The 65,128-nt window shown below is 49.4% G+C and overlaps 1 protein-coding gene across 2 annotated transcripts; it reads left to right on the top strand.

Moving 5' to 3' along the window:
* The first annotated feature begins 29,957 nt into the window (after positions 1–29,957).
* Positions 29,958–38,600, top strand: CCKBR (cholecystokinin B receptor). 2 transcript variants are annotated; one of them, XM_033145685.1, is made up of 5 exons: positions 29,958–30,103; positions 33,975–34,226; positions 34,367–34,622; positions 36,795–36,922; positions 38,053–38,600. In XM_033145685.1, the coding sequence occupies exons 1-5, from the start codon at positions 29,974–29,976 to the stop codon at positions 38,589–38,591; spliced, it is 1,305 nt and encodes a 434-aa protein (XP_033001576.1). In that variant the 5' UTR covers positions 29,958–29,973; the 3' UTR covers positions 38,592–38,600. The 2 variants fall into 2 exon arrangements, with proteins under 2 accessions (XP_033001576.1, XP_033001575.1); XM_033145684.1 differs by having other exon boundaries at positions 33,972–34,226.
* Positions 38,601–65,128: the final 26,528 nt, after the last annotated feature.

Below are 65,128 nucleotides of genomic sequence, written 5' to 3'. Positions count from 1 at the left end.
AAAGAAACAGCAGCACTGATCAATCACGATTGGATGTCTACTTCCTCACTCACTCACTCCTCACGCCTTCTACCATTAAAAAGATGTTCAGCTCTTTCTCTCTTAACCTCCCCCACAATTGTGATGGATTTTCCTCCCCAGATTTTAGAATTCTAACCATGTAAAAACACACACACACACACACACACACACACACACACACACAAAACAACCCTAAGACTGTCTATATTCTTTTCATATGAAGTGATTTCTCATAGGAAACTACAAAAAAGTGAGGGTGTCACTTTGGAAGCCTCAGTGGTACATACAAGAACTTTCATTCAATTTATTTAACAGTTTTGGGTAGTATCCAATGCAATAGTCCTGCTATTGCCAGGATTTGCATTTCTGCAACAGAACCACCCCTCTCTCCTCTCCATATGCACTCCACATCCTCCTCAGATCTGCTCTGGACCATTGTGGGTGTTGGAGAGAGAGTTTTGGAAGAGAGAGACTTACTCTCTCGTAGCCAAGTTTACACAGTAGTGATCATTCTGAGCATATTCAAACCTTGTTAGATTCGCATCTGCCTTCATCCACCTCATCTCACATCCATCACCCACCCCATGCATGAGGATAGCAATGGCACTATACGTATACAAATGAAATACAAAAAATAATCTGTAACCACAAAGCCATTATGGAGTTGATTGAAATGATACATCTCTCACATACATATCTTATCTAAATCTTACATGATGGTTCTAAGTTTAATCAATTATCACCCTAGCCTCCCACTTATTGTCACTTCTGGTAAGGCCTTGCATTCTCCAGTGTCCATTGTATACTGAATCAAGTCCCACTGCACAGCACTAAGATTCTGTGGAAAATGTATTCTATAACTCCCCCATTTTTAACTCCATGAACCTATTAAATTGACATTCGTGATAATGGTGTAGTAGGTGTTTTATACAGCCATGAGATGCTTGGGTTGGATCTGACCTTTGATCAAGTCTAAGTTCACATAGACCAGGGGTGGCCAACTTCTAAGAGACTGTGATCTACTCACAGAGTTAAAAACTGGCAGTGATCTACCCCCTTTTGGGGGATTCAGGTCAAAGTTGTTGAGCTTTTTTTTAGGAAGGAAAGCCCTGTTTTGGGGGGTTCACGTAAAAGTTGTTGAGCTTCTCTAGGGAAGAGGAAAGCGATGCTGAGCTTTTTTAGGGAGAAAAGCCCTGTTTTTGGTGGTTCAGGTCATTTTAGGGGTGCAGGGCAAAGATGATGAGATTTTTTTAGGGGAGCCAAAGTTTTTTAGCTTCTTTGGGGGAGCCACTGATCTACTGGTGATCTACCACAGACGTCCAGTGATCTACCGGTAGATCACGATCTACCTGTTGGACATGCCTGACATAGACTATGTGCCCTCCATTAAATAAGCAGGGAGACAATATACAGCCTAACTATGGCAAGTTCTTAAAGAAATGGGAGTGCCGGATCACCTCACTTGTCTCCTGAGAAATCTCTATGTGGGACAAGAAGCTACAGTTAGAACTGGATATGGAACAAGTGATTGGTTCAAAATTGGGAAAGGAGTTCGACAAGGCTGTATATTGTCTCCCTACTTATTTAATTTATATGCAGAATTCATCATGTGAAAGGCTGGACTGGATGAATCCCAAACCGGAATTAAGATTGCCGGAAAAAATATCAACAACCTCAGATATGCTGATGATACTACCTTGATGGCAGAAAGTGAGGAGGAATTAAAGAACCTTTTAATGAAGGTGAAAGAGGAGAGCGCAAAATATGGTCTGAAGCTCAACATCAAAAAAACTAAGATCATGGCCACTGGTCCCATCACCTCCTGGCAAATAGAAGGGGAAGAAATGGAGGCAGTGAGAGATTTCACTTTCTTGGGTTCCATGATCACTGCAGATGGTGACAGCAGTCACAAAATTAGAAGACGCCTGCTTCTTGGGAGGAAAGCAATGACAAACCTAGACAGCATCTTCAAAAGCAGAGACATCACCTTGCTGACAAAGGTCCGTATAGTTAAAGCTACAGTTTTCCCAGTAGTAATGTATGGAAGTGAGAGCTGGACTATAGAGAAGACTGATCGCCAAAGAATTGATGCTATTGAATTATGGTGCTGGAGGAAACCCATGGACTGCAAAAAGATCAAACTTATCCATCCTTGAAGAAATCAGCCCTGAGTGCTCATTGGAAGGACAGATCCTGAAGTTGAGGCTCCAGTACTTTGGCCACCTCATGAGAAGAGAAGACTCCCTGGAAAAGACCCTGATGTTGGGAAAGATGGAGGGCACAAGGAGAAGGGGACGGCAGAGGATGAGATGGTTGGACAGTGTTCTTGAAGCGACTGGCATGAGTTTGGCCAAACTGCGGGAGGCAGTAAAAGATAGGCGTGCCTGGCGTGCTCTGGTCCATGGGGTCACGAAGAGTTGGACACGACTGAACGACTCAACAACCACAAATTGGGCGCATCAATGGAGATGAATATCATTGGATTTTGTTCCAGGCGACCTGGCACAAATAGAAAGCGACCGTCTGTTAATCCAGACTTGGTAATAAATGCCAGACCAGCTCGCTGTTCTACTACCAAGCTGTGGATGAGTGAGATCTTACTCTGACCTTATCAATGCATCAGCATGGGGTGAAAAGATTGTTAAGATACTTAAAGGGAACCATGAACTGTCTTAAACTGCCAGCTGACAGCAAAAAGTATTAGGAATCTGTCAGGGCTTCTTCCGTTGTGATTCCTGCTTTGCAGGGCGTTGGACTATATGACCCTTGGTGTATCATGCAACCCTAAATTTCTATGTGTCTATGATTCTATCCAAGAGAGTAAGCTTCATCTACCCTCTCTCACACACTTGAGATTGCTGGTTATTCAGCTTGTTTAGCAGATAACTGCAGAAATACTTTCCTAAAGAGAGTGCTGCTCAGCTTTAGGTTCTTGCAAGTCCTTTTGAAGCTGAGCTAATCAGCACAAACCATTTAAAATCAGACCTTCAGCCTCTTCCGAATCACCATGTTCACTAGGTTAGAGAAGCAAGAGGAGTAGCCTTCCTGCCTCTCTAACCTTGTGAGAAGAAGCAGGCACTCATCTGGACAACGGTGTGGAGGAGTACATATGTAGATCTTTGGTGGTAGAGAAAAGTGCATGGCAAAATATATCTGGAAAGGGAAAGGATCAATTGTAAACAGAATCTGCAACTTGTTGGATGCATGCCATTCTTCATAAACTTACTTCTTTTGAGGACCCACCCCTTTAATCCATTTCCATTCCTTTTCCTTAAAGAGTCCAATCCAAAAACGCATGTTACGGCTTATTACTTCCTGGTCTATAAAGTACTAGGGTAGGGGAAGGGAGAAAGAAAAAACAGAAAATCATCAGTAGGAATGAGGAGCAAGGCACTTCTCTCCAAGCCTCTCTAGACAATGTTCCTTTCTCTGGGAGGCTACAGCCTTTTACCGACATTCAACTGGCATAAAACAAATACCTTTCAAAAAGAGCAGGTGTTACCATTGAAGGTCCAATACACTTTTTTTTTTAAGAAGCAATGACCAAAACTATACAGTGGTAACTTCATTCTCAAATGCCTTGGAACTCAAATACCTTCATTCCCAAATGCCGAAAACCTGGACGTGTTCCGGTTTTCAAACATTTTTCATCTGATGCAGCTGTTGGCTATTGTTTCTGGGGTGCCTGCACTAACCAGAAGCCGCTCCTTGGGTTTTAAACATTTCAGAAGTCAAAGGGACTTCTGAAGCGGATTAAGTTTGGCGCTTTTGTTTTTGTTATTTATTTTGCCTTTTTGTTTTTTAGGCTCTTTTGCTTAATTTGTTTTTGTGACTGTGTGGAACCCAGTTCAGCTACTGATGGATTGTGTGACTGCAGAAATAGTTAAAAGCATCCCATCCAAGCAATGACTATCATCAGTGCAGTTAAGGAAATAATAATAATTTTAATTCCCACCCTCTACAATACTTTTTATTAATTTTATAGTATGTTGCATAGATTCTTGCTTTCATTTTATGGTCATGTTAGATAGTCAAATTCATGTTGAATTGATTTTTTAAGAGGTTGCTTTTAAAAGGCTGGAACAGAATAATCTGTTTTGCATTGCTTCCTATGGTGAAGCGCACCTTGGTTTTGGAACGCTTTGGTTTTGGAATGGACTTCCAGAACGGATTAAGAGAACCAAGGGAGCACTGTACAGTACCTAGTATTCCAAGTAAGATTGCATCATGCACCAAGAATAATTGTGTCCCGAGGATGTGTTATTGTCCCCCTGATCCAAATGATGATGATGATGATGGAATCAAGGAAGCATCCCAAAGAGGAAATATTGTAGTGAAGGGTAACTTCACCTGCCCTCACTGGGACTGGCTACATATGTCATGAAACAGAGTTAAAATTTCCAGATACTGTAAATGACTGTGCCATAGTTTGTCTTGAAACCATCTAGCAAGAGGGTGACCTGTGTAGCAAATACTGGTACTCCAATTTCTGTATCCATGCTTGTTTGTTGATTCCAGAGACACTGGAATCAGTCTGGTTGTGGTATGCTTGAAGGATTGGTGATGGGTTCTCACCCATGTCTGTGCCCTGCAGCACCCCAGGAGCCCCTCTACCTGGGCTATGGGGCTGGGAGAGGGATATACCTTGCAAGCTCCTCTAGAGTCATCTCCATGATACTTTCATGCCAGAGGGTATAGGGTGGTGAGGGAAGCCTTTTTCTGAGCACTCAGTACATCTCACAGAGGAAGACTCTACAGGCAATCCAAGGGATAGATTCCCCTCAAGTATCTCCTCCTCCTCCTTCAAGACCTCCTTCCTGACTGCCAGCTTCATTCTATTAGAGCTCAGCAGCTCCAAGAAACCTTATTTAGTCCCAGATGGTAGCAGCTGCTCCCTGCCCCAGCCACCCCTTGGCTTGACTGATGGAGTTGCTGTCTTGGCTGCATACAGGTGGACAGGACCTTCTTAAACGGATAGTGATGATAGCAGCCCTTTGGCTCAAGGAGATCCCCTACCTTTTTCATACTCGGCTCACCTGTTCTTCGTCATTTTCTGTAGAAACAAGTTGGGCACCTTCCCTCTCACACTTTTTTTTGGAATCCATCCATGTGCTTAGGTCAAGAGAAAAGTAATAGAATGAACTTTCATATGGAATCCAACCATTGTCCAAGTTTCTAATAAGGGTGTCTTTGAGTCAAGCCAGATATGGAGGAAGAAGAGAAAAAGAAAAGAAGACAGGGAATTTAAGGGAACCAACTTTGTATTTCTGTGCATATTTCAATTACTTTTGTTAAGTTCATTTCTGAGGCCACATGATAACATATATTCATCTAGGAAGCTCAAAAAGATTAAAATAAGAACATTCACTCTTCAACCCATGCCGATGCTGCAGGAAATACCTGGGTGGGCATAGCTGGGAGTGCAGTCAAGAACCTTTTATTGGAGGGAATAGAGAAAAGATGTCCCCTCACAGGCCTTATCTGAACTTCAGGTACCTCACCCACTTGTCTCCATCTGGATACTTAGGGCAGCTTCAGGGCAGACTTGAAGGTTGGGGAGGGGAAGCAGCTGTGGTTTATCAAAATTCTCTTTCTCTCTCCAGGCTCTCTGTCCAGTTGTGGAGGGGGGAGGGGAATCTACAGTGTGTGCTGCTGGCATTGGGCAACTGGGACAGATGAGGGACTCGGCTGGTTTACCACCCAGTTTGCTGCCCAGCAGTCTCCCTGCCTGAGCTGAAAGGATGGATCCAGTGGGCTTCCAAATGGCTCCGGGGGATTTTCCAGCTGATCTGACTGGTGCTCCTGCGGAGCTTTGGCTGAGCTCTGGAACAACCTAATAATAATAATAATAATAATAATAATAATAATAATAATAATAATAATAATTTATTTATATGCTTTTATTTATGTTGTGCCTAGCCACTCTGGGTGACTTCCAACAAATGAAAACACAATTGTACACGAACCATTAAAAACTTCTCTGAACAAGGCTACCTTCAGATAGTTGTTTTTCCCCTTGACATCTGGTGGGAGGGAGTGCCACAGAGCGGGTGCAGGTACCCAGAAGGCCCTCTGCCTTGCCTCGGGCAGTTGACACAATTGCCCCTGAGTGCCCCCTCCTGCTTCATGCAGCCTGTTTGGCCCCCTGATATACTGCAGAGGTTAGGGCGAAGGAAGAATCTGGGAGATGGCTTGAACGTGAATGGAGGAAAAATCTGGTTGAATGCAATCGACTACTGGGGAGGGCTCATCATCGAGCCTACCAAGTGGCAGTGAAGGCCACAAAGAAGGCTTGCTTTGCTTCCTCCATTGTGCCATCCAGTGGAGCTTTCCCGGGTAGCACATGGCCTGCTACAGTCTGGCCCGAAGGAGATGATAGAACTGACAGCAACTTTCTGTGACTTGCTTGCAAAGCATTTTGAGGATAAAATTGCTTGCATCTTGACCCTGCTATTACAGCAGATGAATTTTGAAAGGTGTCCAGAGGAGAGTCTGTTTCCGTTGTGTTGCGTGTGTTTCAGTCGGTAAGGTTCAAGAATGCGGACAAGGTGTTTGGACCGGTCAGGACAACCACTTGTGCTCTGGCCCCCTGTCCCTTGTGGCTGATAGAAACTAGCAGGGAGGGGAGAGCTGGCTGGACCAGAAGGGCCATTAATGCCTCTTTATAAGAGGGCCACCTCATGAGAAGAGAAGACTCCCTAGAAAAGACCCTGATGTTGGGAAAGATGGAGGGCACAAGGAGAAGGGGACGACAGAGGATGAGATGGCTGGACAGTGTTCTCGAAGCTACTAACATGAGTTTGGCCAAGCTGCGAGAGGCAGTGAAGGATAGGCGTGCCTGGCTTGCTCTGGTCCATGGGGTCACGAAGAATCGGACATGACTGAACAACAACAACATAAGAGGGGTTGGTCCAGGCGTGCTTGAAGGAGGCAGTGGTAAAACCACTCCTTCAGAAACCTTCCTTTGGCTCAGAAAATCTAAGTAACTCTCCATCAGTTGCTAATCTTCCCTTCCTGGGCAAGGTTCTTTTTTAAAAATAATAATAATAATATTTTACTTGATTTTTACAAAAAACAAATTCAAATAATAGAAAGAAAAACCGTTTACCATATCCATATATGAGATTCTCTGAATCTCTCGGCTTCCCCCATCCCCTGCATGGGTCCTTAAAACAATTCTTCTGAAACTACATATCATTACATTCTCCACATTTTTCATTTCTCAAAATTGTTCATATTTTCCATTTCTTTGCATGTTATTTTTACACTCCAGCTAAAGTTTTTATTTGCTTACAGTGGTCTCCTAAGTAAGTGGCCTTTCCCACCAAGAACAATGTAACTCTTACCTACATCAGCACTTTGTCATGGCCACTTTGCTAAACTCAGGAAGGAACAGGATTCTAATCACTTCCCATCATTTCCCTCCCCACCTCTCATTACCTAGGTTACTCTTCAATACAATGCAATATAAAATAAAAGGAATTTATATTCCTCAGTGTAAATCAATATGATTTTAGTATCCAGTACAAATACATCAAATAAATTTTCACTTAATTTGGATCTGAAATAATCCTGTTTTGACAAACAGGTGTTGTAATCCTCTAATTTCAATCTTGTTGCTTGTTACTTGATCTGCTAATATATATGACTCTCTCAGAAGTCTTATGTTCCTCTTCATAAATATAGAATCACAGAGTGAATCATAACTGTCTTTCAGGAATTCAAAGTATTCTTCGTCTTAGGTTTAAAGTCCGATCCAAGTTCAAGTCACATCTCAGTTTCAGTTCAAGTTTATGTCAAGTTCATTGCTAAAGGAAAACTTTAAAGATCCAGATTGGTGTTTTTTAAATAGAAAAGCTGTGTAAAATCATTCATCCTTGTTACTCATTAGTTGGCTTTAAATCTCACAGTAATCTTAAACCTCTTCACTTGTAAGAGTTCGCAAGCATGATAAAATGCCCATGATAAATTGCCAGTCACAGGACCTCTTGGGACCCCCGGCTTCTTCCTGGCGCTTTCTTGGGCGTGTGTGTCACTCTCACGTTTCCCCTGACCCTCTGCAGAGCCTAATCTGACAGCTCTCATCTGGAGCTGTCAGATTCCCATCCGTCCAGCATCTCGCGGCTACGCAGAAGTCCTTGGTTTCTTCCCCTTCCAGATAAATCTGGAAATGTCTTTTTGTCATTGCTCAAAGCATCCATCGCTGCCTATTACTGGGGCTGATTGAAATAAGAATAACATTCTTGGCAGTACATTCATTTTTATCACTGATGTTGTTGTTGTTGTTGTTGTTCAGTCATTCAGTCGTGTCCGACTCTTCGTGACCCCATGGACCAGAGCACGCCAGGCACGCCTATCCTTCACTGCCTCTCGCAGTTTGGCCAAACTCATGTTAGTAGCTTAGAGAACACTGTCCAACCATCTCATCCTCTGTCGTCCCCTTCTCCTTGTGCCCTCCATCTTTCCCAACATCAGGGTCTTTTCCAGGGAGTCTTCTCTTCTCATGAGGTGGCCAAAGTACTGGAGCCTCAGCTTCAGGATCTGCCCTTCCAGTGAGCACTCAGGGCTGATTTCTTTAAGGATGGATAAGTTTGATCTTCTTGCAGTCCATGGGACTCTCAAGAGTCTCCTCCAGCACCATAATTCAAAAGCATCAATTCTTCGGCGATCAGCCTTCTTGATGGTCCAGCTCTCACTTTTGTACATTACTACTGGGAAAACCATAGCTTTAACTATACGGACCTTGGTCGTCAAGGTGATGTCTTTGCTTTTTGCTTATCACTGATATTTCCCCCCAAAATGATACATTCATTCTTCCCCAAATCTCTAAGTCTCTTTTTATTTCTTCCCATACTTTCTCATAATTGTCTTTATATAAATTAATATTCTTAGCTGTTAACCAAACTCCTAGATATTTTACCTTTTTGTGTATAACTAAATTTGTTTTCTGTTGTAAATTCGTTTTTTCTTGCTCCAACATCTTTTTAACCAAAACATTGTTGTTGTTGTTGTTGTTGTTGTTTTTGTTGTTGTTGTTCAGTCGTTCAGTCGTGTCTGACTCTTCGTGACACGACTGAGTTCTTCAGGCACTCTATCCACCAAATCTAAATCCTTAAACCTGTTCTTCACTTCAACTGTGTATTCATAAGGAATTTGATTTAGATTGTATCTTACTGGCCCAGTGGTTTTTCCTACTTTCTTCAGTTTAAGCTGGAATTTTGCTATAAGAAGCTGATGATCTGAGCCACAGTCAGCTCCAGGTCTTGTTTTTGCTGAGTGTATAGAGCTTCTCCATCTTTGGCTGCAGAGAATATAATCAATCTGATTTCGATGTTGCCCATCTGGTGATGTCCATGTGTAGAGTCGTCTCTTGTGTTGTTGGAAAAGAGTGTTTGTGATGACCAGCTTGTTCTCTTGACAGAACTCTATTAGCCTTTGCCCTGCTTCATTTTGATCTCCAAGGCCAAACTTGCCAGTTGTTCCTTTTATCTCTTGACTCCCTACTTTAGCATTCCAATCCCCTATAATGAGAAGAACATCCTTCTTTGGTGTCATTTCTATAAGGTGTTGTAAGTCTTCATAGAATTGGTCAATTTCAGTTTCTTCAGCACTGGTAGTTGGTGCATAAACTTGGATTACTGTGATGTTAAAAGGTCTGCCTTGGATTCGTATCGAGATCATTCTATCATTTTTGAAATTGCATCCCAGTACAGCTTTCGCCACTCTTTTGTTGACTATGAGGGCACTCCATTTCTTTTACGGGATTCCTGCCCACAGTAGTAGATATGATAGTCATCCGAACTGAATTCGCCCATTCCTGTTCATTTTAGTTCACTGATGCCTAGGATGTCAATGTTTATTCTTGCCATCTCATTTTTTACCACATCCAGCTTTCCAAGGTTCATGGTTCTTACATTCCAGGTTCCTATGCAATACTTTTCTTTACAGCATTGGACTTTCCTTTCGCTTCCAGGCATATCCGCAGCTGAGCGTCCTTTCGGCTTTGGCCCAGCCGCTTCATCAGCTCTGGATCTACTTGTACTTGTCCTCCGCTCTTCCAAAACATTAGTCTTATTTAAATTTATTTTAAAACCTGCAACCTGCCTGAAGTCCAGTATCTTTTCTAAAACTTTCAGTAGAGTCTCTTTAAAGTAAAGCTACTCCCTGAATTTGACTCCTAAGAATCTAAACCTGTTTAAAGACAATTATGAGAAACTGTGGAGTGAGATCAAAAGAGATTTGGATATTTGGACTAGGTTGAAATTGTCTTTGATGGGCAGAGTGGCAGTTATCAAGATGAATGTATTGCCAAAGATGTTGTTTTTATTTCAAGTTCTTCCGATTATTGACAAGCTAGACTGTTTCAAAAGGTGGCAAAAGTATTTGTCAAAATTTATCTGGCAGGGGAAGAAACCAAGGATAAAATATAAGATATTGACAGACTCTAAGGAAAGAGGTAGATTCTCACTGCCAGATCTTAGGATTTATTTTGAAGCTGCAGCCTTTCGCTGGTTAAAGGACTGGTTTAAGTTAGAAAACTCTGATGTTTTAGACTTGGAAGGACATGACAATGTATTTGGTTGGCATGCATACCTTTGGTATGATAAAGTTAAGGCCCACAAAGCTTTTAAATCTCACATTATCAGGAATGCACTGTATCAGGTTTGGATTCGGAACAAAGACTTGCTAGAAAGAAAGACTCCCAGATGGCTATCACCAATAGAGGCGAAGGCATATAAAAGACCTAACATGCCTGCTAATTGGCTGAAATATGTTGATATACTAGAACATGAAGGTCAGAATTTTAATTTGAAGAGTTACGAGCATTTGAAAGGGAAAGTATCTGACTGGTTGCAGTACTACCAGATAAATGAGGTCTATGAGTTGGACAAGAAGCAAGCCTTTCAGTCAGAGAAATCCAAGTTGGAAATGGAATTGTTAGAACCAAACACTAAAAATCTTTCCAGAATATACAATTTGTTGCTAGAGTGGCATACGAAAGATGAAATGGTTAAATCAGCAATGATTGATTGGGCAAAAGATGTTGGACATAATATAATGTTGGAAGATTGGGAGAAATTGTGGAGGGAAGGTACTAAGTTTACTGCATGCAATATGTTAAGGGAAAATATCATGAAAATGATTTACAGATGGTTTCTAACTCCAGTTAAGTTAGCTAAGATGTATCATGGTTTATGTAATAAATGCTGGAAATGTAAGCAAGTGGAAGGTACCTTCTTTCATATGTGGTGGACGTGCCCAAAGGTAAAGGACTTCTGGGAGAAGATATATAATGAACTTTAAAAAGTGTTGAAAAACACATTTAGTAAAAAAAACAGAGGCCTTTCTGCTGGGCATGACCAACTATGAAATCTCCAACAAGGACAGAACATTCTATGACCAACTATGAAATCTCCAACAAGGACAGAACATTCTTTATGTATGCCACAACAGCTGCTAGGATTTTAATAGCTAAAAACTGGAAAACTGAAGAATTACCAACAGTGGAAGATTGGCAGATGAAGATGACGGAATATATGGAACTCGCAGAACTGACCGGGAAACTCCCAGACCAGAGGGAAGAGGCGGTGCAGGAGGATTGGAAGAAATTCAAAGACTATTTGAAACAGTATGAAAAGATTGTTATTTAAGAATGGAATCAGAGGACATATAAGGTTACAGTTATGAAATCAGTTAGTTTAAGATAGGAGATAAGAATTAGATAATAGCATTTTATTACATTTTTGCTGTGTGTATTGCTGTGTGTTGTTTTTTTGTTGTATTATTGAAATATAATAAATTCTTTTTAAAAAATAAATAAATAAAGTAAAGCTACTCCCTGGGCAAGGTTCTTGAGTGGGTGGTCGTGGACCAGATCCAGGTGCTCTTGGGGGGAAATGATATTCTACATCCATTTCAATCAGAGTTTAGGCTTGGTTTTGGCATAATGTCTTTAAAGGCAATCATATTTCCCAGGGTCAAAGAGAAAGAGGGGAAATGGCATTATACAACTCCCACAAAATGTGTTTTGGTGCTGACCACCCTTCACTTGTTTTTATGTACAAGTGAGGCAATCATTCTGCATTCGTTCCCCTTCTCTGCGCTCGCATCTAAAGCTTTATAAACAATTTTATAATCACTTTACCTATTATGTATTCAGTGGTTTGTGTTTACTGAGCTTGAGTCTGGACTAAGGATGCTGAGCCCCTGTATTCTGAGACCCAGCCAGATGGGCGGGGTACAAATAACAAATTATTATTATTATTATTATTATTATTATTATTATTATTCGATACATGATATCCAGTCACAGGACATTTCAGGATTTGGGCTATAGCCATTGGCCCCTAAACTCGTAAGTTATGATTCTTAGCATGGGAGTCTAGACAGCCAGTCACATTGAGAGTGGGAGTGGCCCAGGACTTCAGAAATGTATGTAAGCCGTTGCTTTGCCCCTGTTGTCCAGTTCTGTTAGTTCAATAAAGGTTCTTGCTGTTATCCCTGGGTCTTGCTTGGTGGGAACCCACCTAAAATCATTACCTACTTACAGTAGGAAGTGTTTCCAGTGAAGGAGAGCCCACCTTAGAGACCTGGGCAGATAAAGGGAGGACCCTATCCTGACCTAGCTTTGGCCGTCTGGGTACTTGCTGTGGCTGGCACCATGGGAGAAAGGGTTGCTATGGTCCACAGGTATTTTATCCCACTTGCCAATGAGCCAATTCACTATGTGAGTGGGCTTGAGGGCTTCTTTCTGATGATGGGCTTGTGAAACAGGAGAGAGACTTTGCTGTTGCACCAACCAACCACCCCACTGCCCAGCAATCTCTCTGACCAAGTTGGCGGAAGTTGCCTCGGGAGTGCTGCTCAAGAATCCCTCTCTTCTGGGTCAATATAATAAAGGATAGGTCTTTTAGCTGACCTGTTTTCATGGAATCATAGAATCCTAGAGTTGGAAGAGACCACAAGGGCCATCCAGTCCAACCCCCTGCCAAGCAGGAAACACCATCAAAGCATTCCTGACTCTGTTATAGCAAAGAATGGCAAAGTCTTTTCTTTCCTCACTATAGAAGCTAGATCAATTCAGCAGTTCAGGAGAGATGAACTGAATATCTCTGGTGTTTCTCTAGGGTGGCCGGATGCAAAGGAGGGCAGCACTCTGCTCTGGCTCTAAGAGTTTTCAGCTAGAAGAGGGGCTTTCAGCTGCTGCAGACTCAGGGCAGGTTCCCACTGCACTACAATTCTTCAGCATCGTAGAGTATCTTACCAATTTCTCTTTGCAGTTGATCATTTAGGTTGGCAAAATACCGCATTTCCTCTGATATGTTTAGAGCTACAGCGAGAATTTGGAGGTCTAAAAGATTTGAAACAGTTTAAGGCAGGCGTATCTGAAATAACAATCTGCAAATACTAAGAAACCATCTTCAAACATTTTGAAACACTCTAGCCTGAAACAAGAAGCAGAGCTCCAGGATGGGGTTCTTATGAATATGGGGGCAGACTTGATTCTCTGTGGCTGAGATCACCAATGGAAAGCATCAGAAGAATCCTGCAGCTGGATCAGACCAAAGACCAAAGACCCATGCAATCCCAATTCTCATATTAAAAGTGCCTCATAAAGTATCTGTAATGTTCCCCTCCTATGTCCTCCTTTTCTGCTGGGAATCACAGGGTCACAAAGCAATTCCTCCCTGAATCCCACAGGAAAGCCAAATATACAAAGAATACTTTGCCGTTTTCAATTATGCTTTGTGAGATCTAACAAAATACAGGCACCCAAACTCTTTTTCTGATGAATATTGGTTGCATTCCCTATAGTTCTAAAGAGGACGTTATGTAACCACAGGAATTTCTCCTTGTGCAATGCAATCTTCAGTCCCTTTCCCTCCAATCTGTTCTGAAGTTTCCCCCCACCCTGGAGAGCAGCTTTGGTGACGGCATGCAGGGAGAAGTGGGGGCAAAGTTCCTTTGTACTAGTGCTAAAATCTGGCACTAGCACAAACATTGTGAATTACCAAGTTGGGGGGGGGGACAGCATTTCTAGTGGGGAGGTGTGAAAATCACAACCGTCTGCTTTTCTTCCTGCTGAGCAATGAAACAGTGATAAACTCTATTGGGTGATGAGTTTCATTGAATAAAGGTATGGCTCAAGCAATATGAACCCCAAATTTAACTACAGGAATTGAAGTCTGTTTAAATGAAACATGTTCTAGCAAAAGTGAGGATTTATGCTTACCATCCTTGTTCGTATGGTTTGAATCAATTCCAATAACAAAGTTTCGAATTATGGTCATTGCCATTTGAACCTCTTCTCTTCTTTTCACTTCCTTCTGATCTAAAAGGAGATGGGCAGGTAGAAAAGAAATGAAGAAAATGTGTTCTAGCACACGAGTCCTTTGAAACTGTCCCAGAAACTCCAGCGGGTGGAGAACGCGGCAGCGAGGCTCCTCACGGGGTCCTTGCCATGGGAGCATATTCAGCCAGTGCTTTTCCAGCTGCACTGGCTCCCGGTGGAGTGCCGGGTCAGGTTCAAGGTGCTGGTTCTGACCTTTAAAGGCCTATGCGGCTTGGGACCCTTGTACTTACGGGACCGCCTCTCCTGGTATGCCCCACAGAGGACCTTAAGGTCCACAATTAACAATAGCTTAAGGGCCCCGGGCCCAAAAGAAGCCAGATTATCCTCCACAAGGGCCAGGGCTTTTTCAGTGTTGGCTCCGACCTGGTGGAATACTCTGTCCTACGAGACTAGGGCTCTGCGGCACCTGACCTCCTTCCACAGGGCCTGTAAGACAGAGTTATTCCGCTTGGCCTTTAATCTAGCCTGATCCCCTATTCCTTTTCCCCTTCCCTTTTTTCTGAAGAAACCCTTCTGGGTTCCCACATTAAAATTCCTCCCTGGTCTCCCTACTGGTCTAGCAAGACTAACCTGGCCAGTTAGCCCTGGTGATCTCACTGATATCTGTTTTTTATGCTGTTTTTAAGCTGTTTTTAAGTTGTTCTAATCATTGTCTTATATTTGTAGTTAGCCGCCCTGAGCCTGGTTTTTGGACCGGGAACGGCTGGGTAGAAATAAAATATTATTATTATTATTATTATTATTATTATTATTATTATTAGTCCGATGAGCTGTGCAAGGGGGATACTTGGTTTCAAACTGCTTTTAATACTGAATTTTAAATGCTGACTTGAAACATGTCCTGGGACCATAGCTGTCAAGTCTCCCTTTTTTTGCAGGAAACTCCCTTATTCCAAGCCGGGAGCCACCTTAAGTTGAGGCTGCATAGGCCTTGTGGTGCATGTGATTCAGATTCTATTCAGTTGAACCTCTGGTTACAAAGGTGACATTTTTTCAGCAATGCCCCCCTAGTGAGCCTTCTTTTCTTCACTTCTTTTTATTTCCAGGCAGTGCACACCTATGTTTGTGGAACTGCAAACCTTTCCAGTCATGTGTTACTCCAGTCAAATCCCAGATGATGGTGTGTAGCCTGGTGTAAATTAATTTGTAGTCTGGGGGGGCTGTCCCTCAGAACCGTAGACTGTCCCCGGGACAGGTGAGGGTGATGATCCCTTATTTTCAAATCCGAAACTTGACAGCTATGCCTGGGACCTTAGGGAGAAGGGCGAATAAAAAATCAAATCAACAGAAACAAGAATATTGATAATATTATATTGAGGTTTCCTATGCCTTGATTGTGGCTGCCCTGGTGTTCTGAAGTCCTGTTTCCATTTGGCCTGTTGCTTCTGTCATCAGATGGTTGGCCTTCCATAGAGAGCATTAGATTTTTGGTTGTCTAGCTACATATGTCCTCTTTGTCCTACGGGTGTGCATTTGCCAGGCTGCCTCATGCCCTGCTGCATGCGTAAAATATGCAAATTCTTAGATCATCTGACTCCCTCCCCCCGAGCTTTGCTTACTTTGGAGTACCCTTTAAAAACGCATTATCTAGGCAAGTAGGCCATGTATTCATCTATTAAGTGCTATTTTTTCTAGAAAAAGAGGTGCCAGAACTCACCTTGAATACCTCCCTTGTTCTCTTAGAATGGCAAGGATGCCCACCAGAGAGGGGCCATAACTGAGTTTTGATGAATTCCAGCTGAAAAAAGCCCTGCATATATCTTGATATTTACCGGTACGTAGGCTTTGGACCCACCCACTTTGGCCATGGCCTTATCTTCTGCAGTCTGTTTCCCCCAAGCACTTTCCTTGAAGGGACTGCAGCCCTAGAAGAGGGCAGGGTGGCGAGGACCAGGAATGGGGTCTCTTCCCCAGCAAATGAGGACTAGTTGGGAAAGGAGCAGAGAATGGAAACTGGCAAGGGGATTTGTCCAGGGTGTCCCAGGGACTCATGTTAGCCTGTGCTTCTGTTCCAAGTGCTGGAACTCACTTATTCGGGGAGAACAAAACAGTGCCGTTACTCTCACGGGGTGACAGCTGTCACTCACCCCCTAAAATCAAGGAGAGATGAAAGGGGCAAATGGAAGGTGGATCCTGCCATCTCTTTTTGGAAATGCTATTGGCACTGAAGCAAAGCCCACGACAGTGGTATCAACGCGTACGCCAATTATGTACTTACATAGCATGTAAACCAGCAGTGTCATGGCAGTAAGGATGCAAATCTCAAATATGATCAATCTTTCACCCTCTGGAGATTGGAAGTAAGTAACCAAGTCCTGAAAAGCAGATGCTTGAAGAAAGAATATTCTGCTTTAGCCATCAATAGCCAACATACCCCTCCCACCCCAGGAGAAAGGGTTTCCATATGCTGTGGAAGCCATCAGCCAGAGACACTCAACTGTTCAGGGGGTGGGCACTTGGGAGGACAAGCAGCTGGTGGAAGCAAGCCATGGAAAACTTTTCTGACCAATGTCTGGATCAGAAGACAGCAGCCTTTGATACCACTTTCTGCCCCCTGAGAAATGGCAAGATGCTCCCTCCAAACACACAATGCCACATACACAAGCTGAGCTGACCAGGCCATTGGCTCTTATCTCGATGCTGCTGATGGGGCAGCAGACTAACTGAGGAGGTGCAGTGCAGCTTGTGTGGTCTGCACATCTCTGCTCACGCCAGGACCTGCTACCTGAGGCAACCGCCTCATTCTGCCTAATTGTGCAGCCATTCCTGACTGCGCACACTGAAGGACCACAGCAGTCAGCAGCAAAGAGTGGGGTTTCTATGGGGTTTAGTGGATCTCCAGCACCCAAATAGTTGCGTGGGCTTTTCTCTGCACTCCTCCCTGGCACAACACGACTGGTTCCACTGCCAGCCCGTCTCTCCATCAACTTCCCTTTCCTGTGCATTCCTCTATGTGAAACCTCAACCCATATGACTGTGCTGGATACAGACCTTCAGTTTCACTTGCTTTTGCTTTTACTTCACGCTTTCTGGACGCTGCATGCCTTTTGGACGCTATACGCTTTGCAGGCAGTGGCTTCCCCATCCTCTCAGATTTGTCTGTGAAACAACAAAGTGTTATAACATGGAGGAGAAGACTATGAACACATTGGCTGGATGCTGAGTTTTTTGGCTTCCAAGCTCAGAGTATGCCAGCAAGTCTCTTGCCAAGCATGGAAGTTCACAATATTCTCTTTGCTGTCCTGCACTTAAACTCCCCATCATCGACTACCTAGATTTGAGGATCAACAAGCCAGCAGCACTAATTTTTTTAGATGCTGAGAAAGCATTTGACAACCTGTCTTGGACCTTTATGAAAACAAATTTGGAAATTTTAGGATTTGGCACTAAATTTAGAAGAGGTATAGATGCAATATATAAAGAACAAAAAGCGAGTTTAATTGTAAATAATGATTTGACGCAAAATTTCAATATTAGTAAAGGTACAAGGCAAGGTTGTCCACTTTCCCCTCTCCTATTCATACTAACTTTGGAGGTCCTATTACAAAGGATTAGAACATCACCGCAAATTAAAGGTATAAGATATGGAACGAAAGAATATAAACTTAAAGCATATGCTGATGACATTGTCATTACAATTGAAGAACCACAGTTTTGTATTGGAGAGACCTTGAAGGTAATTACGGAATTTGGTGATCTGGCAGGCTTAAAAATCAATAAAAATAAAACAAAAATGATGACTAAAAATCTAAAGGGACAATATTTAGAACAAATCCAAAGAGACACGGAAATTGAGATGGTTAAAAAGATCAAATATCTAGGTATCTGGTTAAGTCAAAAAAATGTAAACTTATTTAATGATAATTACGTGTCGCTCTGGAAAGAAATTAGAAACAAGTTAGAAATATGGGGAAGACTGAACCTATCATTCCTAGGGAGGATAGCGGCTATCAAGATGTCGATCCTACCTAAGGTTCTTTTTCTCTTTCAAAACCTACCCATTATAACCAACCAAAAGTATTTCAGAGAGTGGCAAAAGATCATTTCAAAATATGTCTGGCAAGGGAAGAAGCCGAGAATCGCATACAAATTACTAACAGAGAAAAAGACAAGAGGAGGCTTTTCACTACCTGACTTTAAGATCTATTTTGAGGCAGCATGTATTGACTGGTTGGGAGAATGGTTAAGATTGAAAAATACTGATATACTGGACCTGGAGGGGGTAGGTAATAGGTTCGGATGGCATGCCTACCTTTGGTACAACAAGGTAGAGGTACATAAAGGTTTTTTAAATCATACCATCAGGAAACCACTTTTTCAGGTATGGAGCAAATATAAAGATTGGTTTGAGGCCAAGACACCTGGTTGGGTGTCACCACAGGAAGCCTATGCAATTATAAAACCTGACATAGAAGGGAGTTGGTTAACCTACAATGAATTAATAGAATTGGAAAATAACACACAAGTGATGAAGGCATATGAAAAAATAAAAGGGAAGGTGAGAAGTTGGTTGGAGTATCATCAATTGCATAGTGTTTTCTTAAAAGATAAAAAAATAAAAGGCTTCAAACAAGAGAAGTCATGGTTGGAAAAAGAGGTTATTCAAAACAACACCAAAGTACTATCTAAAGCCTATGATTACCTACTGGAATGGAACCTGAAAGATGAGGAGGTCAAGGTGGTGATGACAAGGTGGGCTATCGACATCGGGCACAATATTGAATTTGTTAAATGGACTCATTTATGGAATAGTAGTTGGAAATTTACGGCATGTTCATCGTTAAAAGAAAACCTGTATAAAATGATGTACCGTTGGTATCTCACTCCAATTAAATTAAGGAAAATGTTCAAAACAGGAACTAAGTATTGTTGGAAATGTGAGGTACATGACGGGGAGTTCTTCCATCTGTGGTGGACGTGTGACCCAGTAAAGCATTACTGGGAAATTATATACAATGAGCTCAAGAAAATATTGAAATACACCTTTAAAAAACTACCGGAGGCTTTCCTTCTAGGAATGGTAGGAACAGAAATAAAAAAAATAGACCATAAGTTTTTTCTATATGCGACAACAGCGGCGAGGCTTTTGCTGGCCCAGGTCTGGAAAACGAAGCAAATTCCAACGCTTCAGCAGTGGCAACAAAAAACTACTGAATATATGCAAATAGCAAGGATGACAACGAGGGTCAGGCAACAGGGAGAGGAAACATTTAAAAACGAATGGGGAAAATACAAGGAATATTTAGATAAGATATGTAAATTGTGAAAGATTGACATACAACTCAAGGTGTACAAAGTTCACGGAAAATGTATTGTAAATTTTTAGTTTACAAACGGAATTATTACTTTTACTATATGAGAGATTTGTAATGTTATAGAAATGAGATTTGGTAAATAAAAAGAAATAGGAAGAAAATCGACGTGCGAATTTCAGAAACAAGACATAAAGAAGACATAACATGAAAGAAAGGAAGTCTACAGACATAGTTTGGAATTGTATGTTTCATATGTTAATACTTTATTTTTGTATTCATTAAGGTTTTGAATGTAAAGTTTTATGTTTGGTATTTAATCAAAATCAATAAAAAATTATATTCAAAAAAAAAAAAAAAACTCCCCATTTCAAGAACATAATTTTTAAAGTAGATGCACATCTACAACTGTCAAGGATTTCATCGGTACAAAGTTGAAATGGACAACTACTTCTGGCCAAAAATGTGTCTCAATGAGGCAATTCCAACATTAAACTTTGGCGTCTGTCAGGATTAGACAATCCTTTCCCATAAAGACATTGTTGAGTCCAATATAACTGAAATGTCTTTTTCTTTTTCTTTTGCTGGATCAATCTCCATTTTAAACCAAAAAGATGTTCCATATGGATTCGAAGGCATTTAAAAAAATGTTTTCGATAACATAGCTTTCTCAATTGCATTCTATTCCTCTCTAAGCTCCTGGACATCTAGTTCAAAGGACTTCAGTAAGCATTTGCAAACAACAGTTATGGGTTTGATCCATCTGTTGTCTGTATATTCATTTTACGGGGTAAATCAAATTTGGGGCAATCTTCTTTGTGGAAGAAATCGGTTGATTGTGAGATCTGTACACTAGATCAGCTGATAAATCAGATGGGGAATTTTTGGCTCTTTTAACATTGCAGCTGAAATCTCAGTTACTGGTGTGTGCTGAAAAGAAATATCTTGCTTTGCAACATTTATTGGTGTTCATTTATAGGCTTTCTGCTTTGATAGCAGCCCACAGGCTGAAAGTGGCTTCCCCATAATACATTACCAGATGTCCACCATTTAATAGATCGTGTGGGATCTATGAGGTCTTCAGATGTTCCTGGGTGCCAACTCCTTCCATCACAGGCATCATGGTCAATGTTTGGGGATGACAAGAGTTGTAGACCAATAACATCTGGAGGGCAACATGTTCCCCATTGTTGATGGAAGGTATATAAATTTAATTATGTAATTACCTCTTGATCATCAGAAGAGATGGAGTACTACATCCCATCTCAGTTGGATGCATATAACTCCAATTGAGTCTAGCAAGACTTTGGAGACAATGAGTTGGACCTGGAAAAGAAGCAGAGAGAAGCTGGTACACAGGCTCTCCAAGTGTGCCATTTTGTTTTCTTTTTGCAAAGACCCAGCCTGCCTGGCATCTGATGCTGTGGCTTAAAGAAAGAAAGAAGAAGGCTGTTGTCTTATCCTGTTTTGTAGCCATCTGAGCTAGCAGCCCTTGATATGCTAGCAAATGGGTTTTCCAAAGACTCATATTTTCTGGATCGTGATCTGGATCTGGATTGACAAACTGGGCCCATGAATCAGAGCAGGGCACCTGTATTGCCACAGAATAAAACAGAAAGTGGTGCTCCTGATTTGCAATGGAGTTGTAGCTTTAAGATAAGGAACTTGGCTGTTTGAGAAGAAGTGAAAGCATCTTCATGGCTTGGCCAGCTATCAAACACCTGACTGCATGGGGGAAGGAAGGAGGAACCAGTTGTCTGGGAACAAGGAAACAAGCCTTATTTTGATCATAATGCAGAGATAAAGACAGAATGCAAAAGAAGGCTCATGCCCACATGTGTCGACTCCCATACCAGATCAAAGGATGGGAAGGGGATTACATCATGAATTACATCTGTTGCCAGGTTGGCATGAGACTTTCGCTATGGACTATATAAGGGCCAGCTGCTGAAGGAGACAGGGAAATCTAGATACATTATTCTATGCTCCATTCCAGAATGTGAAGAGAAAGACTGTCTGCCAGTCTGAAGTGTCCCAAAGAAGCCTTCCAGATCTCCATCACCTGGGGAGACGTGAAGAACTGAACCTATTCTATCTGTATTATGATTGTTGTTTCCTAAGATCTTTTGCTTATTGGTTATATTGCTAGCTTTGTAGGTTTATTCCAGTTGCTGTTGGCTTTACATTAGACTCTTATTCTACGTTGCTGATCAATTTCTTTGGTAATGTTAACCAATTAATAGAAGTTTTTCTCTACCTAAGAGTCTGTCAGTCCTGCGTCCAGTGGACTGGTGGTTGCTATTGGCCAAACAGCCATTAGGAGGCCCTGGCAAGACAGCACCTGTACACAGTCCTAGAATGTACCACCACTCAGTTTCACTGGATGACCCTGAGTTCTGGTATTTCAAAGAGAAAGACCACCTGTAATTTAAAAAAGCTCCTTATCCTCTTAGTGACCTTTTGGACCTGGAATGAGACCCTGCAAATATAACAGCTTGTAAGGAAAGTGTTAAACCCACCTCGCCTCTTTCTGTTCAATAACTTGTTGTCATGGAACAACCTTTTCTCTAATTTCTTCTTAAGGTTGTTTCATCCTCCCACTGGCTAAGAACCACCTCCCTTGTGATGTCAGGTATTCCAGAACTCCTCCCATTTAGTCTATACCATTTCCTGATTGGCTCCTCATCATATCCAATCATCATTCCACATAAAGCATAAACCCAGGAAAATGTTTATTTCAGATTTGTTAGACCACCTGTTTTTTCAAAAGTTATTACATTTTTATTTTTTATTTAGGTCGGATACACACTTTACCTTCAAAGCATAAACTCTGCTAGTAATATTGGAAAGCTTCCTGTCTCAACACTTGTACCAGGAAATGTGGCAAAGTGCATTAGTGTAAATCTTCATTTGCAAAGTTAAAGCACAAAGAAAAGGAACAGAAGCAGTCAAATTTCAACATGTTTGGTCAACATTTATTGAATGTATCATCATCAAAACATACAGGCCACCAGTGCTCTTTTTCCAGAAAAAAAGGATGCTGGAACTGACCATAAACACTTCCCTTGCTCTCTTATAATGGCGTCCAGCTGAGAGGTGTCAGAACTGAGTCCCAGTGAGTTCCACATGGAAAAAAGATCTGCATGCAACTGACCTTCAACACAGGGTAACTCATGGAGAACTGTACTTGGAGTGAAAGATAGATGAGCACAAACTCTGAACTGGACTCTGCTAATAACAAGGCCAGTGGAAGTGACAATATTTAAAAATTTTAAATATTTTTAAAAGATGATGCTGTTAAGGTGCTACACACAATATGCCAGCAAGTTTGGAAAACTCAGCAGGGGGACTTCCGGTGTGAGCGCCATTCTGAGCAGTCGGGAGCTGTCTCGGCTCCGAGACAGCTCCGGTGTCTTCGGGGATAGGAGCGACCGCAACCGTGCTGCGGGCTCCGTTAAACCACGGAAAGAGCGTCCCGTGGTCCCAGGATTCTAGCGGGCGCCATAGGTTCCGACCCTGCTCTCAGGCAACCCTTGTAAAAGGGAAGCTTGAGCGAGCGGGGCTCCGGGACGGTGCTGAAGAAGCCATCTCTAACCGAAGGCACGAAGCAGCGGGAACTGCCGGATTTTGAGCGCTCCGCTTTTCCTCAATCTGGACCTAAAACAAGGACTCTGTATGTACGGAGCTCAATTCGAACCTAAATGCTGAAATTTGGCTTACGGAGAGAGATTTAAAAGGAGGAAGTCTTTCCCTCTCTGACAGCGGCAAGATCAAAGTAACGTCAATGGAGCTGGAGCCGCTTAAGACTTGCGTTAAAGTTAAACACTGATTTTGTATACTTTAGAAAACCCTGTTTGGGGGGAAGATTGGGAGCTTGATTTACTTCTTCTTGCGGACTATAAAGTAAAAGGAGAGATACCGCTATCCCTCTGGTTAAGGAGTCTGGGTCAGGCAAGGAATGGCGGCTTTGGTTTGGATTGTGCAGCTGGAAAAATACTGAGACCCCATCACTTCCTGCCTACTTAAATCCCACGGTGTCCCTGAAGTGCTAGACTTAACAATGACACCACTCCAGGAAAGAATTTTGTTTGAACTGCAACTACTTCAACAGAATGTTTTAGACAAGTTTGCCCAGATTGGAGCAACTCTGCATAACGGTTCTATATACCCACTCAATGGAAAAAATGTTGATCCAGAGGATTTTACTGAAGGGGGGGATACACAAGGCAGAAAACAAGAAAGGCTTCCCTGGCGTGAGAGGCGGGGAGCCCATAGTTTGGACAGTACAGAGAACCCCTGAGGTGGCAGCCCAGAGGTTCGAGAACAACAATCATGGAAAATGCAATACGGAGCTGAGAGTGGAGGGAAGATACTTTGTGATAAAGTTGCTGCAACTGTTCATCAGGAAGAATGCTACATTCTGGAGGAGAGAAAGCTACAATTGAAGGAAATAACAGAAGGAAAAGAAGCAAAACTGAATATGAAGGAAGAAGAAACTGGACTGGGGGAATGTTGGGGGGGGAGACCGGTGGGGGATGGGGAAGGTAAAGGGAAGGGTGATGATGGATCATAAAGAAGGCTGATCGCCAAAGAATTGTTGCTTTTGAATTATGGTGCTGGAGGAGACTCTTGCATGGACTGCAAGAAGATCAAACCTATCCATTCTGAAGGAAATCAGCCCTGAGTGCTCACTGGAAGGTCTGATCCTGAAGCTGAGGCTCCAGTACTTTGGCCACCTCATGAGAAGATAAGACTCCCTGGAAAAGACCCTGATGTTGGGAAAGATGGAGGGCACAAGGAGAAGGGGATGACAGAGGATGAGATGGTTGGGACAGTGTTCTCGAAGCTACTAACATGAGTTTGGCCAAACTGCGGGAGGCAGTGGAAGACAGGTAAGATAAGCCCTGAGACGCTCGTTTATCCGGCCTGCGGTGACCCCCACCCCCACCACCTGCTCTCACCCACGGGGATCCACTTCCAGGTCGGTGGAGCACTGGAAATAGCTTGTGTGCATGAGCATGAGCCTCCTCCATGTGCACAAACGCTATTTCCAGTGCTCCTCCAACCCGTACGGGTGCATACTCCCCCACCCGTCGCTGGAGACACCGGCCCGAGGCAAGAAATGCTTGCTGACCCCTGCCCTAAAGCCCTGTTTCTAGGGCTAGATGGGCCATTGGCCTGATCTCACTCATCTTATGCTGGACTACAAAGCTCTTAACAGCTTGGGATCAGTTTACTTGAGAGATTGCCTGCCCCCATGTGTTCCCAACTCAACTGCTTTGATCTGAGAAAACTGGCAGTTACTGGTTCCACATAAAACACCTGCACTTATGAGCACTCAATATTTTAGTGTGGCAGCACAGGTAGAATTTGGAACTCCCTGCCTGTTAACACCAGACAGGCACCTGCACTACTCCCCCCCCCCCTTTTTTTTCTTTTTGGTGCCTTCAAAAATAAATACAGCAAATGTTTGTTTAGGCAAGCCCATCCAGACATGTAAAATGTGGACATGTATTTTAATCTGCAAGCTCTGGTGCTGAGTCAGCTTTTCAAAATCCTTATTTCTTGGGAAATGAAGAAGTCGTCTTTTGCAAAGATTCATGGAAGTGGTCCTCCTTTGCCCAGCTGGACCAGTATCCCCCTTCCCCCCCCCCATTTTTGGAGGCATGACCTGCTCTGAACTCTCTCCTCCTCCGCATTGCAGGTCATGCAGTCCGGGGGGGGGGGCACCATGTCAGATGCTCTCCAAGGACCAAAGCATCCTGACCAAGAAACTCTACTTTTCCCCGGGACACTAAGACTGAGAAAGTGCCTCTTCCTGCCCTTTTCCAGATGCTGTGGTGGGGGGACAGAGTCTTCTTAGCCAGTGTGATTCAGTCACGGCCTTCTTATACTGTAAAGACTGCTTGGGGCAGCCCACCCTCCCGGATCGTTCTCCCCAGACCCTGGCCACCCTGTTTCGGATCAGCCCCGGGAGTCCTCACAGCTGCAATATGGGGAGCGTATAGCAATGGCCTACTTTACCGGGTTGTTGTAGCCACACAGGGCTGCTGAGCATCCAAAAGTGCCTGACAAATGTGGAGCCTTCCTTCCACTTCCTTGTGGGGAACAGCTGGAGTGCATCAGGAGGAGTCCCTCAACTTCGCTTTCTTCTCTCTCCTGCGGCCAAAGGGGCAGGACGGGATTGCCAGATAGGCAGAGTAGGCCCTGGAGGGGACACGGGTGGCGCTGTGGGTTAAACCACAGGGCCTAGGGCTTGCCGATCAGAAGGTCGGCGGTTCGAATCCCCGCGATGGGGTGAGCTCCCATTGCTCGGTCCCTGCTCCTGCACACCTAGCAGTTCGAAAGCACATCAAAGTGCAAGTAGGTAAATAGGTACCGCTCCGGCGGGAAGGTAAACGGCGTTTCCGTGCGCTGCTCTGGTTCGCCAGAAGCAGCTTACTCATGCTGGCCACATGACCCGGAAGCTGGACGCCGGCTCCCTCGGCCAGTAAAGGGAGATGAGCGCCGCAACCCCAGAGTCATCCGCGACTGGATCTAATGGTCAGGAGTCCCTTTACTTTTACCTTTAGAATAGGCCCTGGCCCTTTTAGGGTCCCTGTGACAATGGATCACAATGATTCTGATTTGATCTTAAAAGAAAATGACAATCAAACCTTCTTAGTTCAATGTTATTCCAGGGGGTGCATGAGGCCCGCCTCCCCCCATCCCAATTTTGACTGCCTAGAGGCCTCCTTCTGCAGGGTGTAACTGCCCCATGAACTGGCCTCATCCTGTTTTAAGCCACCCAGGTGGGGGGCCACCCCTGCCTCCTGCAGGAGGGAGTTCCTTGGTTCAACTCTGCACCCCAAAAGAAGCACTTTCTTTTCTCTGCTGCTCCTCCCTCTCCCAACAGTCTGGATGGATTGCAGAGGTGGGGTTTTCCGTTTCATTTCTTGCGTTTATCTGACTCCAAATGTATGTGTCTGACTTCAGCCTCTGAAATAACCTGCCTCTGTCTTCCACGAGATGCCCCTCACAGCTGGCATTTAGATGCCCCTAAATCACATTCAGCAGGGAGGGCTGCTTCCCTGTTGCTCTTCTGCTGGAGGTTTCGAACTCCTCTCCTCACTGGCCCCGTTGGCCAACTCTCCCTGGAATTGCGCTGAGAGTTGCACTTTGATGCACCTGCCATTGGGGGGGGGGGTCTGGACCGCTGCTCTTCTTGCCATTTTAATTTTTGCAAACCATCTATTGGAACCATTCGGTTCTCTGTGGAAACCTGACTTCTCAAAAAACAAGAGTGGCAGTACTTCAATGTTGTGCCAGGGAAAAGGTTAGCACTGAATTTTGTGAGAGCGCTGGGGGAGCCAGGTACAAAAAGGGTGCCATGGTGGGGGGGGCTGTGAAGGCTGGCATAACACGGCATTCGAGAGGGAACATCCGAGACAACTTTGCTCTTCTGTAGCAACATCTGGCCCTTTTGACTTGATAGAAAAGGCAAGGAAGAGGTCCCATAAGGGAGCTGCACAAATTGGCGCATGTGAAATACTAGAAGACGCAGAGACCCAGCAAGGCTGAAGGTTGGATGATTCGGGACAAACAAAAGGAAGGTCTTTTCCATGCAACATTAAGAACCCTCTGCTTCTTGCTTCTGCCATGCTTATGGGTCTCAGTTCCCCACACAGGAGGGGCTTCTGCTTGCTGGTTCCCCCAGGCACCTGGTTGGCTCCTGGGAGAAGAGGATACTGGGGCTCATGTTCGGTTCTTAGGTTCTCGTGCCAAGAAGTCAGGAGTCCTTTGACCTCTCCAAGGAATTGCCATATCCATCAGCTCCCTCTTGGCAAACCGAGCAAGGCTGTCCCCACCCTGATGTCTCCTCTTTGCACCCCCCAGAATGAAGTTTATGTTGGAGCTTGAAAGCCTCTCCACCCCCATCCACTCCCAGCTCTGTTTCCTTCCCTGCAGCTGGCATGGCTGGCATCAAGGGTGCTTCCCAGCCCAAGGAAGGCACACGGCAGAGAGCTAGCCAAATATAACACTCTTGGATCTGGGCAGCTCCTCCCAGGTCTGCGCTCTAGGGAGCAGCTGCAACAACAGGGGCAGCTCTCCCTCCCTCCGTTTATGCGCCTCACAGCCAGAGACTGCGCCTGCCTGGAAGCTGCCTCTGCCCTCCCCTCTTCAGTCCCCTCCTGGTTCTGGGAGATGGAGGGGCAGGAGAATGTGGGGAAGCCCCTGGCCCTTCCCTGGCCTGGCCTGCCTCTTCATCCTCTTCCCCTGCCTCCGACTCTTGCCTCCTGGCTGGCTCAGTTCCCCACAAATCACTGCCCACCCTCTCCAGTGTCAGACTCCAGCCCCTCTTCCCGTCAGGCGCAGTCCACCCAAGATGACGGGCGTGAGTGGCCAGCACCCCTTCGAACCGTGTGGCAGCCTTAAAACTTGCAGCACCACCGCCGCACAGTCCGAAGGGGTGCCGGCCCCTCGCACCCACCATCTTGGGTTTGTGCGAGCAGCCGGCACCCCTTCCAACTGTGCGGCGGCGCGGCAAGTTTTAAGGCTGCAGAGCGCTGCAACCATAAAACTTGCCGCGCTGCCGATCGCAGGGGCAGGGCACCGCCCTGAGTGTCACCCCCCCAGGGTGGTATCCGGGGCATAACGCCCCCCCTTCCCCTTACTCCGCCCCTGCTTCCCGTGTAGCCTCCTGCCAATCCCTGACAGCAGGGCTTCATCTTCTGCCTTCACTGACCCCCCCCCCTTTTCTGCACAGAGGAGGAGGTCACCCCTCCCCTCCCACTCCAGCCTCCTTGCCCTGGCAGATCTCCCTTCACCCCTCTCTCCAAGACTCAGAGAGAGAGACATCAAAAGGCAGCTTCAAGGGGGAGCCAAGAAAGGGAAAGTGTGAACAGGCCCCAGGCCAAGCAGGCGCAGAGCCCCCCAGGGCATCGGAGGAGAATCTGTTTTTCTTTATTGCTATTCCAGGAGGTTCCCGTCTCCCCGCTCAGCAGTCCCTCCACGTCCAGCTGCTTGGTCTGCAAGCGCAGATCTCCACTCCTCCGCCCCGCAGCGTCTCTGAAAACGTTGCTTTGCCCAATGAAAGCCAGCGCCTCCCCCCCCCTCCTCCCACCAGCAAAGAATTATGGCTCTATTTATTGCGTTCAAAGCCAACCTTTTTCCGCCAAGGAGCTGAAGGTGGCGTAAGAAGGTGGTTCTCCACCTCATTTGTATCCCACAACACCCCTGCGAGGTAGGTTAACCGAAGAGGCAGCTGGGAGGGGAACTGGGGACCAGGAGGAACGGGAAGGACGAGAGAAACTGTAGTTCTCAGAATTCTCCCCTCTGGGATCATGGTGGGGGGGGAGCGGTCAAGGGGAGACTTTGTGCCACGAGGGGGCACCTGGGGAGGCTTTGAGGGAGGAGCGCCACCCCCCCCCCCACGGCTCCCAGCATCCCTCCCCCGCTCGGACCCGCAGGCAGCACTTACCTGACTGCCGTTTGGCCAGGTAAACAACCACCTGTGTCAACAGCGGGGGGGGGGGCGGTCAGGTGCCTCCGCCCCTCACCCAGCAAACACAGCGTAGGTTTTCTGGCTGGGGGCTGCTGCTGGGAGAGGCCCCCCGCCCCCACTCTCGAGGAGCCCGAGTGCCAGCAGTTCTGGCCCGCGCAGGGGTGGGTTGGGGGCTCTTTATTGCCCCCCCCCCTCCGCACCGCGGCTGGCTGGCTGGCTGGCTGGAATCTGAGCGCCCGAAAGACCAGGGAGCCTGGAGATAAAGGCACTCTGCACATGCCCTGGGGCAAGAGATGCGGTCCTCGTGTGGAAAGCGCCTCGCCACCCCGGAAAAGTGTCCGTTGCCCCGAACTCTGCTCATGCTCAGGGGTGAACCTCGGCGCCGCAAAGCTGTTCCAGAGCGGAGGGAATCCCTCGGCCCTCAGTTGTGATTCCCTGCACTGCAGGGGGTTGGCCTAGACGACCCCTGGGTTCCCTTCCAACTCTGCCAGCCTGTGATTCGACTGCGCTCCGCCCCCGCCGGCGGGGCATGTGCAGAGCGCCCCGCCTGCGCAGCGGACCGCAGCTCCCGGGCGCAGCGAGGACCCCCGTCCGCCGTCAGGGGGCGCTGCTCGGCTGGCGGCGCTCGGTGCCAGGCGCGGGGTGGCAGCAGCGCTTGAGCCGGGCGGCCGGTGGAGGCGGCGGCGGCGGCGGTGGCTGCAGACGCGGCGGCGAGCGAAGGGGGAGGAGGCAGCGGCGGCGGCGGCGGCGTGCGAGGAGGGGGCGTCAGTCTGCCTGGGCTGCTGCCCGCGACGCCACGCCGGTGGGCGCCCGGCGCGGAAGCTGGCGGCGCGGAGGAGCCGGAGCGGACGACCCCGCCAGGGATGGAGGCTCCGCGCCACTTCAACGAGTCGCTGCTGTGCGGCCGGACCGGGAACGGCTCGGCCGGCGGCGCCTGGAACGGGACCGGCGGAGGCTGCGACGCTTCGCGGAGACCCCCGCGCGGAGCCCGAGGTGAGGAGGAAGGGGAGCCCGCCCAGGTCATCGGTGAACCGGGACGGCCCCCCCCCCCAAAAAAATTCCACCTTCTCTGCAGCACCGGAGATCCTAATGCAGGAATCCACCCGCCACACACGCGCGCGCATCTGGGCCGCGGAATTCCCGCGCCCACCCCGCAAGATCCCCCTAAAGGAGAGGGTGGGAGTCCCCATCGCCGTCCCCCCTTTTTCCCGGGACACCTCCAGAGGGGAAATGCAACATACACAACCGCAACACGTTCCTTCGGGACCCCCTCGCGCTTCTCACATGGGAACTCTAAAGCGCCCCCCACCCGCGATTCCACACAGCCCGAACGGGGCTGGGGAGGGTAATGGACTTTCCCCTCAGCATCCTAGAGGAGACCCCTGTCACCAGAAAACAGTGGGGTGCCTTTTGATAGACCCCTGTTTTCTGGTGAAACCCCCAACCCAACTATTTGGAGCCTCCCCAACCCAAGCCCATGTTTGAGGCAGCGGGGGAGACGCCCTCGCCTCCACGTGGTGTCCCCTTCACGTCCCTTTCCCACCGTCGGCCACTGGATCGGGTCCATCTCAGTCCATCTCAGTCATTCCCTCCGGTCCTTGGAGGACTTCGGAGCATGCACAGAGTTCTTTTGTGGCCTGGGTGCTGCCGTGTCCCTCCAGGTTTGACCCCTGGCATCTCTTCTCTGGGTGGCTTCTCTCCTGCGGGTAAGAGCATGGGCACAGTGCCAGGGGCCCTCGAGTCCTGCAGGGAAGCCCGAAAGCCGGAAGTTGTGCGCAGGAGGGAGAAGAGGATGATCTGGGAGCCAAGGCGCAGGAGAACCGTGGAGGGAGCTGGGAGACCAAGAGGAGATGGGAGAGCCATCTTCTAATATCAGAAGGGCTGTCCCCCTAGAATCCTGGAATCGGAGAATGGGAAGGGACCCCAAGGGTCCTCTAGTCCAACCCCAGCAATGCAGGAATCTCAGCTTAAGCATCCCGGACATGTGGCCACCCAGACTTCAGAGTGGAACTCCGTCCCTTGAGAAGCTAGACTGGCTCCTTCCCTGGGAGGTGAAGACCGAGGGAACTTTGAATGAAAGGGTTGGGACCCTGCTGGTTTCATTACAATTGTAGGACTTAAAATAGCTCAGATAGATATAGATAGATAGATAGATAGATAGATAGATAGATAGCTTTTTTCTGGGGGGGGGGGGTGCAGAGGGACACATATCCCAAAATATTTTGTGACTCTAAGTTTGGCCTCATTAAGGGGCAGTATTTCAATATGAGTAGGAAAATGAGCTGTATAGTTAAAGCTATGGTTTCCCCAGTAGTGATGTATGGAAGTGAGAGCTGGACCATCAAGAAGGCTGATCGCCAAAGAATTGATGCTTTTGAATTATGGTGCTGGAGGAGACTCTTGAGAGTCCCATGGACTGCAAGAAGATCAAACCTATCCATTCTCAAAGAAATCAGCCCTGAGTGCTCACTAGAAGGACAGATCCTGAAGTTGAGGCTCCAAGACTTTGGCCACCTCATGAGAAGAGAAGACTCCCTGGAAAAGACCCTGATGTTGGGAAAGATGGAGGGCACAAGGAGAAGGGGACGACAGAGGATGAGATGGTTGGACAGTGTTCTCGAAGCGACCAACATGAGTCTGACCAAACTGCAGGAGGCAGTGGAAGACAGGAGTGCCTGGCGTGCTCTGGTCCATGGGGTCACAAAGAGTCAGAAAAATGAGAGTACCCCTAAACATTTTTTAAAGAAAAAAAAGCACTAGATAGATAGATAGACAGACAGTTTTATTCTATTAATGTTTATTTTTATTTTTTAATGACTTCCTTCCCCTATGTTTTTTGCTGTGTTTATTTTATCTGTCAGCCACCTTGAGTTCCAACAGGGAAAAAGGCAGAATATCAATAAATAGATAACAAGAATGACAGATGATGATAACCTCTGCTTAAGAGCCTCTGCTTAAGAAGGAGAATCTGCCCCCTTTCCCAGGGGAGGGAATCCCCCTGGCCAATAGCTCCTTGTTTAGTTGGAAGATGAAGCAAGACTGTTTTCTGTTGCTCCGGAGGGTAACCCCCAAACTGGTGGATTCAAAGGCAAGAAATGAGATTCCGACTAAACATCAGGAGTAATTTGCCAGTACTTACTATTATTTGACAGTGGAGTGGAATCCCTCAGGAGGTGGTGGACTCTTCTGCCTTGGAGGTTTTTAAGCAGAGGTTGAATGGCCTCCTGTCATGTGTGCTTTAGCTGACATTCCTGCATCACAGGGGGTTGGACTAGATGACCCTCATTGTTTCCGCTCCTTGGTTTTCAAACGTCTCGGAAGTCAAACGGACTTCCGGAATGGATTCCGTTTGACTTCTGAGGTATGACTCTAAGCCTAACCCCTCCTGCCTCTGAGGGGTTTCAGACAGGATGTTTGGGAGGTGGAGGGTCTGGGGGGGGGGTCTCAGAGGCACAAGCGGGGGTGCCAGGCAGTCATGCCCAGGGGTCTTCCCTCCTCTGGGGGAGGGTCGGCTGGAAGGCATGTCCTTGGCAGGGGCAGGGAGAGAGAGAGAGAGATCAGGATTGTCCCTGCACCTTCCTGCTACTCTGTATAGGTGTCACACAGCTCTCCATGCACAGAAACCCCTGTTCCGGGGGGGGGGGGGGCTGTTGGCGCTGGCACTGACTGCTCTCTCCTGCCTTCCGCTCCCATCTCTGCATGACACATCCTTATCAGCAGAAAGGTACCTTGGCAAACAGCGGCCTCTTCCCTGGGAGAAACGAGAGGAAGCAACACCTGGAGAGGCGTCCGGCAGGGGAGCAGGACGCCTGGCTCCTCTGGGATGGGTGGCATATGGGTGGGTGGGTGTCTTGGGTGGGTAAGGCCTGTCTCTGAAACGAGCCACCCTCAGAAAACTCCCAGTGGAGGCCAGCTGTCAGCCTCCACAGGTTTCAGGGCCTGGTGAGGCCTCCGTGGGCAGCAGCAGGGAGGCTGGCATTGGAGTGGCAGGGGCGGGGGGGGGCCAGGGGAGCTGCCAGCAGCTGCTGAGAGAAGGTCAGGCAGCAGCAGGTAGGAGAAAAGGGAATAACACCCCAGGGGGGTGGGGGGCATGGATATGGAGAGTTGGGCCAACTGGATCCACAACGGCCCCTGTCTGGGAGGGAGGGAGGGAGGATGGACTGCTGCAACGTGCTCTACATGGGGCTACCTTTGAAGGTGACCCGGAAACTACAACTAATCCAGATTGCGGCAGCTAGACTAGTGACTGGGAGTAGCCGCTGAGACCATATAACACCAGTCCTGAAAGACCTACATTGGCTCCAAGCACAATTCAAAGTGTTGGTGCTGACCTTGAAAGCCCTAAACGGCCTCAAAGGCACAGTATACCTGAAGGAGCGTCTCCACCCCTATCATTCAGCCCAGACACAGAGGCCCAGCTCCGAGGGCCTTCTGGCGGTTCCCTTCCCTGTGGGAAGTGAAGTTACAGAGAACCAGGCAGAGGGCCTTCTCGGTGGTGGCGCCCTCCCACCAGATGTCAAGGAAATAAACAGCTATCTGCCTTTTAGAAGACATCTGAAGGCAGCCCTGTTTAGAGAAGTTTCATGTTTAATTATGTTTTTATATGTTGGAAGCTGCCCACAGTGGCTGGGGAAACCCAGCCAGATGGGTGTGTGTGTGGAAGTATGATTATCATAATACTCCCCAAGGAAGCTCATTGCTAAAGAGCCCCCCCCCCCCGGCTGCAGCACAGAGAAGCTGCAAGCACCCTAGAATTGTAGAGTTGGAAGGGACCCCCGGGGGTCATCGAGTCCACCCCCCAGCAATGCAGGAAACACAGCCACAGAATCCCTGACCCCGCTCTCTTCTCCCTCGTCGGCAGCAGACCTGGACGTGACGGTGAGGGTGCTTCTCTACTCGGTGATCTTCCTGCTGAGCGTCTTTGGCAACGTGCTGGTGATCTCTGTGCTGGTGGCCAACAAGCGCCTGCGCACCGTCACCAACTCCTTCCTGCTCTCGCTGGCGCTCAGCGACCTCATGGTGGCCGTCTTCTGCCTGCCCTTCAGCTTCATCCCCAGCCTGATGGGCACCTTCGTCTTTGGGAAGGCCGTCTGCAAGGCCGTCGCCTACCTCATGGGTGAGCCGGGGGGGGGCGGGGGGCGGAGGGGGCACCCTTGAGTCCCACGGAGGGGGAGGGAGGGGCTGCCCTGGGTCCGAGGCAGGACTCCTTGACCCTGTTCCTCTGTTTCCCAACCCTGCGCTCCCCCAACCCCCCAGGGATGGCGGTCAGCGTCTCCACCTTCAGCCTCGTCGCCATCGCCATTGAGCGCTACAACGCCATCTGCAACCCCCTCCAGTCGCGCGTGTGGCAGACCCGCTCCCACGCCTACCGCGTCATCGCCGCCACCTGGCTCATCTCGGCCCTCCTGATGCTGCCCTACCCCATCTACACCACCACCGCCACACCGCCCGGGGAGCCCCACATCACCCAGTGCACCCACAAGTGGCCCGGGGACAACGTCCAGCAGGCCTGGTGAGTGGCGGTGGGAGGGGGGAAGAGCGCTGGGCCCTGGCACTAGGGAGCAGAAGGAGAGCCCGGCTGGATCAGGCCAAGGGCCCAGATAGCCCAGCAGCCAGGCCTCACAGTGGCCAAATACCCCTAGGGACCAAGATAGACTGCCACTGGGACTGGGGGCTCCAGGAGAACCCAAGGAGAACCCTGGTTGCCGGATCAGGCCAAAGGGGACCCGTCTGGCCCAGTGTCCTCTTCTCACAGGGGCCAACCAGATCCTCGATGGGAAACCCACAAGCAGGATCTGAGCCCGAGAGGACTCTCCTCTCCTGAGGTTTCCAGTAACTGGTGTTCAGCAGCATGGCTGCCTCTGATAGCCATCGATAGCGCTCTCCCCCTCCGTGAATTTATTTCTCCAGAGCCATCCAAGTTAGTGGCCGTGGCTGCCTCATGAGGGAGAGAGTTCCACAGACTAACACTTGTCCTGAATCTCCCCGCGTTCAGCTTCATGGGATGCCGATGACTTCGAGTGTTGGGTAGGGCAGGGTTTTTGGTGTACAGGACACCACGTCCCACAGAGCTGACGCTCCCCAAGCATGACAGGCCTCCTGAGAGGCAGTGTGGTGTACTGGTTAGACCTAGAAGGGACCAGGGTTCAGATCCCAACTCAGCCATGAAGCTGAAGTGGGATATAAATAAATACGTGAAATATACAAATTTTTCTTGGATGCATCCCTCCCCCCCCCCAAAGAAAACCCTGCACCTAGTCCCCTTGCACAGATCCAGTCATCAGAAGTGCTGGCCTCCCCAGTCAATTTGCTGGCCACAATGACATGCGTCGAACGGCATTAAAAGCACGCTTCCTCCTTTTAGCTGCTCCGCACAGGAGCCCAGTTTAATGAGTAAACCAGGCCTGAGAGGTCAGCCCTGGGCAGAATGTTGTCAATCAGACTCTAAGTGCCATCTCTTGACTTGCTGACTCACAGTCTTTTTTTTTTTTTTAATTTTTTAAAAAAGCCATTTTGTACAGAAAAAGGCAAAGACCCACAGATCAGAGGAGGCCAGAGTGGTGGCTTTCCGCCCTTTCAGACCTTTGGGCCCTCGCTTGAAGAGCGTAAGAGCCTGCTAGATCCCAGTGGCCAACGCAGTCCAACATCCCGTTTCTGCCGTCACTGAGCAATTGTCTGTGGGAAACCAGCAAGCAGGATCCGAGCCCAGGGGCCTTCTCTCCTCCTGCAGTTTCCTGCAACTGGAATCCTGGAGCATTTCTGCCTCCAGCTGGGGAGGCAGGGCAGAGCCACCGAGAGCCCTCTCCTCATCCTCCCTTAAGGCCACTGCCGGCCACCCCTGCCTCCTGGGGGACGGAGGTCCTCAGGGTTTGATTTTCTCTATCCGGAATCATCCGACACTCAGCTTCATTGAACGGCCAATTCTAGTGTTACAAGAAAGGGAGGGGAAGTGTTCTGTGCCCGTCGCAGAAAGACTGCATCAAAAATGTCAAAAAAATATAAATCCTTCCAGTAGCACCTTAGAGACCAGCTAAGTTTGTTCTTGGTATGAGTTTTCGTGTGCATGCACACTTCTTCAGAGACACTGAAACAGAAGCCACTAGACATGAAAGCTCATACCAATGACAAACTTAGTTGGTCTCTAAGGTGCTACTGGGAGGAATTTTTTATTTTTTATTTTGTTTCGACTACGGCAGAGCAACACGGCTACCTACCTGTAATCAAAAATGTCAGAGACATTGCAAAAGGGGTTGGCCGTGTAAATCAGCTCATGCTCAGAGGTCCTGTTTCTCCAACCTATTGACAAGTCTCTCCATCAAGGTGCATGGCAGGACTTGGCAATGGCCCTTCCTGGCCTGTCTGAGACATTCTTTGGAAATGCTGAGTGCCTTGGCTCCAGAACCTGTTCCCCATTCATACCCAGAAGATGCCCTTTGGACAGGCCTGCTTGGCATTGCCAGGCTGGTTTTGCAGAGGGCTGGTCCATTCAGGCTTCCCTGTGACGTGACTTGAGAGGGTCTCCAAGGGCAGCTCAATTGCTACTCTCTCTCTGTTCTGTTTATGTACTTGTGGGTGTGAGTTTACCTTGGGAACCTGGGATCGCTTTGGAAAGAGGTTTGGCAAATTCAAGGCGGAGGGTGAGGCCTTTCTCAAGGGCAACCGTCTCCCCTTCCCTCCCGGCCAGGTCCGTCCTGCTGCTGGTCATTCTCTTCCTGATTCCGGGGCTGGTGATGATCGTGGCCTATGGACTGATCTCCCGGGAGCTCTACAGGGGCATCCAGTTTGAGATGGACCTCAACCAGCAAGCCAAAGGTTGGTGTGGGGCATGGGTTGGGAAACGCCGGAGCCATTGGCTGGGGGTCGCTGGGGGTGGGCTCATTATCTAAGCCGGAGACTGGGGGGAGGCAGGGCAGGGGGTCTCTGGGCTTGTGAAGATGCACAGACCTGGATTAAACCCCCCAAAATTATTTTTGTTGAGGTGCCACACAAGACCTCTTCATCTGTACAAGCCTTCAGATCATGGCAAGAGGGACTGGTGCAACTGAGTCGCCGGAAGTTTTGATGCTTCAGAAAACCATTTTGCTGTTTATTGGGCTACGTTTTGAACCTCGTAATAAAAAAAATCCTTCCAGTAGCACCTTAGAGACCAACTAAGTTTGTTCTTGGTATGAGCTTTCGTGTGCATGCACACTTCTTCAGATACACTGAAACAGAAGTCACCAGACCCTTATATATAGTGAGGGAGTGGGGAGGGATATCACTCAGAAGGGTGGTGGGAATGGGCGATTTGCTGATAGGTGTGGAAAACCTGTTGACGACTGTTAGCGACTGCAATTGGTCTTACAGGAAAAAGCAAGGGGTGAGGAGATAAGAATCCAATGTCTCTGTTCAGACCAGGTCTCTCCGTGGTTTTAAGTTTGGTAATGAGTTGCAATTCAGCAACTTCTCTTTCCAGTCTATTTCTACTTCTGCAGCTAATGTGGGACAGCCTGTTGGCTGTGCTTGAGGAAGAGTGCCGTGTTAGAAATGTCACGATCATGGAATCGTAAGGGAACCCAAGGGTCATCTAGTCCAACCCTCAAGGAAGCAGGAATTGGAGATAAGGAACTCCTGAAAAGTGACCATCCAACCTTTCAAGTCACATCAAAGGTGGAGCAAGCTTGTTTTTTCCTGCTCTGGAAGGGAGGACCTGAACCAACCGATTCAAATCACAAGAAACCTAAACCTCAGGAAGAACTTTCTGGCAACAATCTAACGGGGGACCTTGGAAGATGGTGGACTCTCCTTCCTTGGAGGTTTTCCAGCAGAGGTTGGATGGCCATCTGCCTGGGATGTTTCAGCTCAGATTCCTGCGCTGCAGAAGGTTGACTGGATGACCCTGGGGGGTCCCTTCCGGCTCTGCCACCCCCTCCTCACACGCCCTTCCCCCTTGTGTCCCCCAGTCCAGCAGAACGGGGGGTCCGCGGAGCCCCTCCCACAGTGCGCGGAGGAGGGTGACGGCTGCTACGTCCAGGTGTCCCGCCCGGCGGTGGGCGCGGTGGAGCTGTCTGTCCTGAGCCCTGAGGACAGCGCCCAGCAGGAGGTCTCTCGCGTCAACACCTCCCGGGCGAAGCTCCTGGCCAAGAAGCGGGTGGTGCGCATGCTGGTGGCCATTGTGGTGATGTTCTTCGTCTGCTGGCTGCCCCTCTACGCCGTCAACACCTGGCGGGCCTTTGACCGGCTGGCTGCCCACCGCATCCTCTCGGGGACCCCCATCTCCTTCATCCAGCTGCTCTGCTTTGCCTCCAGCTGCGTCAACCCCTTCATCTACTGCTTCATGAACAAGCGCTTCCGCAAGGCCTTTGCCGCCACCTGCTCCTGTGGCCGTGCGGCCCCCTGCTGCCGGAGGCGCCCCCGGCCCCTGGAGGACGAGCTCACGGCCACGGGGGCATCCCTGTCCAAGTTCAGCTACACCACCGTCAGCAGCGTCGGTCCCCCTTGACCTTGCCGGAGAGCTCCAGGGGGCTGCCCCACATCCCGAGACCCTCCCCTCCCGCTCCCTCGCATGCCCTCCCCAGGAGGCTTCACCGCACGCCCCCCCCCCGGCTGTGTCTCTGGCACCCCAAACCTTTCCTCCCTGGCTCCCCTCTTACCTTGGTGCCAGCCACCTGGGAGTCAGAAACCGCCGGGGGAGGGGGGGTTGCAGAGGGGACTAAAGCAAGAGGGGTGTAAAGAGGAGCTGAGCTCTTGTGCATTGCAGGGGGTTGGACTAGATGACCCTCGGGGTCCCTTCCAACTCTACAATTCTACGATCCTGTTATTTCTGAGACAGTGCAGGTGGGGGCACTCATTGGGCCCATTCACACCTTGGCTCTCTGTTGAAAATGCACCCCACTCCACCCCCTGTGTCTCCTTTAGTCCCCCCTCCTCCCCACACCAAAAGCAGCCTCTGCCCCAGACTTTCTCCCTGCTGAATTTTGGAGTTTGCCCATCCTCGGAAAAATCGGAAAAGGACAACTGCTCTGCTTCAAAGGCCCTTCTGCTGTCTTTCCCTGCTGGACACCTTGGTTTGGTTTGGTTTGGGTTGGTTGGCTTTCTTGTTAATTTCGGGTTTTTTATGTGGATATTTTTGACGTAGGAGGCAGGGCTGCTCCGAGTGGAGAACAAGGCAGGCAGACAAGGAAACCCACACCCCAAATCAGTGGCCTCGGGTGCAGGTTTCTTGGGCCATTCCAGAAGGGAGCAGCCTTCCTGCAGCGCCTTTCCTCAGTTGTCCCCGGGTCACCATGGCCTCCCCCTAGAGAGCCAGGCAGGGGCTTCTCAGGAGGCCCCCACCCCTCCACCTGCGCCAAGATGTTTGGCTGCTGAAGGTGGAAAACAAGCTGGTGGGCCCCTCCCCCCCGCCCGCCCGCCATCCCACCCACAGGGAGCCACCTGGGCTGGCCATGGGATCTGGCTTTCCCGCTGGTGAGGGGGCCACCACCCTTGTGAGGCAGGCCCTGCTCTGACCTCTGGCACTTCCCTGCCACTCTGCACACCCCCCCAAGGCTGCTCCCCGCAGTGGGGCCTGGGGTCCCCTTCCTTGTGCCACACAGACGCCCCTTCTCACTGCATATCCCCTGCTTCTGTTTGTGCCAGACCCCCCTTTTAGCGGGGGTCGGGGGGGGGGTCTTTTTCATGTATCTGTCGGAAAATAAAGGTTCTCCAACGTGATCTGCCTCATGCCTCCTTTCTGCCTCCAGGGCTGTGGAGAAAGTGGCAGGTTGGTCTCAGTCCCTGGATTTGGGGGGGGGGGAGGTGAGAGAGAAATACCTGGGGATCTGGGATTTCTGCTGTTTCCTTTCCTTGCCTCCCCCACCCCCAGGCCTTCAACACTTTCCCCGCTTAAATATGCCAGCGGCTGTTGAATCATTCATGCTGGGGCGATGCTCATCTCCTGTGTCTTTTCTGAGCTGTGAGAGGAAGGGGTGGGAGGGGGTGGCATGGAAACGGCCTTGGTGGGGCCTCCAGCAGCCTCAGCTCCACCACCACCCCCCTTGCTGGAGCCTCTCAGCACAAGAAGAAAGAAATGAGAACACTCCCCACCTGATCCCCAGTTATGCTTTTGGGAAAGGAAGGGGGACATTTCTCGCATGCCCACAAAACCGACAATCCTGGAGTTACAGAAGCTGTCCTGGTTTAGGATTTGATCCCAGAAAGCCCCGGGTTCCCTTTTTCCTTCCCTCCATGTCTCCGAGAATAATTAAAAGTGGTGTAGGTACAAAAATGCAATTCTGTTTACACTGAAAATAAAATTCCTGCACCAAGTGAAAGAAATGGCAACGCTGGGTCAAGACTGGGCAGCCTTGCACTGCAATCCAAAGCATTTTTACTCGGAAGTAAGTTCCTCTGAGCTCAATAGGTTTTACTCTCTGGGTTTACTCTCCTGATCATTCTCACAGTTACCATCCTTATTGTTTGCCAGAGAAATGTCTTCTGGGGCAGGTAAAAAGAACGAGAAGGCGTCTCCCCGGCACCTGTCTCTCCAACACAGACACACACCAAATGGGGTCAGTTCCCCAAATGCTGGCCAGGCCATAGTTCATGCAGGGGCAGAGGCGACCTGGCACAAGGCCCCCCCCCATGCCAGGCTGCCCTGTGCCCCTTCTGGGTGAGGGAGGGAGGGAGGGACTGAGAGCTCCTCCTCCTCCCCCTCCTCCCTGCTTCTTGGGAAATGCTATTGCTGGATCCTTGTGGGCAAATTCAGTGCCACAAACACACACACCCTGCCGCCACCAGGAGACATCCAATAAAGGGATAAAGAAAGGACTTTCTTACACAGCACAGAGATGAGCTGAGGAACTCCTTCCCACTGGAGTCCCTCTTCTCCACTGGGGGTGGTCAGACTCAGACGATTGTTGGCCCAACCATCTCTGTGTCTAATGTAAAGCTGGCATCTCTGAGCTCCTAGGGGATGAAGGGCGGGTTGTACAATTCAAGAAACCCATCAAGCAGGCCCATTTGGTGGCTGTGGTCCAGTCCCCCTCCTTCCTGAAAGCCCCCCACCAGGGCAGGTGGGTCTCCAGGGGCCAGAAAACACAGTCCTCTGCTGGGGGAGTCAGCCTCTGCTTCGTTTCCTAAATAGATGATCAAATACTGATAACATGACTGTGGTGGCCGTCCTTCCTTGCTTCCTGCCTGCCTGCCCCCCCCCCCACCTCACCAGGCTCCTTGAGGGGGTGTCAGGACTCCTGGCAGCATTGAGGCTGCGTCTGTTTCCTGCCAGCATCTTAAATCCAGTTCTTGTAGCTGTCAAAGAAATATCTCTCCATCTTTGAAGTGCATCAAGAGGAGCTGGAAGAGTCGTGTAGCAGCCAGGCTAATGAATGTCTTCTGCCTGTCTTCTCTCCTTGCAGCCCAGAGGCCCCCTGTCCCCATCTCTCCCCCCCCCCCCAGTTGTGGAGAAAGAAGAACTGCTGCAAGGATGGCCAACCCTTGCCTTGGCCTCCTGTCATCCACCAGCACAGAAAGCAGCAGGAGGGGGTCATGGGGATCGTGGGACGGGAAGGGGCAGCAGAGTCCTCATGGAATTGTAGAGGTGGAAGGGACCTCAAGGGTCACCCAGGCCAGCCCCCTGCAATGAGGAATCGCAACAGAAGCATCCATGACAGAGGGTCACCCAAACACTGCTTAGAGACCTCCAAGGAACGAGACCCCACCACCTTCCAAGGCGACCAAGATGGTCTGTAAATCAAGCCAGATGAGGAATGGTTGAAGGAGCTGGGTATGTTTAGCCTGGAAAAGAGGAGACTGGGAGGAGATAGGAGAGCTGCCCCATGGAACTGCCCCATGGAAGATGGAGAGAACATGTTCTCTGCTTCTCCAAAGGGGAGGACCCAAGACTCAAATGGAGGTTTTCAATCAGAGGTTAGGTGGCCACCTGTCAGGGATGCTTTAGCTGAGATTCCTGCATTGCAGGCAGGGGGCTAGACTAGATGGCCCTTGCGACCCCTTCCACCTCTACAGTTCTATGATCCCACTGCTGACATCTTTGCCCTCAAGGGCCACCGCTCTCCTGGGACTGTGAGCAGTCCCTAAACATCAGTCCGGCCAAGTGCACACACCCTCTGCCATGTCTTGGCCCCGTGGTCAAGAGCCCAGGCAAGTATCTTCCAAACCTGATTTGGGTTCCTGGGAAGAAGAGGAGATGGTGATGGATGTGCTCATTTGTAAGCATCTGCATAACAAGGCAGTGGTTAGCAGCAGCCAGTATGGATTTGTCAATAATAAATTCTGCCCAGCTAGCCTTGTCATTGGGTTAGTGGTGAGTGGGAATGCTGCGGACATCATTTGTTGTGAATCCGGCCAAGTCCTTCTGGGGTATTTTGGTTTACAAGGTGATGAAGCAATGTGTGTGAGGAAGTGGATGAGACCAGCAGGTGGAGTCAAGGCTGGTTGCTAAGCCACCTTCACAGAAGACCCGCCAGTGTCTGGTGAGGGGCTTCCAGCAGGGGGCTGTGTGGTGCAGTGGTTAGAGCGTCAGGCTACGATCTGGGAGAGAACAGGTTTGAAATCCCCATTCAGCCATGAAGCTCACCTTGGGGGCCATTCGCTCCCTCTCAACCTGCCCTACCTCTCAGGGTTGTTGTTGGGATTAAATGAGGGGAGGGGGAACCATGGACACCCCCTTGAGCTCCTTGGAGAAAAGGTGGGGTGTAATTGCAACAAGCAACATACAATGCCTGTCCAAAGGTGAGCAGGAGAGGGGCAAGGCTGCCCTCTTGTACTCTGGCCAGGAGACCCAAAGGAGGTCCTCAGAGGAGGGAAGGCGTTCTGGGGCAGAGGCATCCTTCCTGGCAGGCTCAGCTCTTGGTCCTTGACTCTCCATTGGAGGTTTTCAAGCAGAGGCTCAGGGCATTGATGCTGTATAAACAAAATCTGCTCCTTTTCCCTTATGGGGTATCCAAGAGCCTGTATAGAGCCGTCAAGTGGGTTCCCTATCGGTAGGAGAAAATAACAGAGGCCAACCAGAGAATACAGTATTGAGAAGCAAAGCAGCTAGTAAGCCTGATCTTTATTCAACTTTTGCAACAGGGTCCTCACTCACCACACGCAGGAGGGAGGAGAGGAACCCAGAACAAGGGTGCACAAGCCCTTATAAAGACTTTTGAAATTGCCACCCGGTAGCTCAAGACCCAGAGGGACACGGGTGGCGCTGTGGGTTGAACCACAGAGCCTGGGGCTTGCCGATCAGAAGGTCGGCGGTTTGAATCCCTGCCACGGGGTGAGCTTCCGTTGCTCAGTCCCAGCTCCTGCCCACCTAGCACTTCGAAAGCACATCAAGTGCAAATAGATAAATAGGTACCGCTCCGGCGGGAAGGTAAACGGCATTTCCGTGCACTGCTCTGGTTCACCAGAAGCGGCCTTGTCATGCTGGCCACATGACCCGGAAGCTGTACACCGGCACCTTCGGCCAGTAACACGAGATGAGCGCCACAACCCCAGAGTCATCCACAACTGGACCTAATGGTCAGGGGTCCCTTTACCTTTACCTAGCTCTTGACCACCCCCCAATACATCACAGAAGGGAGGGGGGTCTACAGCAGAATCCTGTCTGGCATGAAACCTGTTTATGGGTTTACCTGGACAGCCTGGCCATTCTTTTGTGATGATAAATACTTAATTCCTGAATCCAGGTCACAGGCTCACCCTATTCATACCCAAATATGCCCTTAAGGCAGGATTTGTGAGCACAGAGACAATGGGGAGGCTTTTCCCATTTCCATCCAAACTGCAGAGGAATATTTGGGGTCACTGAAAAAGTCAAAATGGCTTCAGGACTGTTTTCCTGCACTGTTTCAGGCATGTGGTTTACATACTTATGTGTTTGCCTTGTAAATTTATGAACATTTAATTTATATATTTGAGACCTTAAATTCTTATAACTGGAGAGTTGGAAGGGAGCCCCAAAGGTCATCTAGTCCAACCCCCTGCACTGCTAGATGGCCCTCAGGGTCCCTTCCAACTCTACAATGCCATGATTCTTTGAAGCTCCTGCAATGCAGGAATCTCCACTGAAGCAGACACCTGTCCAACATCTGCTTAAAAACCTCAAGTGAAGGAGCGTCCCCTGCCTTCTAAGATGGAGTCTGCTGCACTGCCCAAGAGCTCTGGTGGTCAGCTTGGGTGGCCATCTGCCAGGGATGCTTCACTTGTGGTTCCTGCATTGCAGGGGGTTGGACTAGATGACCCTGGGGGGTCCCTCCCAACTCTGCCACTCCATGATTGTATGATTCAAAGGAGATTTTATTATCCCGGGTGCCCTGGGCCTCCTCAACCCACATGGACAAAGGCCGGCCTGCCCCCCCAACACGCCAGCCTTGAGCTTGGTGGAGCCATCAGGTCAACCGCTGATGGCTCAATTGGCTGCCATGTGGAGGGGGAACGAGATCCCTGGATCAGAGAAAAGGACCAACTGCAGCCCCAAACTGGTTTGACATTTTCAGTGTGCCTTTTGTCTGCTGCTTCATCCAAGGCACAAGAGCTGAACTTCAAGGATACATTCAGGGCTGCTGCGGTGGAGGCAGTTTTGCAGGAAGAGGCGCAAATCCATCTATTTCCAGGCAACACTTCAGGACAAGGGCTGCCGGCCTGGGGAGGAGAAGGCTCCCTGCACCTGGCAGTCTCTAAGGTGCTGCCTGACACTTTGTTCGATGGCCTTGAGGCAAGTGTTCTGAGATTTTGGATCAGGATTGAATCCTCCAGGGGAGCAGGGCTTTGCCTCAGAACGATATTGTTTTGCTGCTACCTTGATGGCCTCAGCAATTTGCTCCAGGACTGGCAAAAGGACAAGAAATGCAAAAGAAAACAAATCAATGGAAAACTCCAGAAAATGCAGAGGGCAGCCAAAATATATATAAAAAACAAAATCCATCAGGATCAGCTGCAGGAGAACTGCTCAGGTCAGCCCATCGGAGGCAACCCTGGAGAGCGTCTGCTTAACTTACTTAAAGGTAAAGGTAAAGGGACCCCTGACCATCAGGTCCAGTCATGTCCGACTCTGGGGTTGCGGCGCTCATCTTGCTGTATAGGCCGAGGGAGCCGGCGTTTGTCCGCAGACAGCTTCCAGGTCATGAGGCCAGTATGACAAAGCCGCTTCTGGAGAACCAGAGCAGCGCACAGAAACGCCATTTACCTTCCCGCTGGAGCGGTCCCTATTTATCCACTTGCACTTTGATGTGCTAGGTTGGCAGGAGCAGGGACCAAGCAACGGGAGCTCATCAGGAGCTCACCCCGCCATGGGGATCCGAACCACCAACCTTCTGATCGGCAAGCCCTAGGCTCTGTGGTTTAACCCACAGCGCCACCCGCGTCCCTGCTTAACTTACTTATATCCTGCCTTTTTCCTAGACAGTGTGTGTGTGTGTGTGTGTGTGTGTGCAGGCAGAACCACAGAATTGTGCCGTTTGGTGGGTCCTCCAGGGACCATCTAGTCCAACCCCCTGCCTGCCACGCAGGAGTTGCAGCTACAACAGCTCCCCAACAGGTGGCCCTCCAACCCCTGCTTAAAAACCTCAGGCGAAGGAGAGTCCACCACATCCCAAGGGAGGGCACTCTACTATGGAATCGCTCTCCCCCTCGGAATCTCCTTCCCTGTCATATGAATCCGTCGGTTCGAGTCCCAGCCTCTGGAGCAGCAGAAAGCAAGCTTCCTTTGCCTTCAGGTATTTGAGGAGGGCTCTCGCATTCAGCCTCTTCTCCTCCAGGCCAAACATGCCCGGCCCACCTCTCGCCCTTCCTGCGTCTTCCTGAAGTGGGTCTTCAGAAGCACTGCTGTCTCTGACTGTGGAGGAAAGATCAGAGCCATCCTGGCTAAAAGCCATCGGCAGCTTATAGATTTGCCCCTTTAAAGCCATTCAAGTGAGCGGCCATCTCTGCTTCCTGCGGGAGGGAGTTCCACAGTGTCACTCCATGAAGAGGTCCTTCTTTTATCTGCCCTGCCTTGAATGAATGTGTCTGTGTTTAAAACTCATTCCTGGCACTGCTGAGGCGCATGACGGGGGGTGGGGGGAGTAGTTGGCACCGGGGTGGGTGAGTGGGTCCAGATGGCAGTGCCCAGGCAGCCTCTCGGGTGCACTGGCGTGTGTGAATGTGATTAAGGGAACAGTGCCAGCAGCTGAGCGGGGGCTGAGCTTGTGCAGAGCCAGGGAAGGGACTCCCCCCCCCCCGCCTGCCCTGCTCCGCAGGGAGGAGATGCTGACAGCTGTAGCAGAACAAATTGCTTTGTGTTTAACTAGAGATCAGAGACAAGGAACTCTGCCAGGTACTCAGAGTGGAAAGGCAGAGAGCAGGAGGGGGGGGAACAGGAGAGGCCTTGGTGCCCAGAGAGCTTTGGTACGGGGCGGGGGGTACCCATCCATACTGATGATTCAGCCCCCCCAGAACTGCCCTGCCAATGCCCCATGGATGCTGAGCCACACCCCACATGGATGCCCCCTCCCCAAGGGAGCTGTGGTTGTGTGGCTGCTCCTCACGCCAGGAGACCCCCCCCCTAAGTCTGAATGCAGGAGCTGGTGAGGGTCCTTCTGCAGCGGGGGGGGGGGGAGGCAAGCTGGTTTCCTTTCCTTGGGCTCCAGCTCAGCTGGGCTGGCACAGCTCAATGGCAATGGCAGGGGGGCAGAAACTGTTTGCACCACTCTGGGGCAAAGAGAGCGGCTGCAGCTGGACAGCAGAAGTCCTCTCCAAAGACCTTTTCTGAACAGGGCAGGTGGGGGAGGTATCGGCTTCTCTGTCAATCCTCCCTCCCTCTCATTTGCCAGGTGGGAAGTGAGGCCAGAGAGTCACATAACTGCAGAGTTGGAAGGAACCCCAGGGGGCATCTAGTCCAGCCCCCTGCAACGCAGGAATCACAGCTTGAGCTTCCCTGGCAGATCCAACCTCTGTTTAAAATCCTCCAGTGAAGGCAATACCTTCACAGAGTTGCAGGTTTGGAAGGGTTTCCAGGGTCATTGTTATAAGAATTTTATGGTTTTAGATATATAATAAATGTTCATAAGTGTACCAAGCAAACACGTACATGAATGTATAGGCCACATGTCTGAGTGGACAGTCCTGAAACCATTTTGACTCCTGAAACTGACCAAATGTTTCTCTGCAAGGAGGGAGGGGGTGAGGGAACCTTCCCATTGTCTCAAGAATTAAATAATTACCACCTCAAAGGAATGGCCAGACTACCAGGAAAGGCAATCAGATAAGGCATTATCATATAACCTGGCAGACAGGAGATAAACAACGCACTAAGATTTCTGTTTTGGACAGCCTCTTCTGTGATGTAGGTGTGATGTATGGAGGGGTGGTCTTGAGCTCCAAGGCAGGGAATTTCAAAATGTCTATATAAGGGCAGGCACACCTTTGTTCTGAGTCCTCCTCCTCTCTCCTGCGTGTGAGGGGAGCACCCTCTTGCAACAGCTTTAATAAAGATCAGGCTTACTAGTTGTTTTGCTTCTCAATATTCTCTGGTTGCCCTCTCTTATTTTCTCCTACCGATGGAGAACCTACAAAGGACTCTTGTGTACCTTGTAAGGGAATAAGGGCAGGTTTTGTTTACATCCTCTAGTCCAGTTCAAGATGGCAGACAGTCAACCATCCTCTGTTGAAAAACCTCCAGTGAACGGGAGCCCACCTTCCGAGGGAATCCTTTCCACTAGAGAATTCTTTCTCCTTCCTTTCCATTTGAATCCATTGGCCCAGGTCCTGCTTTCTGCTGCCACAGAAAACAAGCTGGCTCCATCTTCCCTGTGGCGGCCCTTCAGATACATGAAGCTGGCCCTCATGTTATCACGGCTCCATCTCTCCTCCTTGCTAGACACCCCCAACCTCCTCCATGGCTCATCCTAGTCGCCCTCCTCTGCACACCTTCCAGCTTGTCAATTTCTTTCTTCAACTTGGGTGCCCAGAACTGAACGTGGCAAGTCAAGGAAGGGAGAGTGGCAACCCCCCCCTCCCCCCCGGTCCAACCCTCCATCATAGCAGACGCTTTCCTGGACTCTTGGCCTCCCGGTTGCTTCTTGGGATACAAGCTGCTGCTTGGTCTTATTCTTTGGCCGGGGCTTTTTTGGCTCAGTGACCCAAAGGGAGATGGAAGACGCAAAGGAGGAGAGTCAGCCAGGAAGGGGAGGCCGGGCGTCCTCCTTGCTTGTGGGCTCTTGTGTTTTAGTCTTGGAAACTGGAGGGAGGGAAGAGGAGGAGGGAAGAGCCTCTCCAGAGTTCCAGAAGAAGATGTTTCCAGCTGGGGGGGGGGTTCAACCTGGGACCGTCTGCATGTGGGAGATTATCAGCCAAACTGAACAAATTTCTGCTTGTTAGCATGAGAAGGGGCTAATACCACAGAGAAGCCTTACTGCTAGGCAGATACTCAGACCATAGAAAATGTAATTGGTAGAGAGGGCTCTGTGTGATGTCATTTCCCCTCCTCCCCTGGGTGGGAAGGAGCATATGTCACTTCCTGTTTCCACCCCCCACTCTCTCCTCAACCAGCCATGAGGAGAGGCGTGTCCTGTGCTTGCTCCAATCCCAGGCAAAAGCCTGAGACGAAATAAAAGTATTTTACCTGCTTAATTTTTACTGCTGTATCTGAAAACCAAAGTAAGACTGTTAAGCAAGTGAATTAAATTCTAAGCTTACTTTCCAGTCTGTCGTCTGATTTCTTTGTTAAATGGGGGGTAAGGAAGGGTGAAGCCAGCTTACTGTGTAGCTGGGCTTAATTAAAAGAAGGCTTCACAGCCTATTCCTACAAGCTTTAATTTTGCTGCTATGGGTGGGACTTTTAGAACGCTGCTCAGCTCACACACATGGGGGTCCGGGGGAATAGATTGCAATTAACATATCCTCCCCTGCCTCTTAAAACTCATCCCACAGTGCCTGCAAAACAGAAGTTCTGCTGCCACTGAGGCACAGACTCCCCCCAATTCAGGGAGCCAGGGGGGCCTCAGGCGAGGGGTTCTCTTGGGAGCAGCAGGTGTGGGTCTGTGTGCACAGATGTGGGTCTGCCCCCCTGCACAGCCAGGGGCTGAGATGGAGCTTCAGATTCTCCTTGGCTCTACTTCTGTAGCCATTATTTTATTGCAGCACAACAAGCCCTCATCAAATATTTCCTTACATGCTCCAGGGGACCCAGATATAAAGCCGTTGGCCGTGCCAAGTGGTTAATTTTCTACATAAAAAATCAGAGAGTGCCAAGAAGCCACACTCTTCAGCAGGAACAGGACTGCCCTCTCCTTCCAAAGGCTGGGGGCGGAAGTACTCTGCATGTGCTCAGGGACACTCTTTTTAAGCACCAGCGTATGACTGGAGCTTGACCGCTGGCTTTCTAAACCAGCTCTTGGGCTCAGCTGCCCTTTAACTCCCTTGCCTGCCCTGGAGCAGAACTGGCTTCTCTTTGGGCAGTGCCCCCCCCCGCCAAGGAAGGAGACCAGCTCTGCCCTCACCCTCCTCGACTGGCAAGGAGGCTGCTCTTGGGGTGTGCAAGCAGGCAGCAGTTCCACAGAGGCAGCTCTGGACCCGGGAGCAGCTCCCAACAGGCTGGTGATGAGACACAGGTGGAGAGACGATCCGCCTGGCGAGGAGGTCTACTACAGGCTCCCGTCTGTGCCTTCATTTGTTGCTCCTCCACATCCTGCCTCGGGGGGGGGGGGAGGCTGCCTTCTTCACCTGCTGAGAGACCCTCTTCTCCAGACTCGGTAGCAATTGGAACTTGGCTGAGGCTGAGGATGGAAAGGGCTGCTTCTGCTCTGCATCTTCTCCATTAACCTGCTGCCAAATTGGCATCCCTACAGCCATGGGGAGCAGGTCATTGCTCTGGTGAGAGGCCAGTTTGGCCAGCCTGCCTTTCCCTGAAATTTGCTGGGAAAGGGCTCTGCGACAGCTAACAGGGCCAGAAGCTGCTGCAGCTACGGACCAGCCAACCTCTTCCAGGAGCACAGGGGCAGGGGCAGGTGTGGGAATGTTGTGGGTAGCAGGAGAGGATATATTGATTAAATATTATCCTTCCTAACTTGCACTAGCAAGTTTCTTCATACAGCAGGGTGCACTCCCTCTTTACACAGGAGGAAGCTGGTTGCAGATTCGTGAGAATCTCTTAAGTTCTATTATTCCTGGTAAGACCCCTTGGATTCCCTCCTAAAAGAATAAGGACACAATGGCCTTCTTTTAATAAGAAGTTTACTCACATTCAGTTCACAGCATAGCTGTCAACTTTCCCCTTTTTTTAAGGGGAATTCCCTTATTCCAAATAGGATTCCTCGCAAGAAAAGGGAAAAGTTGACAGCTATGGTTCACTGTTGAAGGCCGGCTGTAGCTTAGAGTTACAAAAGAGGGTTTGAGTTCACCCCATATGGGAACTGATCCCATGTGCAGTCCAAGAGAAGAAAGGCCATCAAAAGAGAGGGAGGTGGCTGCGTGACTGGACCTTCCGTGGGGTCTGGAAGGGTCACACCCACCTACCTGGTCACATGCAAAGGAAGGATGCTCCAGACCAAGTGCAACAGGAAGTCCTCCTGGCTGGAGCAACACCCCCTGTGTATCCACTCTAGGCAAACAGGAAATGTTGTATTTGACTGCTTATGTTACATCCCACAGCAGAAAGCTGCCTCGTTCGCCCAGGCAGCCCCCCCCCCCCCCGAGATCACCTGCTCTGAAAGGCAGCAGGTCACCAGGGTTGTGGGCAGGATCTCCCTCCTCAGAGATTCTGCAGGGAGCTTGTTATGGAATTCGGGGGGGGGGTCACCTAAACGAAGTCTCCTCCCAAGCTGAGCAGTAAGGAACGAATGTATGCCCTCAAGGGAGCCCCTCTAGACAATGTCCCCTTGGCCCTGACACATTGTTACATGGGCAGTACACAAACTCCCAGAGTCTTGGTTCCACCGCCATCTTGGCACTTTGGTCAAGGGCTTCAAGACTGCTCAGCCTCTGCCATGATCCCTTGAGTGGGAAGGCACGGACACAGAGGGCAATTGACAGTTAAACACAGGCCAGGTCTCCTTCCTCTGGACCCACTGAAGGGTGATAGACCTGGCCAGGCAATCCCATTGTTCTATTCCCAGTAACACTCAAGATGAATACATCAGGGCTTACCACTGATTTGCATTGCATTTCCTCCGTGTTTATCTTGTCTACCAGTATATTAATCATGTATAACCCTCCCCTTTCCGCACGTTTCACCTATGTAGTAGTGACATAATTATAACAAGATGCATTGTGGGAACCAGAAAAGTTTTGAAAAGTTCTTGCAACCCATTCCCAGGTGTTGCGCAATAAACTTTGATCTTTGCTTTTGCTCCGGTTGGGGGCTGGACTCCTTTTTATTTCTCCTCAGGAACCTGCAGGCTTTTTGCCTGGCGGCCAGGTAGCTGAGTAGCCTCGTACCCGGATTTTCCCCGTAACAAGCTGAACCCAGGACCTCATACAAAGCAGGCGCTCTACCATTGACAGTGTAAGAGGCCAATGGCCCATTTAGTCCAGCCTCCTGCTCTCACGGGGGCCAACCAGATGGTGTTTCCTGCTTGGCATGGGGTTGGACTGGATGGCCCTTGGGGTCTCTTCCAACTCTAGGATTCTATCTATGATTGTAGCTGTGGGGGATATGGATGTCCCCAATTGTCCCAGTGGGGTGGAAGGGCAGTGAAGCTGCAAGAGTGGCTTTATTAAGGCAAAGGTGGAGATGGATGGGCATGAGGGAAGGGAAGAAATCACAGGTTAAGGAAGGCAACTACGGTGCCTACGGGATCCGGGCGTTTCTCTGGCAAAGCTGTCACAAATCAAGGCCGCACTCCTCCGGAGGAATCCCCCAGGCACCTGAGCCACGCAGAGAGCAAGGAAGCAAGCAAGCCTGAGGGTAGGGTGGCAGAGTGTGATGGGTGAGGTCCTTTTCGCCCAGAGACACAGCGATGAGGGAGGAGGAGGCTGGCGGAGGAGCGTTTGCTGCTGGAGGCACAGTGAGAGGCAGCTTCTGCGTTATGGAGCCAAAGTGCCAACAGAGCAGAGCGAAGAGGTGAGCAGCCAAGGATGGGGAGGCGGTGGTGGGAACCACTCTGCCCCGTTTCCATGGGACCCTCGCTTAAAATGTGAACACGGGGAAGTTCATCGATCCCGGCTGGGGGAGGTCTCGTCCCTTCCTCGGAGAGACAAAGACTTGGTATTTCGTGGGCACGGGAGGAAAACAAGAGGATTTGCATTCCGACGCCAACTCAAATGCCTTTTTCCGCAGCCCAAATTAATACCTGACTCATCTCTTCGCAGGACTGCTCATCAGCAGTCTCCGGTTTCAGGGGAGATGGTCAGGGAAAACGGAGCCTTTCTAAGTGGCGGGAAACGATGCCAGCAGAGGCTGCCCACCTGGGACGCCCACAGCAGGTGCCTGAAATGCGGGGCTGGTCCTGATCCCTGCAGGTGGGAGGAGAGTACCTAAGGCGGTTGGATGGTGCCTTGTCCTGCAGCCAAGCTGGTGCCCAACGTCTTGGTCTGCTTTACCTTGGAACCCCACCAGGGAAGATGAGACGGGGCAGCCCCCGTTGGGGCATCTCGGGTCCTCCATGCACGCTGCCCAGGCTTGCGCCCCGGAGAGAGAGGCAGCAGTTACGAGTGACCGGTCTCTGCAGCCACAGCGGGAGCTATGATTCCCAGGCTGTTTGGCTTCCCCCCTGGAGACGCTCTCCATTGTCTCTTGAGACAGACGGGTGCCCAAAACAACAATTCCCACAAGCAATAGTGCTGGGTGGGGGGGGCGGGCGGCTCCCAGTCTTCAGCACCATGGACAGCGGTCAACACGCGCCCTCTCAGGGCCCCCTTCTTTCAGCACCAGGGATAGGGACCACCCACTTTCCCCTCTGCTGGGGAAGAGACCCATCAGAAGTCGAGGGCTTTGCTTTGGGTGAGAGGAAGCAGGAAACCAAAGAAAGCAGAAGATGAAGAAGGAGGATGAGAGAGGGAGGGGGAGAGGGAGAGGGAGGGAGACCAGGCTAGCAAATGTTCTCTGCACACACCAAAGCACATAAATGCTTCTGAATACCAGCTGCTGGAAACTGCACGGGGGGGGGGAGCACGGCTGGTGTGCTCAGGTCCTGCTTGGGGGTCGATCATTAGAGGGAATCAGGTTGGCCCCTGTGAGAGCAGGAGGGTGGCCTAGGTGGGCCACTGACCTGATCCATGGAACCTCCAGGCCCAGAGGCAGTCTACCAAGATTCCTAGGTTGCTGGGTCTTTTGTAGGCTAGGCTGAGAGGGAGAGATTGGCCCCCAAGGGCGAGAGCTGAGTGGGAGGATTGGAACACTGGTCCCTCCCTCCCTCCGCTGCCCCAGTCTAACGCTCTCCAAGCACTATGCCAACCCGGCTCTGGCTGTGACTCCCCTCCTGTGACTGCAAAGGCTGGGCGAGGAGCACAGGCAGGGCAGCAGGTGCCCCCCTCTTCTGGGGCAGCCCCTCAGCCCCAGCCAGGACCTGCCACCTTGGCCCCACAGAAGGGGAGACCCAGCACAGCCCACAGGCCAGCCAGCTTCCAAATGGCACAAGGTGCCCCCTTGCTAGGTTGCCGCTCTGGTAGATCCCCCCCCTCCCCAGCAGGCCAGGCAGTTCTGGGGGTGATCACTCCCCACCTAGCCCACCAGCTAAGCACCCCTGGGCTGACCCCTCCCCATTCAGGAGTGTGTGGAAGAAGAGGGAGGATCCCTTTATTCCCTGTTCTGAGGGTGTCTGCTGGTGCCCACGAGTTGCCATAGCACCCAGATGGCACCCATGGTGTTCCTGCACTGGCCTTGGCCTCAAACAAACTGCACCTGCCTGGCTCTGATGGAGGAGGAGGAGGAGGAGGAGGAGGAGGAGGAGGAGGAGGAGGAGGAGGAGGAGGCTTGCCTGACTCCAGCTCCTGGGGGGGTACAGTGGGACCTTGGTTCTCAGACTTAATCAGTTCTGGAAGTCTGTTCCAATACTAAAGCGTTCCAAAACCAAGGCGCACTTTCCCATAGAAAGTAATGCAAAATGGATTAATCTGTTCCAGACTTTTAAAGGCAACCCCTAAAACAGCAATTTTTTTATTTTTTATTTTTTAGTTCAGCAACCCTGTTCTCTTTATTTTTATCTCAGTCAGAACTGACAAGAGCCCAGTGTCCCCCTCCCTGCCCTTTATCCAAAGGCAGAATCATCCTGATTAATCTTTTTTATATATACAAATTTTTATTAGGTTTTTTTGTTTTGTACTTTATCACATATCCACAAAATCAAAGCATCACTTACATCTTTGCTCTTCCTGATCCTTGACTTCCTCCCTGTCCCTCTGCCTGGCTTTCTTAGGTGTACACTTTCATCCTAGCATTCCGGTCTCCCTCGATTTACCTTCTTTTTATCCTTAAAAAAAATTCCCTTCCGTGTTTGTAAACCAGTTCCACATATCAACATTACAAAATATTTTAAGTAAAACCTGCAAATGTTTTCAAAGGTTTACAATGTTCTTTCATATATTGCAGAAATCTACTCCAGTCCTTTTCAAACAGCTCGTTCAAACAGCAATTTAACATTAATTTTACTATCTAATGAGACCATTGATCCATAAAATGAAAGCGATAAACAATGTACTGCAGTCACACAACCAATCAATCAGTAGCAGAACTGGGTTCCACAGAGTCACAAAAACAAGAAAAAGGAGCCACAAAAGCACAAAATTGTTGTTGTTCAGTCGTTCAGTCATGTCCGACTCTTCGTGACCCCATGGACCAGAGCACGCCAGGCACGCCTATCCTTCACTGCCTCTCGCAGTTTGGCCAAGCTCATGCTAGTAGCCTCGAGAACACTGTCCAACCATCTCATCCTCTCTCGTCTCCTTCTCCTTGTGCCCTCCATCTTTCCCAACATCAGGGTCTTTTCTAGGGCGTCTTCTCTTCTCATGAGGTGGCCAAAGTACTGGAGCCTCAACTTCAGGATCTGTCCTTCCATTGAGCACTCAGGGTTGATTTCTTTAAGGATGGATAGGTTTGATCTTCTTGCAGTCCATGGGACTCTCAAGAGTCTCCTCCAGCACCAGAATTCAAAAGCACCCATTCTTGGGTGATCAGTCTTCTTTATGGTCCAGCTCTCACTTCCATACATTACTACTGGGAAAACCATAGCTTTAACTATACGGACCTTTGTCGGCAAGGTGATGTCTCTGCTTTTTAAGATGCTGTCTAGGTTTGTCATCCTTCATGAATCACTGCCTTGCCGTGGCGAAGGGGCTTGAATAACTCAGGGAAGCTATGAGCTATGCCATGCAGGGCCACCCAAGATGGACAGGTCATAGCAGAGAGTTTAGACTAAATGTGATCCACCTGGAGAAGGAACTGGCAAGCCACTCCAGTATCCCTGCCAAGAAAACTCCATGGACAAAGACAACAGGCATATAAAAGCACAAAATAAATAGCAAAAACAGACAGACACTCAAAACGGAAGTGTGGCACTCAAAATGGAGCACGTTTGGCTTCCGAATAAAGTTCTCAAACCGGAACACTTTGTAATGTTGATATGTGGAAGTGTGCATGTACACGAAAGCTCATACCAAGAACAAACTTAGTTGGTCTCTAAGGTGCTACTGGAAAGAATTTTTTTTATTTTGTTTTGACTTACTTCCGGGTTTGCAGTGTTTGGGTTCCAAGTTGTTTGAGTACCAAGGGGTTTGAGAACCAAGGTACCACTGCATTTGGGGGTGGGGATGCCTACCCCACTGAGCCAAGAACTCCGGCCTCCGGTCTGAAATGCATCTGCCAGCCACTCTCTTGCAGCGAGGAAGCCCAGAGAGGGTGATGGAGGGATGAGATCCAGAATTGGACCCCTCCCTCCCTCCCTCCCTTCTCCCTTGCCTATGGGGGGGGGATAGCAGTCAGAGGCAGTGATGCTTGTGAAGACCACCAGAGGGGAGGGCACCCCTGTGTTTTGAGTCCTGCTTGGGGTTTCCCCTGAAGAGGCCTCTGGTTGGCCACTGGGGCACAGGATGCTGGACTAGAGTCCCTCTGGCCTCATCCAGCGGCTCTGCTCATTTCCTTAACTGTGCAACCTGACTCAATGCCTCTGCAAACAGAAACAGTCTGGGAGCGGCTTGGTGTCTCTGATCTCTGCAGCACCAGCTCCTTGGCTGGACTCCTCCTCTCGCTCCCCCTGCACCTGGAGCAGAGGGGGGCTCTGTGGGGCAGGCTCCTGAGACCCCCCCTCGCCCACCCAAGGCCATGTTAGATGTCGTGGGAGCTGAAGCTCTTCTCTACTTCTGTCACAAGAGCCCTGAGCCCTGCCTGGGTGAGTCTGCTGATCAACCCCTCATCTCTCAAAGCTCCTTTGAGCCACGTTGCAGCCTCACGCCCTGCGCATAGAAATAACAGCTAATTTAAAATGACCCCAGATATTATGTCTGGGGATCAGTAATAAACCCAGAGCTGATAACCAAGCAGAGCGATAATAATACAGCCTTTGGCTGGCGGCTCAGGCTGGGCCACAAATTTCATAAAACAGAAACAATAAAACAAGATGGAAAAGATTACAGGTATATTAACTTTCGCAGCCCAAACCATCCCTGCCTCTCCTCCAGGAGCCAACGCCTCCCCTAAGAGCGCAGTTCCACGCTTGCGTTTCGCCTTCCACATACAAAGATCAGATTGCTGCTGTATCTCTTTATGCAGCCACCGAACAAGGCAGGATGCCGTCAAATGGGCTTCACACCAGCCTAGGGATGGCAATGCCACAGGGCAAGGGCGAGGGGCACAAAGCTCAGAGGACAGACCCCCCTCCGAAGGCCACGTCCAGGGCTATCCAGCCATCCTCACTGGCATCAAGGGAGGTCCCCAGATGATCACACTTCCCTCAAGGTTGCATCTGAGGAAAGGATCCTACCTGTCAGGGACCGTGCTGCGGAGGGCTGCACTGAGGAGGAATGATGGGAGCCTCCCCCTGCTCCAGATCCAGATCCTGAATCTTCCCAGGAGCAGGAGAACAATATAGATTTGGAACAGTGGTTTGCAGAGAGACATGGTTCAGAAGGCAGAAGCTGGGAAATACTGGATCAGGTTACAAGACACGGGAGTGACATGGGTGACTAGGGAGGAAGTGGGTGGGACCCTTAATTGGGAGCACCGCCATTCCTAGGAAAGGGATCCTTTGTTCTCTCGCTGTGTTCATTAAAGTTTCTAACTGGTCAGAAGACTCCTTTCCATTGTTCTGTTTATCTACTGCCAAAGGGGGGGGGGAGCTGATTCCAAGAAGCGTGACACTACCCTCCTCAGCACTAGGGCTTTGTGTGCTATTCAGTCAACAAGCAACAGGTCCTAAGGCAAGGCGGCTGTGGGCCACACCACCCTCAGACCCACAAATCCATGGGGAATTTGGCAGCTATCGATGGCTCCTAGTCCTGATGGCGAGGCTCTGCCTCCACAGTCCCTGCAGACTGGAGGTGGGCAAATGTCCCCATTTTCAAAAAGGGGAAGAGAAAGGTGGTCCTAGAACAGAGCACTGAAAAAGGATGCTGTGGTTACTAAGACCCAGCATGGATTTAGTCAGAATCTCCTTCCTTGCTCTTTTGACCCCCTGGTTTGCATCCTCTCCTCTGGAGCAGCAGAAAGCAAGCTGGCTCCATCTTCCATGACAGCCGTTCAGATATTGGGAGAGGGCCGCCACCCCTCCTCTCAGTCTCCTGTCCTCCAGGCTAAGCATGCCCAACTTCCTCCCTTGTTCCTCATCAGGCTTGGCTTCCAGACCTCGCCTTCGGATGCTCTCCCACATGCAGGCGGCCAGGTGAGCTCTCTGCCTCAGGGGAGGACCAAAAGCAGGTGGCTTCTCACTCCCCCCCCCCACCCCATGCAGTGGAGAAGGCAAGGAGAAGCTGCCTTCCTTGGGGGCCAAGGACGCGAGAGGGGCTCCTGCTGGCACGATCCGTGTCCATGGGGCAGCAGACCAGGCAGAGCTCCAGAGCAATTCCTGGTGGGGGAAGAGAGGGTCCTGCTGCCGCCTTAAGGACACCACCCTCTCCCCCAAACAGGGATCCCAGCACTGCGCGTGGAGCTCCAGCGGGGCTGGCAAAAGGGTGGGGGGAGGCAGGCAAGGCAGGCCAGATTCAAGGAGCTCCGGACACAGGCCGTTTCCGGGGCTGCAGCTGAGCTGGGAACATCGAGTGCCAGAAGCCCTGCAGATTTATGAGGGGAAGCCTCGCTGGCTGGTGCGTTGCAGGCTGCAGCTCTTTCTTGGGAGCGGGGGGGGGGGCCTTCACACTACAAAAAGGAGCACCAATATGCTTTACCACAAAGCTGCAGGAGCTCCACATATAACCTCAGCATTGTAGATTCCAGGTGACTTAGGGTCATCTAGTCCAACCCCTTGCTGAAGAATTCCTGACAGGTCAGGTGGCCGTCCATCTTTGGCTTTAACAAACCTGCAACATAGAAGAATCCACCTTCAGAGGGAGCCCAATCCACTCTCAAACAACCATAGTCCAAACTCTCAGGAGGACAGATGGAGAGCGGGGGGGGCGGAGTCCTGTCAGTTTGCATTTCTTAGTACAGAAAGTATTGGTCTGATTTGCAGAGATCTTTCCTATTCTGATTAGTTCAAGAGGGTTCTAGAAAGTTTTCTTTCTATGTGAAAGAAACAGGAAGAAGGTTCCTGGGGTTTGGGTTATTCCTTCAGAGAAGCTGAGTACAGCTGATAACAGTGGTTCTGTTATCCCTTCTGTCAAGGTCATGCTGACTATAAGAAGAGGCCAGAAGGAGCCTTTGTTTCTCTTTCTCTATCTCTCTTCCTTCTGGTGTTCTGCACATGGTATGCTTCGTGTTAAGGTTTAGACTTATTCTAAATTTAAGGGACGCTGGTGGTGCTGTGGTCTAAACCACAGAGCCTAGGGCTTGCCGATCAGAAGGTTGGTGGTTCAAATCCCCGCAGCAGGATGAGCTCCCGTTGCTCGGTCCCAGCTCCTGCCAACCTAGCAGTTCAAAAGCACCTCAAAGTGCAAGTAGAGAAATAGGTACCGCTCCGGCGGGAAGGTAAACGGCATTTCCTTGCGCTGCTCTGGTTCGCCACAAGAGCGGCTTAGTCATGCTGGACACATGACTCGGAAGCTGTACACCAGCTCCTTCGGCCAGTAAAGCGAGATGTGCGCCGCAAACCCAGAGTAGGACACGACTGGACCTAACAGTCAGGGGTCCCTTTACCTTTACCTTAAGTTTATTGTAAGTTTAAGTGAAATCTGCTGCAACTGCATTTCTTATGGGCAGTGCCAATCCTGAACGTTTTGGATTTGGGACCCTTATGCTCATTTGCCTTCAGTGGCAGTAAAGCTCTGCTGGATGAAATACAATTGCCCCTGGTCTATTTTGGGGGATCCTGCAAGGTGTTAAAGTTTTTACTCCACTAACTATACTGTATGTTGGAATCTGCTCTGGATCAATGTTGCGTAGAATTTAAATGACAAGTCCATGGGGTTTAATCAAAGATTGATTTTCTAATGTTTACTAATTCCAGGATTTGTGGGTGACATGCGCCCAGGGAGCTCTTTTCAACAGCCTCCTATCGTCTTCCTCAATTTGTCACCTGCTTTTACTCTCCTTCCTCTTTCCTCCCAAGGACTGTCTAGCAATGGCACAGCCATAAAGGAAGGAGCACTTCTGAAAGGGAAAAGGACAAAGTTTTCTTGCCCAAAGGCCCAGATTTTGTTGCTCAGGGAGCCCAGGCTCAGAGGAGACCCCCTGACAGCAGCCTTGCCCAGCTGGGTCCATGCCTTTTTTCCTGCCTGCCTGGATCCCCCCTCCCCAAAGCACACAGCGCTGTCAGGCTGCCCCAGGGGTTAGAGAGGGGCACCTTCTGTTCGGTACAATCCTCCTGGAAACGATGCCTTATGAGGAACGGCTTAGGGAGCTGGGAATGTTTAGCCTGGAGAAGAGAAGGTTAAGGGGTGATAGGATAGCCATGTTCAAATATATCAAAGGATGTCATCTGGAGGAGGGTGAAAGGTTGTTTTCTGCTGCTCCAGAGAAGCGGACACAGGGCAATGGATTCAAACTACAAGAAAGAAGATTCCACCTAAACATTAGGAAGAACTTCCTGACAGTGAGAGCTGTTCGGCAGTGGAATTTGCTACCAAGGAGTGTGGTGGAGTCTCCTTCTTTGGAGGTCTTTAAGCGGAGGCTTGACAGCCATCTGTCAGGAATGCTTGGATGGTGTTTCCTGCTTGGCAGGGGGTTGGACTGGATGGCCCTTGGGGTCTCTTCCAACTCTAGGATTCTATGAGTCCTGAGCCACATTTAATTTTCATTCGCAAAACTAGTTCTCTTCCACCTTTCACAAGTCCAGGAAGGACCAAGGCAGTTTCCAGCTGGTGAACTGCAATAACCGCACAACAGCAGCTCATGAAACATATCTCTTCTCTTCTTCTCTTTGGTGATCCCTCGTAGCCAAATAAGATTGTCTTCTATAAGCACGGTTTTAACAATGAGTCCGTGACTGTGGAGGCCAATTCTGGATCCACACATCCTTCCACAGTGGGGACATTGGTTTCCGGGTGGGAGTTGATCAAGGTGAGGGTTTGCCAAGTGTGCCTTCCTCTTAGCATGCTTCTCCCTTGTGTCCTGAGTTCGAGTGTCTTCAAAGCCCATGACACCTTTGGTAAAGGCTGTTCTCCAACTGGAGCCCTCACAGGCCAGTGTTTCCCAGTTATCAGTGTTTATACTACATTTTTTAAAGATTTGCCCTGAGAGAGCCTTTAAACCTCTTTTGTTGACCACCAGCATTACGCTTTCCATGTTTAAGTTCAGAATAGAGTAGTTGCTTTGCAAGACGATCATCAGGCATGATCCGCACAACATGACCAGTCCAACGAAGTTGGTGTTGAAGAATCATTGCTTCGACACTGGTGATCTTTGCTTCTTCCAGTACACTGATATTAGTTCTTCTGTCTTCCCAAGTCAAATTTTTCAGAGACGTGATGGAATTTTTTGAGGAGTTGGAGATGGCGTTTGTAAGTGGTCCATGTTTCACAAGCATACAGGTTGGTAGTACAATAGCTTTGTAAACAAGCATTTTGGTTTCTCTGCCAATGTCCTGGTCCTCAAATACTCTGTGCTTCAATCGGGAGAAAGCTGCACTCACAGAGCTCAGGAGATGCTGGATTTCGGCATCAGTGTCGGCCCTTGTGGAAAGAGAACTGCCCAACATTACACCATTGAGTTGGATTTGTGGCTCTGCAAAGGGGTTATTTTGTACTTGTTGGGGCAGCACTTTGGTTTTTTGGATGTTGAGCGATAGGCCAAGCTTTCCGTAAGCTTCTGAGAAGATATTTAGGATGGTTTCACATACAAGAAACCTATCAGTAAAAGATGAACATCAGTTGCACTCTCTGGGTGCCAAAAACTGTCACTGAGCAAATAGATAAGGGTTGTTTTTTTATAATAATAATAATAATAATAATAATAATAATAATAATAATAATAATAATAATAATAATAATAATTTATTATTTGTATCCCGCCCATCTGGCTGGGTCTCCCCAGCCACTCTGGGCGGCTTCCATCAAATATTAAAATACATTTAAAATATCATAGTTTAAAAACTTCCCTAAACAGGGCTGCCTTTAGGTATTTTCTGAATGTCAGGTAGTTGTTTATACCCTTGACTTCTGGTGGGAGGGCGTTCCACAGGGCAGGCGCCACTACCGAGAAGGCCCTCTGCCTGGTTCCCTGTAGCTTTGCTTCTCGCAGTGAGGGAACCAACAGAAGGCCCTCGGCCCTCTGCACTCCAGAAACTCCGGACCACTGGTGCCTGCCTGATACAAAAAGAGGCAGGATCAGGCCTGGGCTCCATCTAGCCAGCCTCCTGATCTCACAGCGGCTGAGCAGTTGCCAGTGGGAATCCTGGAAGAAGGACCACAAAGGCCCCCCTCCCCTCTGGTGGTTTCCAGCAACTGGCTGGAAGGAGGCGGCAGAGCAGGAGCCCTTGATCTCCAGGGGGTGGGCATCCCGGGGGGGGGGTCTCACTTGCCGGGAGAAGGCTTCTCTGCTCAGCTCAGCTCCCTGTTTATTCTTCCACTTCCCGGTGAGGGCTCTGCGATGCTGAGAGGCTCATGAAGAGCTTTTCATCTTGCTGAGAAGACTCTGAGGCCCCTCGAGATGAGATGTGCTTCTGGCTGTCAATGGTTGTTGTTTTTTTAAAAAAAAGGATTTTGTTGAAGTAAATCAAACAAATGAAAGTGATAAAATGAAAATAAGCACACACAAAAAGTGTCAAGGGAGACGTAATATTACTCGAGAGTGAGTGGCTCCCGAGGTCTAGCCCAGGTAGCTTCGTGGTCAAGTGGGGGATTTGAACTCTGGTCTCTCCCAGGTTTTAGTCTGACATTCTAACCACTCCTCCACCGCCGCTGCCTCTCACTGGTTCTGTCATGTCCGGTTTTGCTTGTCAGAGGAAGGGGAGATCCCGCAGCAGATCCCAGCACACGGTCCCAGCTTGTGGCGCCAAATATAAACATGCAACGCGGATCTCTGGCAGAACTCAGGGGAGGCTGAGTCATCGGGAATCTGATCAGTAAACATCCCTTTCTTGATGCAATATGGAGCCTTTTTATTTTTGGTGCTCATTATGCCGCCAATGGGTTTCAGTTATAGGTTGACGTTTCTGAACATCTGGAAAGACGTGCCCAGCGCACACTTCTTGCTCCCTCATTTCTGTATCTTCCTGCAAATATCTGGATAACCAGCTTGTATCGTTTCTTCCAGCGAATGTAGCATCCCACACCAGCCCTGGCTTAGTTCGGTTTTACGGTTATCTCACCAAGTTCTCTTTTGATATTTGCAATGAAAATACTTTTCAAAAGAAAAAGTAGAATCTATTGCCAGAGTCTGCTCAGGAGGAGAAGGCAGGCAAAGCTTTGCTCAAAATAAGGACCAGATCGAGGAGGCAGAAAAACAGGAGGAGGAGGGGGGCACCTGAGCATCGCCCCCCCCAAGCATCCTCACCTGTGGGTCACTATGGGGAGCTGCAGGACTCCATGTTCCCCCAGCCAGCCAGCTCATTAGCCAGGCCACTCAGGCACACAAAGGCCCCTTCTGCCCCGGAACAAAACTTGAGCATTTCCAAAGCGCAGAACCCGAGGAGGAATTTCATCTAATCTGCCGAATGCGTCTTTCCAATAAAGAGCGGATGGCCGGCAGAATGAGAAGAGCCGGCAGCAAGCGGGGAAGGAAGGCAGCTGGGGTCAGTGTCACACCAACCTCTCCGGATCAGACGTCAGCACTGAGGCGCCGCCTGAATAGCCGGGTGGGAAAGGAAATGAAGAGAGGAGAAAAACAGCAGCAGGAGGAGGGCAGGCAGGGGAGGGGGCAAAGTCCCCCCTGCGCTGGAGGAGCCAGGCCTGTTGCCCTTCAAGTGCAGAGGGACACAGGAAGAGGCCTGGGGTGGAGACAGACTCCTGGTCCATGTAGCTCAGCAGTGCCTACACCGAGGAGCAGCAGCCGCTCTCCTGAGACCTTCTGCAAGCAAGGCAGCTGTTCTCCCCCCCGGAGCTCTTCTGGTTCCTTAACCTAAATCCTGGGGCTTCCATGTTTGGCACGCTTTAACCAAACCTTGATGAATCCCAACTTTTATTAATTCCAGGATCTGTGCCTGACCTGCACCCACAGACTCTGCCCCCCAAAACCTGTCACAATATGTTTGCTGAGCAGTCAGCCCCACTGCTGGATGGAAACATCCCAGGGAGCTGGAAAGGGGGCAGCACAGGGTGGGGTGGGGAGAAACAGGGAGACGCAGCCGGTCGCTCTGGGACAAAGGACTCAGTGACACTAGTCAAAAAACCAAGGCTTTGGATTTGTTATAAATATGCAACACCAGATGGCGACAGAGAGCAAAGAAAATTATCCATGGGATTCTTTTCCATAGGGTTCCCCACCCCTTTTGTTATAACCATTTAATTTCTGACTTATTTCTAGCGTGTGTGTTTTTCCTGTGTGTAGCTCCACACAAACTCTCCAGGGAGGAGAAGGAGAGGGGGGCCACTGTCTCTCCGTAGACACAGTGTTTTGGGACTGGCAAAAAGCTTTTAGTTAAGTCCCCCAGCAAATAATTCATTCAGCTTCTCCGCCATCTCCTTTCCTTCTTTAGCAGACCTTTGACTCGGCATCTGAGGATCCGACCGCCTCCCTCCCTGGTCTCCCAATTCGAATGCATTAAAAGCCATTTGCGGTTCTTCTTCTTCTTCTTCTTCTTCTTCTTCTTCTTCTTCTTCTTCTTCTTGTTTCTATCAATGGGAGCCTCGGCTTCTGCTCCTGGGGCGACTCTGCTGCTTTTGGACCCTGTCTTTGCCTTGGATTGGGGAGAGGCATCGGCCTGTTGTGGGGAGGGGGCTGCCCCCTTGTGTCCTGCTTGCAGGCTCCCCAGAGGAATCTCTCGGGCCTCTTAGTGCCACAGATGCTTATTTCCTTCTTTCTGGCATGCAATTATTCCACCCCACCTTTCCCCCCCACGGAGCTCCAGGTGCCAGGCATGGCTCCGCCCCTCCTTGTCTGGCTTAAAGTCACCCAGGGAACTTCATGGCCAAGTAGAAATTTGAGACCAGGTCTCTCCCAGGCCCTGGTCCAAAACTCTAACCACTAGGCCACACACTGGATCCAATCCACAGGCTGAGCCCCTTCTCATGCAGGTCCTCAAAAGAAATACAGTGGTACCTTGCTAATAATAATAATAATAATAATAATAATAATAATAATAATAATAATAATAATAATAATTTATTATTTGTACCCCGCCCATCTGGGTGAGTTTCCCCAAACACCAAAAACCCGGAAGTGTTTGTTTCAGTTTTCAAACAATTTTTGGAAGCCGAACGTCTGAAGCGGCTGTCGGCTATTGTTTCCAGGAAGCTGCACCTTGGTTTCCAAACAATTCAGAAGTCAAATGGGCTTCTGGAATGGATTAAGTTTGGTGCTTTTGTTTTTGCTATTCATTTTGCGTTTTTGTTTTTGTGACTGTGTGGAACCCAGTTCAGCTACTGATTGATTAATTGTGTGACTTAGGAAATGGA

The sequence above is a fragment of the Lacerta agilis genome, chromosome 4 (assembly GCF_009819535.1).
Source record: "Lacerta agilis isolate rLacAgi1 chromosome 4, rLacAgi1.pri, whole genome shotgun sequence".
NCBI classification, from domain to species: Eukaryota; Metazoa; Chordata; class Lepidosauria; order Squamata; family Lacertidae; genus Lacerta; species Lacerta agilis.
This window is presented reverse-complemented; position numbering and strand designations above follow the sequence as displayed.

Bases quoted from the DNA above. Each gene is read 5' to 3' on its own strand.
- CCKBR (XM_033145684.1), top strand. From the start codon at position 29,974: ATGGAGGCTCCGCGCCACTTCAACGAGTCGCTGCTGTGCGGCCGGACC. The intron at 34,227-34,366 runs GTGAGCCGGGGG...CCAACCCCCCAG, and splicing joins GGCCGTCGCCTACCTCATGG to GGATGGCGGTCAGCGTCTCC. The intron at 36,923-38,052 runs GTTGGTGTGGGG...TGTGTCCCCCAG, and splicing joins CCTCAACCAGCAAGCCAAAG to TCCAGCAGAACGGGGGGTCC.